This window comes from Lissotriton helveticus, chromosome 5_1 (genome assembly GCF_964261635.1).
Source record: "Lissotriton helveticus chromosome 5_1, aLisHel1.1, whole genome shotgun sequence".
NCBI lineage: Eukaryota > Metazoa > Chordata > Amphibia > Caudata > Salamandridae > Lissotriton > Lissotriton helveticus.
In genome coordinates, this window is record NC_136065.1 from 1,496,617,484 (window position 1) to 1,496,689,572 (window position 72,089).

The window sequence follows — 72,089 nt, forward strand, 5'->3', positions numbered from 1 at the left end:
AGAGTCTGAAGAGGTTTATCGTATTAGCACAAGAATGATGCCAAATGAGACGTCATCAGTGATGTCATCAGTGATGTCATTTGAGATGTCATCAGTGATGTCATCAGTGATGTCACTGACCATGTCATGAATGATGTAATATGTGACATCATCAGCAGTGGATTGCGGGTGCGCGATATATAGTTAGTGCAACTAACTATATATGGAATTTCAATGGTTTTGTGTGAGTAAAATAAGGTTTTCTAAATGCTAATTCCTAACTATATATGGTCTATAACCTATGGTTTTTTCAGTGAATTTTCAAGGTTTTGTAAATGCTAATTCCTAACTATATATGGTCTATAACCTATGGTTTTTTCTGTGAATTTCATTGGTTTTTTAACAGCTAATATCTGTAGCTGTAAAATGTATTCTTCTTTAAATCCAAAAATATATTTTATATGTTTATGAATAATTTTTTTTTTAAATATTTTTTTTTCTTCGTTCCCGCTTCGTGAATCGGGAAGCTTCCCGTTAGCTGACCTTGATGCCGCGAAATAGACCGCGAGCCGGTAAACGTTTCTTTACCGCAAGTGCCGCGTTAGAAAACAACATCGTGACGCCTCCCGTCCGCATGACGTTTCACGTTGTCGCGTGATACGTCATATGACGTGCTACGTTAGCGAACTGGTACGCGAAGCGAGTCGCAAAGCGCAGGTTTCTGGAAGCAAACCGGGAGGCCCTGCAAAGCGCTTAACGTAAACACAGCAAGTCATGTGACTTGGTAATAACACTTTTCATTGGTTCATTTCACTTTTGGTTTCCTAATGATGTAAGACTAGGTCATATAATCTAAAATGAACACTTTTGATTGGTTGAGAACTCTTGTTTTTCCCAAATGATGAAAATCCCTCCTTCTTTCCTCACTCTGACTTTCATCATTGTGAGAGAAAGACCCTTTGTGATCACTGAGCAATGGCTTCTTTAGTAGCTTCAGCTGGTGCTTCCCCACCACCTCCACCACATCCAAGGAAGAGTGGACCACCTGCTCAAGTTGTAATTCAACAAGAAGAAGAAGAAGAGGAACAGGAGGACGAGCACGAAGAGAGGCAGTTTTTGCCTGAGCAGCCCAGGACGTCTCACCGGAAAGAAAACTTCATTTGGCAATTTTTTAAAATTCCCAAAGGTCAGAAAAAAGTAAATGCAAGATACGTAACTTGCCTTATATGTCAAGATAGACTGTCCAGAGGGACCGACAAAAAATACAGTTTCGGAAACTACACAATGCATCGCCATATGACTAGGTGGCATCCTAACAACTACAGTGCTGCACAGTTTCGGAACGACCTAGATAATCTCCCTATTATGGCCAGAAGATCTGTTGTACCGGAAGTAACGGGACCAGAGGGCAGGGAGATGGTGCCAAATATACAAATGAGATTTGGTGATGTAAAACACATCTGCGCATTTTGCGATGGATTCATTTCCTACGGAGAAAAAAGCATCACTCTGATCAACAGAGCTATTGACTATCATATGCAAGTTTGTCCGAAACGCCCAAAATAATAAATACTTCTTTTTTTTGTTTTGTTGCTCCTGTTGAGCCCTTTACAATGAATCGTTTTCATTGCCCCCTCCAAGAAAAACCCAAAGAAATATAAAACTGTTCCGAAAAATTCAAAAACAGTAAAAAAATGTTCAGAAAAATAAAAAAAAAAGTTCTTTTCAGAACTACCTCCCCGTTATTAAAAAATTGGTACAATATTTGGAACTGTGCCAACCTCTATTTCTCTTAGTTCGCTTCCTAGTTCGCTCGCCGGTACGCGAACCGGAAGCGAACCAAAAACAGTAAGTATAAGGGAAGGAAACAGACACTTATGTTAAAAGAAACACAGCTATAAGGGAGTAAACTAGAGATACCATTACCCGTAATCCACTGCTGATGATGTCACATATTACATCATTCATGACATGCTCAGTGACATCATCAGCAGAGGATTGCGGGTTTTTTGGCAACATGCCTTATCCACGGTTTAATAACGCTGCCTTTTGCTTTATATAAGTTTTCAAATTGTATGAAATATATACCAATAGGTCGTTATGAACCTTTAGGTAGTGCTTTTCTTCATGAGGTCTGGTCGCTTCCATACACATACAGATGTTTCAAAGATGATCAAGAAGTTTATCTGAATGGAGAGGAATGCACTGAGACGCCAGATCATTCACTAATGTGTAGGCACATACAGTTACACGGTTCATGCAACAAACACCGACCAAATATGGCTTGCGTGTTGCAAGGCACGCCAGTTCCTGCTATCATCCCCACGTTCAAGTTGTTGGAAAATGGTAGTTATTTGATGCTCAATAATGAAGATTGTTCTGAGTTAATTAAAAGTATTCCTTTTATCGTAACAGTAAGTGAACGGGTTATTTGCTGCAGAAATTTTCTATTTCCTCCCACACATGAACATAGGGAGTTTTCAATCTGGCCACAAATACCAACCTTGGGACACGTTTCAACGGCATGGCAAGAATAAGAGCTCTTTTGTCTCAGAGAGAGGTGGCCTTGAGTTCGGCCCGTGAAACTTTCGTACTTCACATAGCGAACACCCATACAGAGGTGCACACCCTTTTCAATTAAGATTTGCCTTTCAATTTCAGCAACATGTTTCCGACTATCTTTAACGCATCCTCCACAAAGTCCCTGGCACACTTTTTTAAAGTTGTTACCAGTGGTCTCGTGACTTCATTTGAGAAAATCTTTGGAGTCATCCCTGCTTCCTTTCATTGTATTTTCTGCACTCTGGTTCGTAGATTGGCATTTTTACTTGCATTACCAGCGGACTCTCTTGTGCTTTTTTACATTTTTAAATATGGATGTCCCTCCTATGCAACCTCCGACCCTGCAGCTGCTGACACTGTTCCGCAATCGCATGCTAGAATATTATGGCACAATGCCGTTGGCGATATTAAGCACGGCATATGGATTATCTTTTCGGTTCTCCTACTTCACCTGTGTCCAGCCTGTATTTCACTGCCTGACCTGTGATTTCGATTGGGCCATTGATTTGTGTCTCTGCGGACCGGTTTCTCCTGACGTCGACTTTAATCAGCTGATGACTCCTATCATTACTCACGAGTTGGTTTGTCCTGGCGAAAGGATTATGGCTGTGGCATTGATGCATGGACTACTTGGTCCCTGGAATTTACTGGCGGCAGCACAGTCTTTCTTGGAACAGAGCTTTCTTGAAAACCCACCGAGCTGTCCTCTGATGGTGATAGAGGATCCGGTGCTGGGAGAGCACGTATGTTCTTTTCCGCTTTTAAATTGGATGGCTGAACTGTTTTCGGATGAAGACGGTGACTTCCTATTGGAGGCTGTTGCAGCTTATTTTGCATACACAGTTATGTCATAGACCTTTTTCATGTTTGATATGCTGAGTACTAGCATTTCATTGACAATTCATTGACTTATTTGTCAAGTTTTTATTATTTACCTTGCCTATTGGCTTAAGACTCGATAAAGTACTTGTCTGTTTTATTTTTCTTTAGCATTAAATTTTCCTAGTTTGTAATGCTTTACCTTGCGGACCGTCCACATATAAACTTGCAATCTGCTCTCATGAGATGGCACTTCTATTATCTTATTCAGTTCGTTTCCGGATCATGAGGAGGTGTCATCTAGGTCCTGGATATCTTTACACCGTGTTAAGTTAGCATGGGCTCATTACCGGTTTAAACGCCATTTTTCCTTTTTTGCAACTTCTGCACACGACACTTAGTTGTTGCTTTAGCTTTCCACCTAGTAGTTCATCGTGGTTTACATGAGAATAATATGTTATTGGTCTACTATCTGCTTTACTTGTTAAACTATATCTGTACAGCGAGTGCTAAAGTTTCAAGAACAACACGATACAGAATTGTTATGAGGTCTGATCTCCACGACTTCATACTCATAACATAAGTGCAACTTCTGCCAATTCTGGGCATGAGGCGGGTTTTATATTGCTTTGCCGAACACACATACACAACAGTTGATGCGGTTCACATGAAGAGAGAGCTGGTGTATGCTGATGTGATTCCTTCAAATCTAAGACACTAAAGTATGGGCACGCCCTAAACCAACACAAAGAGACCTTCTTAGCAAATAATATAATATGTGTATTAGGGAGGGTGAGATATAAGCAGCCGCGGGCCGTGGAGGGAGTTACGATGGGGCAGGGAGGCGGGGAGGGGGAGAAGCAGGGTGGAGCCCTCTCTACCTTGCCCCTCCCCCTCCCCGCCTCCCTGCCCCACCGTAACTCCCTCCACGGCCCGCGGCTGCTTATAAGTGTTGCTAACTCTTATTCATTTACAGCATGTTAACATACTGTCACCATTCGCTTTTTATGTACTAGTAACTATGCTGGTAATTTTGCTACTGATAATATGTGTACTTGTATTCTCCACCCTGCTTCTCCCCCTCCCCGCCTCCCTGCCTCACCGTAACTCCCTCCACGGCCCGCGGCTGCTTATAAGTGTTGCTAACTCTTATTCATTTACAGCATGTTAACATACTATCACCATTCACTTTTTATGTACTAGTAACTATGCTGGTAATTTTGCTACTGATAATATGTGTACTTTTATTATCTAAGGTACTACGCCTGAGAAGACGGCATTAGTAAATAAACATTTCAAATACACATCTGCTCTTCTTAACTCCATGTTCTGGTTTCTAAGAAATCTATAACGACCGACTGTTCATGAGTTCCACGTATCCTGAGGTACTATAAGTTCATATTCTGGATTGTCTAAACATTGAGAGTTTGTTATATCCAATGTGACACTGTACCTAGCTTGCTAAGGAGTTTTTGATTACTAACGTGAGTTTTGGGACACCCTAATTCGCTGAGGTTCCAATCCTCTGTCCACAGTTCTGTGTGAGAACAGAAACCCTGCGACAGGGGCACCCCCGACCCTTGCTGGAGCTTCATCACACTTGCGATACAACTCCAGCAATGCGCCACCTTTACGGCACAGATACATCACGCATCTGTGCTGTTTTTGCCCCATGATGCGCCGCATTGTAAATGCAGCACACCATAGGTGACGGAACAGCGGCACAGAATGACTAACACATCCCTGGTGATGCGCCAGTCATCATAAATGTATCCCTATGCTTCTTATCTTGTTAGAGATGAACCGCCATATGTATCATCAAAGTTATTTGCATTTCCTAAATAGCGAACTTTAAGGAATAAATAGCGATTCTTTACCATTCCTAGTTTGCGATGAGCTATTTGCTAATTAGCCGAATGTAGCCCAATGAAGCCCAATGTAGCCCAATGTAGCCCAAAGATGGCCGCCAGACACACAAAAAAACAAATGTAGCCCAAATATCAGCCAGATGTAGCCCAACTATAGCCCAGTGACAGAATGACCAATCAGCTTCGCAAACCTCCGTTACGCGAAGCGGAGCGCTGTTACAGATATATATCTTTTTTTGAACGTTAATTTCTCAAAATCCACTGGAGCACATATATTGAGACCTAGCAAAGGCACATCGGGCTACCAGTCCCTAATATTTTGCCAAGTTTCGTGCAAATCCATTCAGCCGTTCAATTATTATTATTATTATTATTTTTTGCCCCGCGGGGCCCTTTTAAAACCTCCACATCAAACCTAGGGGGTCAGCGAGGATCTACTATGCCCCCTTATAGTTATTTCCCCCTTTGTTTTGACCTCCTCTTGTCTCTCGATCCTACCGAGAGACAAGATGGCGGCCGCTACGGACTGTTTGGAATGTTGACAGACGCCGGAGAACCAATCAGCTTCGCTTCACAAAGCTCCGTTGCGCGAAAAGTCCGCGAACCAGTGCGCTGCCCGGTCCGCTGTTACAGATATATATCTTTTTTTAAACGTTAATTTCTCAAAATCCACTGGAGCACATATATTGAGACCTACAAAAGGCACATCGGGCTACCAGTCCCTACAATTTTGCCAAGTTTCGTGCAAATCCATTCAGCCGTTCGGGCTAAAAGTGAGGCCAACCGCCCTATGGAAAACTCAATGTTAAAACACGTTTTGGGACCCCCCTTTTTTCTCGGCCCCCACTAGACGAACCCCCCCCAAATTTTCAAGGGCTGCTCAGAAACAAAATGTGCAATTTTCCTGAAAATTTCAGCCAATTCCGTCCACAAACGCCAAAGTTATTAGACATAGAATTTTCAAAAAACCCATAGAGAAAAAATCCTAACTATATATACCTACTGGCGACCGCCAGTAGGTAATATATATTTACTGAAAAAACCATAGGTTTCACACCAGTTATAGTTAGCTGGACATTTTACTCATACAAAACCATTGAAATTCCCCCGTTATAGATAGTTGTACTCACTATAACTCGCGCGCCCGTAATCCCCTGCTGATGATGTCACATATTACATCATTCATGACATGGTCAGTGACATCACTGAAGACATCACTAATGACATCTCAAATGACATCACTGATGACATCTCTACTAGTCTCTACCTCTCGACCTCTACCTCTCTACCTCTACCTCGCTACCTCTACCTCTCTACCTCTCTCTACACGCACACATATACACATATATATGCATATATATACATATGCATTTATATATATATGTATGTGTGTGTATATATATATATATATATTCAGGCTCCAAAACACCAATAACACGAGTCACCCCAGCAGCAGTAGACACTGACGAAGGGAGTTTCTCCCAAAACGCGTTTGTTTTGGTAATAAACTTTTGCTGAGAACTGGAACCCCGAGAGTGCTGTAGTCTTCCAACCCGGCTGGGTATTATTTGAGGAATTCGGAGCATACGTATATATATATATATATATGACGTACCAGTTACCTCCCAAAAGAAGAACTCAGAGGCCAGAGGGAGTTCAGGGTAAACAGCTCACTTATTTCTCAGGTTCCCAGTGGCGGCGTATGCATTTCGGCTTAAATAGCCTCCTCAGCGCCCAAACACCGTGACAAGTCGTCCCAAATGGCTCCTTCCTGCCAAAATACTTAGCAGCGTCTGAATCTCCTCCCCCTTATGTGGTCGACACACCCACTGCAGCTCGTGTACGTTGTAGAACCACAAGTCCCAGAATGCACAGTGGTGGGCAAATCGGGTGGGTGGCGTGGAGGAGTGAGTCTGACTGTAGGTTCGCGCTGGCAAGCAGGTAGGTGTGGAAGGCGCACAGTCTTGGAACCGCTGAAAATTCACGGCCGTTACCCTTGGTCCCTCATACCGCTACAGCCAGAGGTAACACACTAACGGTCCGCTGGGCAGGGGCAGTCAATGCGGACTGGGATCCCAATTAGGTGAATACCAATGACTCCCCAATGGTGCTGTGTGTCTTCCGGCGGTCACTGGAGCTCTCGATCCCTCGACGACCTTAAAGCTGCAAGCAGCGCGATGTCCAACTTTGCTCCAGGACTACTTCGAGTAGCAGGGCCTTCTGTTCTGCGTCGTTGGCTGGCGCAGTATCCATGACGTACCAGTTACCTCCCAAAAGAAGAACTCAGAGGCCAGAGGGAGTTCAGGGTAAACAGCTCATTTATTTCTCAGGTTCCCAGTATAAACATATAAAATCTGCATATCTATATAAATACAAATATAAATGCATGCATACATATACATATATGCATACATATGCATGTTATTTACATGAAAGTTTGAAAAACCCTAATAAAAGCAAAGCTAAAAAGCCACCTCATTACAAACAGAATGGCTTTAACTTAAACGAGGGCGAGGTCTATTGCATTTTCAATGCTTGTTTACTTTGGTTACATCAAGAAGGCATTCAGATGTGTCACACATTTGCCATGAATTCTGAATGTTATCACTCTAGTTGCTCATTAGATCACTGTAGTAAAGCTACTGCTCACCAGGGAAGTCTGCTGCTGGTATTCAAAGTGCATGTTTCAGTCTGCAAGTCAGAATTTTTTTAATGAAATAGAAGAGGAATTGAGAAGTCAAAATGTGCCCTAATTTTTCTTTCTTCAGCACTAATCATAATTTCTATGGCAAAATGAACCCCCTCATTTTGTTCCTTTGTAAATTAAATGTTTTAAGTGTTACCACTTTATTCCAATCAAGATGACTTCAGGTGTGCCATACTTTTGTCATAAATAAGACTGTTAGCGCTCTAGTTGTTCTTTAGAACACTCTGGGACATTCTGTCATTGGGCTTTGCTTGGGCTACATCTGGGGATATTTGTGCTACATTTGGGCTCTTTTGTCTCTGGTGGCCATCTTGGGAGACCTATTTGTTATGAAGTTTCCTAATTTCCTCATTTATTACAGTCTCCTCAGTAAGAAATACTTTCAGTTTTCTACTTTGATTCCATCAAGAAGGCATTCAGATGTAACACACATTTGCCATAAATTCAGAATGTGAGCACGCTAGTTGCTTATTAGATCACTGAAGTAAAGCTACTGCTCACCAGGGAAGTCTGCTGCTGGTATTGAAAGTGCATGTTTCAGTCTGCATCTCAGAATATTTTAATGAAATAGAAGAGGATTTGAGAAGTCACTCAAAATGTGCCCTAATTTTTCTTTCTGAAGCACTAATCATACTCTCTATGGCAAAATGAACCCCCTCATTTTGTTCATTTTTAAATTAAATGTTTTCAGACTTACCACTTCATTCCAATCAAGATGGCTTCTGGTGTGCCATACTTTTGTTATCATAAGTAAGACTGTTAGCGCTCTAGTTGTTCTTTAAAACACTCCGGGATATTCTGTCATTGGGCTATACTTGGGCTATATCTGGGTGATAATTGGGCTACATTTGGGCTCTTTTGTCTCTGGTGGCCATCTTGGGAGACTGCATGTCAGAATTTTTTAATGAAATAGAAGAGGATTTGAGAAGTCACTCAAAATGTGCCCTAATTTTTCTTTCCGTAGCACTAATCATACTTTCTATGGCAAAATATACTCCTCATTTTGTTCCCTTTTAAATTAAATGTTTTAAGAGTTACCACTTTATTCCAATCAAGATGGCTTTAGGTGTGCCATACCTTTGTAATAAGTAGGACTGTTAGCGCTCTAGTTGTTCTTTAGAACACTCTGGGAAGCTGCAGTAGAACACAAAGGAATCAACTGATAGTCTCTGTCCTTGTTGGATGTACATGTTTTACTGCAAATGTCAGACTCATTCTCACATGACTGAGAAAGATAATGTGAATTTACAGAAAATATGCTTTCAGTTTAGCTTATAGATCCACTTCCAAACCACTATGGGAAAAGCATGAGATAATAGTTTTCTTTCAAACATGATTCATGATATCCCAGCAGAAGGCTTTTTCACATGGTAAAATCACCTTAGAACACACCACAATTCCTAAAATGAGTATGGTACCATCAACAAATGATTTATAATGTAACTAAAGTCCTAAAACCTTCTATTAACTGCAATGCTTTTTAATGAGGTGCTATCATTTATATTGGTCCCAAGATGGCTGCCAACACTTCTTGGATGAAGTGCTGACAGACAATCAGATCTCACGATGAGATGTGTGGTTAGGCTCCGCCCAGATATATACATTTATTCACATTTGATTTTCTCAGGAACTAGTGGAGGGATTTACACCATTTAACCAAAAGGGCGATCTGCGTCCCAGACCCTACCATTTTCCCAAATTTGGTGTAATTCCGTTCAGCGGTTCGGGCTATAGCCATGTCTAATCGTCTTATGGAAAATAACATCAGGAAAACACGTTTTGGGACCCCCCTTTTTTCTCAGCCCCCACTTGACAAATACCCCCAAAACTTTCAGGGAAGGAGCAGAGCGGAGCGGGTCATCTTTTTCTTTGAGAAATTCGCGAAGATTCATCAACCAGCGCCAAAGTTATTCCCAATAGAATGTTGCGGATTTCCTATGGAAACTAGGTCCTAACTATAACTACCTACTGGCGACCGCCAGTAGGTAATATATATCTATATATATCTATATATAGATATATATTCACTGAAAAAACCATAGGTTATACACCATATATAGTTAGGAATTAGCATTTAAAAAACCTTATTTTACTCACACAAAACCAATGAAATTCCATATATAGTTAGTTGTACTAACTATATATCGCGCACCCGCAATCCACTGCTGATCATGTCACATATTACATCATTTATGACATGGTCAGTGACATCACTGATGACATCACTGATGACATCTCAAATGACATCACTGATGACATCACTGATGACATCTCAAATGACATCACTGATGACATCACTGATGACATCTCATTTGACATTACTGATCACATCACTGATGACATCATTCATGTGATAATACGATGAACCTCTTCAGACTCTAATATAACCTTAGATACACTCAGTGTAAACAGACACTCACAGACTGTCACTCATCCATGGAGTTACTTACACACCTAGTCAGTCATGCAAAGAATCAATCACACCTCCATTTTCACAACTATACAGTTATACACACCTTACTTATTCAAACATATACTAAAACATATTTACTCACTTATACAATCCTGGATACAAGTGCACAATGATCCATACAGCCACTCACACATTCACTGGCTCTTATGCACAGTTATTTATATATGTCAACTCTCACATGTACTGTATTTTACATATGTACTTACTTTGACATGTAGCACTGAGATATCTATTCACTCACCAATACAGTCATGCACACAGTCAACCGCCCATACAGCTGTTTCCACATGCACTTTTGAACCCATACATCTATGCACAGAGTCATACACCTCCCAGCCACCCACACACACACTCAGTCTCCCATACAAATGCTTGGGCAACCAATCAATAACCCATATAGTTAATCATATAGCTACTGATCAACACATGCAGCAGTTTACAGAACAACAGACATAATGATGCACAAATTAAGACAGTTTAGTCACTAACCCATGCACTCAGTGAGACACATTTAATCAGTCACTCATACAGTCAGTCATGCCCCTACTAAATCCTTCATCAAGACACTTATACATCCACTCATTCTTCAATATGTAAGACATATTTTAACTTTACAGAATTATACAGTCACTGGATGTAGTCATCATTGATGTCATTTGAGATGTCATCAGTGATGTCATCAGTGATGTCATTTGAGATGTCATCAGTGATGTCACTGACCATGTCATGAATGATGTAATATGTGACATGATCAGCAGTGGATTGCGGGTGCGCGATATATAGTTAGTACAACTAACTATATATGGAATTTCATTGGTTTTGTGTGAGTAAAATAAGGTTTTTTAAATGCTAATTCCTAACTATATATGGTGTATAACCTATGGTTTTTTCAGTGAATTTTCAAGGTTTTGTAAATGCTAATTCCTAACTATATATGGTCTATAACCTATGGTTTTTTCAGTGAATTTCATTGGTTTTTTAAAAGCTAATATCTATAGCTGTAAAATGTATTCTTCTTTAAATCCAAAAATATATTTTATATGTTTATTAATAATTTTTTTTAAATATTTTTTTTGTTTCGCTCCCGGTCCGCGAACCGGAAAGCTTTCCGTTAGCTCAAATTGATGCCGCGACCCGGTCCGCGAACCGGTAAGAAATCAACATAGTGACGGTATCGCGTTGCCGCGTAATGCGTCTTATGACGTACTGCGTTAGCGCACCCGGAAGTGCCCCGGGGCGCGGACCGAGGCGCGAAACGCAGCTCCCCGGAAGCGATCCGCGGCGCGTCGCGAAAGCGCGACGTATCGCGTTGCTGCGTAATGCGTCTTGTGACGTACCGCGTTAGCGCACCCGGAAGTGCCCCGGGGCGCGGACCGAGGCGCGAAGCGCAGCAACCCGGAAGCTAACCGGGGCGCGTTCCGCAGCGCGTAACATGAGCGTGAGAGGTCATGTGACTTGTTAATAAAACTTTTCATTGGTTCATTTCACTTTTGGTTTCATAATGATGTAAGGCTAGGTCAGGTGACCTAAAAATAACACTTTTCATTGGTTTAGAACTATTTTTTTTCCCAAATGATGAAAGCCCCCACCTTTTTTCTCACTCTGACTTTCAACTTTGAGAAAGGAAGACCTGATCATTTGCTCTGATTAAAAAATGGCTTCAATAGTAGCTTCAGCTTCTGCACCCCCACCACCACCACCACCATCTCCTCATAGGAAGAGAGGACCACCTGCAGAGTTTATTGGAGACACAGAGGAGGAAGAGGAAGAACAAGATGGAGAGGAAGAAGAGGGACCACGATTTGTCAAAGAGTTACCCCGGGTATCTCATCGCAAAGTTAGCTTTATCTGGCAATTTTTTTCCATTCCACCAGGAGAGAAAAAAGTCAATGCACGCTATGCTACGTGCCTTATCTGCCAAGAAAAGTTATCCCGGGGCACTAATAAAAAATACAGTTATGGAAATCACACGATGCACCGACATATGCAGAGGTGGCATCCAAACAACTATAGTCGTGCAGAGATGCGTGAACTACAACAGAACCCCCCAACTTCGGTGACAAGAACATCTACTGATATCTCTCTCACATTTGGAGAGGCCAACGAAACAGTGCCAAATATTCAAAACAATTTTGTCCATATGAAGCTGACATGCTTATATTGTGGCACTTTAATTTCATGCGCAAACATGAGTCTGAAATTAATTAATTTGGCTTTCGAGAAACACCGATGCTCCAAACGCAGCAAGTTTAAATTTTTTTTTTTGCTCCTGTTGAGCCTTTTTCAATGCCTCTTTCTGTTCTTTCCCTTTGAAAAAAAACAAAAAAAACAAATAAGTGTTCAAAAAATACAAAAAAAACAAATAATGTTCAAAAAAGAAAAAAAATATATAAAACAACAAAAATATAAAAAAAAAAGTTCTTTTCAGAACCGTTATTAAAAAATTGCTAGAATGTTTAGCATTCTGGCAAGCTCTATTTCTTTTGGTTCGCTTCCCGGTTAGCTTCCCGGTACGCGGACCGGGAGCTAACCAAAAAAAAAAAAAAAAAAAATAGAGTAAGTATAAGGAAAGTAAACAGAGAGTGATGTTAAAAGAAAGACAGCTATAGGGACTAAAGAAGAGATACTGTTTAATAGATCTATTTACCGAAGAAAAGACGGAAGAGGGTATAATTGTGAAAAACAAAATAGATAACGAAGTGAAAGAAAAAAAAAGAGAGTATAACATTAACAAAGAAGAGTTTCTTGGAGAATGTGAGTGAATGTTCAAAATAAGATTAAAACATGAGGAATAACAGAGAGAAAAAATAGAAAACAGAAAACAAAAAATAACAGAAAAAGATTAATTGAAACAGCAAAGAAATGTAAGTAACATAGAGCCATATCATCAACATAGGCAATAAAAGTTTTGCAGCTTTTATTGGCAGAAATGTGTCGCTAAAGCTGCTTTTGCGGCAGAAAACTGCCGCTAAAACCACTTTTGCACCAGTTTTCTGCCAATAAAAAGAGCAATTATTTTATTGGCTGTGTTCATAATATGCCCCTTAGTGTGCTTCAACTACACAGAGAAAGCATTATGAACAAATAGTGATACAGTGATCAGTCAAAGACACTAAGAGTAATAGAGACGGAGTGAGTGAACAAGAGTGAGGAACTATGAGAAGAGAGGGACTGAGAAAAAGAGTGGAAGGAGTTGAGTAAGTAGGTAATAGAGAAAGGAATGAGGGAAGTAGCAAAGGCAGGAAACTGAGGGTTAAAGAAATGAAGCTGTGGAACTAATAGTAGGTGAATGTGATAGAAATGTAACGAAAAGAGTACAAAACATTTACCTTATAATTGTCGTTAAATTACTCACTTTTTGTTTTTATACTTTCAATCTGTGAAAGAGAGAACAAACATTTGAAAAATATTAAAACATGTATTTAAAAATTACAAAAGACAAGGGAAAAGATTGAAGGACAAACAGTTTTTCAACAACTTTGACACTTACAGAAGCTTCTGCTTCTCCAGGCCCCCTACACAGTCCTAAAGATATACATTTTAAACTAACAGTATCTTGATGCAGATGAAGTGAGGCCTATCTTAAAACATGGTGCATCTTTTGCATTGCTGTTGTCTCAGAAAAGTGTCGCAAGACACTAAAATTTTAAATAATTGCTTCAGGATGCCAATAAGATGTCTCCTATCCAGAGGTTTGTTTGAGGTGAGGCCTACTCAGGGTTGCAGATGAAATTTCGAGTTGTTGAAGAGAATAGAGGACATAATATATGTGAAGGTCTACCAATGAAGTGAGTCATGTCCACTGCACTCTTGAACAAAGTCCAAACCTCCTATGTTTCCCTGGACAGACCTAAACTTGATCTGCACAATGTGATTCGTAATGATAGGAAACACAGGTGATGTAAATGAAATACGTGCAATTTATTTTGCTCATTTCACAATCACATCACTTGTGTTTCCTTTGCTTAGGTATCTCATTGTGCAGATGTAGTCTAGCATATGAAAGAATACGCAGAAGCGCAGCACTGCATGCAACAACTTTGACACTTACAGAAGCCTCACCTTCTCCATGCCTCCTACACAGTTCTACATATACATCATAAATGCAAACAGTACAGAATTAATAATACATGTTAAATGGTTTATTTTTGCTGTTCTCAGAATGTATCAAAATTCACTAAAAACAGTGACTTGAAGGTATTCATCATATAACAGCGGGGAAAAAAAACCACAATCAAAATGATTGTGTTTAAAAAACCCATACAACATAACAAATCAGAATTCAGAACTCCTTAAAGTTAACTTACTTTCCATGACGTCAAAGGATGTCCTATGAACAGCTTACACTCTGTTGTGCTGTTATTACTTTCAGCCCGCCACTTTCTGAAAGAAAATCTCCATCGTTTTTAAAAACATGTTACATGCAATAAATGACTTCTTGCTCTCTACCACAAGTTTCCACAAGGCCAAATCTTGTCAGAGCCATTTATAACTCTTGGATTTCTTGTAAGCCAATCCCGTCATTTGGCATTTCTGCAACTTTCAGAATTAAAATGTTGAAGATCATTTTCACAATCCAGGAATAGTAATATCTTCCCCTTCTTGCTCAGTCATGTTCTACATTTCCTATGACACTGATACTGCTTACTATGAAGCAGACTTACACTAACTCTATGACTACTACAATTATTTAATTCTCTACATCACTTTCAATCACAAAGCAATGTAAAACAGTAGACAGCATTGCAGACTTACATTCCCTCTACTCTATGTTTTGATTGGCTGCTTCAATTAGCTTATAAAAAGAAATAGTTTTTCTGAACTCATTCAAAGTGCACTTATTTCTCCATGACGTCCAGTCTTATGGTTAGAAGTTATGTCTCTGAACTACACTTATCCTCAAGGCCAAATTGTGTAGGAGCCATTAGAACTTCTTGAAATTCCACAGAGCACATCCAAATTATATAGAATTTATGGATGAAACTTGGGACCAAGAACTACTGCAATGTGTGCAAGCAGTGGATGACCTCCTTCAAAATGAGGACATTTTACACCCTCATAGATTACAAGCTATGTTCAATGAAAATGACGACATTTCAGACAGTGAAATGTTAGAAATGTTATTAAATTTTGAAACACAATCACAATAATAAATAATTGCTTGAAAAATAAAAAAAAATAAAAAATAATCAACAAAACCAACAATCAATTAACATACAGTATTTGAAAAGTCTATCATTCATTTTTCATTGCAGTACGCTGCCCAGAACGCTTCCCGGTTCGCGGACCGGGCGCTACCCACGCAAAAAAACAAAAAAAATTTTTTTTTTTTTTGCCCCGCGGGGCCCTTTTAAAACCTCCACATTAAACCTAGGGGGTCAGGGAGGATCTAGTATGCCCCCTTATGGTTATTTCCCCCTTTGTTTTGGCCTCCTCTTGTCTCTCAATCCTACCAAGAGACAAGATGGCGGCCGCTCCGGACTGTTTAGAATGTTGACAGACACCGGAGAACCAATCAGCTTCGCTTCGCGAAGTTCCGGTACGCGTAAGGTCCGCGAACCGGGGCGCTGCCCGGTCCGCTGTTACAGATATATATCTTTTTTTAAACGTTAATTTCTCAAAATCCACTGGAGCACATATATTGAGACCTACAAAAGGCACATCGGGCTACCAGTCCCTACAATTTTGCCAAGTTTCGTGCAAATCCATTCAGCCGTTCAGGCTAAAAGTGAGGCCAACCGCCCTATGGAAAACTCAATGTTAAAAACACGTTTTGGGACCCCCTTTTTTTCTCGACCCCCCCTGGACGAACCCCCCCCAAATTTCCAGGGGCTGCTCAGAAACAAAATGTTCCATTTTCCAGAAAATTTCAGCCAATTCCGTCCACAAACGCCAAAGTTATTAGACATAGAATTTTCAAAAATCCCATAGGGAAAAAATCCTAACTATATATACCTACTGGCGACCGCCAGTAGGTAATATGTATATATATATATATATATTCAGGTTCACAGCGCGTAGCCACCGCTACGCAGATGCACTCTTCTCCGGTAGATAAAAGACCACTCCAGTCACCTTTTGCGCTTTCCAAAAGTGTTTATTGGTTCAGTTGCTGCATGTGAAATACGGGCATAGGAACAAAACCCATCGCGTTTCGGCGAGCCTCTCGCCTTGGTCACGGGTATGATTTGCAAAGGTGCTAAACAATAAATAAAGTTACACGTGAAAAGAGTAGTGAAAATCAACAAAGGACTCACGCCCACAATCTATCGGCCATCTTGGAATGGTGCAAATGTAACCACTATAGTAACAAATCGGCTCTCCTAATATTGCAAAAGTATGAACAAATTAATACATCCATCTTACATTAATGATTGCACTCATTTTGAGCCGTGCCCTAGACTGCAATCCTGTATCCATGAGAACTCAAAGGTCCCAGACCACAAACATGCTGTATAAAAAAAGGACATGCCGTGTTACTATCAAATATTCATAATGCTACAACTCGTTAAACTTACATGAGTCATTATAAAAGTCATTACTAGAAAATTATCAATCTAATATACAGCCATTATGCCCCAGTGGGCAGCGTTCATTTGGATAACATGCAGCATGTCTTTCCTTAACCAATAATAAGCAAATTACTGGGACACAGCCTATACTCCCAAGTGGGATTTCCATCATAGAGTCCATATACGAAATCATTGTCACAGCCCAAGTGAGATCATATGTCCAGGGTACAGCTACTGTCCCGATTCCTAAACATAAGAAGAAAAGGGAGCCGATCAGATATGTAATACATAATGTCCTGATATCTACACCATATGGCCCATATGGGTCGTGAAATTTAAATAAACCAATAATGTTAACAAAAAATTATAAGTTGTTGTTGTGTGTGAGTGAAAATTAGTTAAAAAGTTTAAAATGTCATAAGAAGCACTGACTGAACGTCAGGCAAAGCAATTAATCATATATATGACACTGTGCACTGTTGAAACATAGCTAGATATATAGAGTAAACAGTTGGCTAGACAAATCGACATACTGTTATACACCTTAAGACTCCAGATATACAAATAGATACAAAACCACAGGACCCAAATTAATCCCCCAAATGCCATTTCATTTCTTCTTCGGAATTAAGGCCTCTGAGTATCAGGGTATCTAACTCAAGAATATATCTATTCTCCAGTTGTCTCAACTTACGGATCCTATCACCCCCTCTGGTCATAACTGGGAGTTTGTCAATTACGAAGAACTTGGGCAAATTGCGATTGCTCCAATGAAGTTCCTCGAAGTGACGAGCAACTGGTGATGTCTGGTCTTTATTATCAATCGCTCTCATGTGCTCCAACACACGTTTTTTAGCAGGGAACATAGTGCTCCCTACATATTTTTTTTTGCACGGGCACACCAAAATGTAGATACAGTATTCAGATAAACAGGTCAAATGTTTACCAATAGTTTTCTCTACCGCCTCCACAGGAAAAAAGACCTTTTTAACATTGTTACTATACTTGCACGCTTTGCATTTCATGCAAGTATAGAAGCCTTGAACATCCATATTTCTCGGGGCATTAGTGCTCACCTCATTCTTACTGAGCTTGTCCCTAAGTGAATGGGCCTTCCTGTACGTCATGTTCGGTCTGTCCCCCAAGGCATCCAACAAAGTGGGCTCCATCCTGAGTACATCCCAATGGCGTTTGAGGCTGCTCTGTACCTTCCAAGATCTAGAGTGAAAGGTAGAAATGAATCTCACATTATCTTTATCTGGTGATTCTGTTTTTTTCTGAGGAACTAGCAGTGTAGAATGGCTGATCTTACTGGCTTTATTGAATGTTACCTCTATAACTGTGGATTGATAACCCCGTTCTATGAAGCGCTGTTTCATGCATTCACTTTCCGTGAAAAAATCTTGATCCATACTACAGTTCCTCCGAGCCCGGAGGAAATCGCCAAATGGAATACTTCGGATCAAAGATTTGGGGTGTCCACTCGCAGCGTGCAACAATGTGTTGCCAGCAGTATCTTTGCAATATAGTTTGGTAGTCAATTTCTTACCAGAAACTTTGATGGATAAGTCACCATCGCCTGAGTGCTCATCTGACCCTCCAAAACAAGATTGAGATTGTTTCTGTTTAGATCAGCAATGAAAAGCTCAGCTTGTGCCTGTGCGCCCTCCCAAATGATGATCAAGTCATCTATATACCGCAGCCACATCCTTACGTGGCTGCGGTACATTGGATGAGCTTTCTCTACTTGCAGCTCCGAGCTTGCCATGAATAGATTAGCAAAGCTGGGAGCAAAACAAGTACCCATTGCTGTCCCCTGTCGCTGTCTATAATAAACATCATTAAAGACAAAAAAGTTTTGCTCCAGGCAAAAGGTCATCATTTGGATAATCATCTTGGTGTGACTGAGATATGAGATCGATCGTGTACTTAGAAATTTGCGGCAAGCCTTGATGCCATCATCATGTCTAATTGATGTGTATAAACTACACACATCAAGTGTAATGAGTAAGTAGTTATCCTGCCACACAAAATCTGTCAACTTGTTAATAAAATCTCTGCTGTCTTTCAAGTAAGAAGGCATACTTTCAACAAAAGGACGAAGAAAAATATCAATGTATTTCGACGTGTTCTCCAAAAGAGAACCTATCGAAGATACAATGGGCCTTCCCGGGTGTTTAGTAGAGTTTTTGTGCAGCTTGGACAGAAGAAATAATACTGCCACCTTGGCGTTGCGGTTCAAAAGAAATGCGTACTCGTTCCATTCTATAATGCCATTCAAGCGCTACCCATTCAACATCTCAAAATACATGCTGTTACTTTTTTCAATGGCCTGTAAGAAAGAGACTTCGTAACATTCAATTGTCGCATACCCTCCGTGATGTAATCTGCTACATCCATTAAAACCACATTCCCCCCTTGTGCGATTGGCGAATGACAATTGAGGAGTCATTCTCCAATGACTTCACAGCTAATCTTTCTGATTTACTCAAATTGTCATTAGACCAACAATTCTTTTTGGCCAAATTCTTAAAGTCATTAATGACCAAGGATCCAAACGTATCGATACTGCAGGCAGGCATAGTGGGATTAAAGGTGGATTTGGGCTTGAATGGATTGGGACAATTTAGATTAGTCTTGAAACCCAAGGAAACAGCGTCGGTCGGAGTGTTCACTGGTGTACCAAACTCCAAATCCTTCATGGCAATCAACGTCTCAACCTCCCCAATAGTTTCACATGCAGGTTCAATGTTAGAAACAGTTGTGGCAGGATTCTTAACCTTAAGCTTATTCCATTTATATAGACGCCGTTTCCTGGTAAATTTAAACAGGTCTATACGTTCCTGGGAATAGTTAAAATTGGAGGTAGGGCAATAAGAAAGACCATATTGGAGTACATCATGCTCTATAGTAGAAAGCAAATGAGAGGATAGATTTACCACATTCCGCCGATTCATTTTCCTCTTGTTTCTTTTTTTTCTGACCCCGTGTTTCCACTCCCACTGGGGTTGTGTTTCCGCTTGCACCAGCCGCCCCTCCTGACTGTGTGTTGGCTTTGGCTGTTCCTCCTACAAGATTTCCTCTTCCTCTGCCTCTTCCTTTGAATCCTCTTCCTTGCCCCCGTCCTCTGTCTATCTGCCAGTTCCGTAGTTGGGATGTCTGGTTCATCATTTTGAATTCCTCCCAAAAATTTGAACGTTTACTAAGGTTTTTTGTTGTTATTACCTGGATCTGGCCATCCTAAGAGACATCACTTTCTGCTATTTCCTCTTCAGATACCACAGCTGCACTTACTGTGTCAATATTAGCTTGGACACCCTTTCTCTTGATGTTGTCATATTTGCGGCTGAACGTGAAGATTCAGCCTCCCTGATAATCAATTTTGTCTCTGAGGAATTTCCTCTCTTTCTTGGCCACGATCTCATCTTCATGCTTCGACATCCTTTTATTAATTTCCTCCATTTTCTTGGTGAAATTCTCTGTTGTCTCATCCTTCATTATTTCGTCCTTGAGTTCAGAGATTTATTTCAACAGAATCAGTCTATCTTTCCATGCATGTTTTATTAAAATAGAAAGCATTCTATTTGAGCAGTCCATCAGGTTTTCCGCCCACTCTTCAGCCAGCTCAATATCAGGCTCTTCATGTGATGGGGCAATCAAAATTCTTAGTCCTCTAGGGATTCTCTTTTCCTCCTGATACTCGAGGGTGATTGCTTCCCACCATCGCGATATTTCCTTCCTGATTAGCTTTTCTAATTTCTGATATTTATTGAGAATCAATGTCCCCATCGTTAATGGTTCCTTGCTATCTAAACCACTGGCAGTTTGCACGAACATAGACTGTGCCATTAATCTTCTCCGTGCTTCTGAATCGTCATCCATTGCTCCGATTCACAGGGAACTCTCCCCTTTATGCATGCATTAAATTTTCTTAATTCGGAATAGCGCTGTATCTTTAAATGCACTTCACGGTCACTACCGGAGACCCACGCTCCCAGACACCAGCATGTAACTCCGCTGGTAATCGGGCATGGGAAAGTCGCGTTAGCAGTATTACTTGCCAAGTCGGTAATACCGACGTGATTTCGCGAGTTTGCACGTCCTCCCACTGTGATTCAGGACGGACTTGGTATCAATAGCAAATAACAGTCAGCTCGCTCGTGAACAAACATTCGTAGGTAAGATACTGATCCAGCGCTCTCACCAAAATATTGCACAAATGACACTATCTACTACCACAAAACTTACACTACAACACTAGGCCCATAACAACAATAGAGCGCTTGAATCATGAGGCGATAAGATCTAAATATAGTTGTTTAAACCATCTACAATAATCAAGACCAGCTTGTCATTTTAGAAAGTTTATTTTAACACATCTAGAAAAACTTAGGTTTTGGTATTTTATTAAACAAGCATTAGAAAATGTCATAAAGAAAGATTTATTCAGTATTAATAAAAAGAGCATAAATCAAGAATTATTATTAATTAGCAGGAATAAGTAAAATTAAGCATTTCCAAAATCCTAACTATATCTCTGTCTCTACCCTCATCACCTAGTAATAAAGTAATTAATAAAAACTCCTGTCCTCACGTGTAAAGTCCATCAGCATAACATCGCCCTCCAGATTTTCTCGAGCGTAAGCCAACTATGTGTTCTCTGAACCTATTCTTATACCCTAATTTTAGCTGAGCTAACTATTTTTCACATTCCAGCAGACGAATTCTAGTTCTCCATTGGCTGAGCCACCTCGTACCACAGTAAACTGTGACACCTCCTTCTTACATGCCCGGGCAAATTCACTAGTCCATTGTTCGTTTAGAAGTCTTGGCAGCTTCTCCTTAGGCTGCTACATTTTGTAGCGACAGCTTCCTTTTTAACCTTGAGCCAGTCAGCTCTGAACTCCCGTGGCACGTTAGCAAACGTTAGCAAATTTCTCCAAAAAGTCATCTTTTTAGCAGTTCATTCCAAAACCTTTCAAAATAAAAGCTCAGAGGCCTTTTCCATCCTTCTCAGAATTATTTTCACTTGAGCCATTTTCATCATTAAGCCTCTTTTCAAAGAGCGTCAATTTTCTGCGCCACTGTCCCTGCGCCACTTTTAAAAGGGTACTATTTTTCCTGCAGCCATTTCTAAGCTTCACTTGTAAAACTATTATATAAACAAACACAAAGAATAATTAATGAAAGAAATACAGTTTGTTCTGTTGCCTCCCATCATTGCTAATTATTAACCCATTAATCTAAATTACCTAGCAGTAAAGCACAAATAAAGCAGCATTTTATATTTACCAGTCTTCATGAATCCAGCAGGGTTCTTTATGCACCTATAAAGAATATAGTGACACCACATAGACAAGGGAAGCAAAATAAGCACATGCCATTATTTCAAAAACAGCTGCTATTAGTTATGACATGACAATAGACAAGATTAATTTATTATTTTCCACATACATAAGAATGCAACATAATGCACATTTATGAGCACACATATTAATTTCCCACGTGTTCTGTAATGTAATGTAACTTTAAACTAGGTTGAATTATTATACACACAGCACAAGTTGTTAGCATTATTAATTTATTTATGGAAGTGTGACTTCACGGGTTTAAACAGATTTCTGTTTTCTATCCCGCTCCATCAACTCCCTCATCTGGTGATTAACAAATCACCACACCACCACCCAATATTTTAGCAAAGATTTTATCTAAGATGAACATGATTCAATTTCACCTGTGTTAGTATTTCTAAAGACTTATCTCATCAGTTTATCTGCAATTCTCATATTGAGTTTTAAGAAACCCCTCTAGTTCTATTTCTTTCTCTTGTGTAACATACAACTAAGCTTCAATAAAAAATGTTGCAAAAACTATAACTAATGAAATGTCAGTATCTTGTTTGTCATATTGACCTTAAACTTCTCCTTATTAATTTCTCAAAGAACAATAACAACCTAAATTAACCAAAGCAGAATTATATTTTCATTAAGCTTGCAAAGAAAAAGAAAACAAAAATTTTAAAAAATTTTACCTAAATTTTCCAAAAATTTCTAACACCCCCCTTTTTAAAATTTTTTTTTTTTATTTATTTTTTTTTTTTTATACTCTTTAAACCTTCTAACAGTTTTTCTTCGACCTAATGTCACAAATTAATTTTTCAGCTAACAGAATTTCTTCGACCTTGTGTCATCTAACACATTTTCTTCAGCCTTATGCCAAAAACAGAAAACCTAAAAAAATTCAACAGGTATGTACTTCAATCATTGTCACTTTTGTTTTCAATCTCTTTCTGACTGTGACTATTTACCTCCATTACAGGTATCACTTCTATTTTCTTTCCTGCCTCACTTTTCTTTTCAAAATCTTTTTGACTTGATTTTTCATCAATCTGTTTCTTTGATCTGTATCTCAATTTGAATTTTAGGTCTTCATTTTCTCCTTGCCAGTTATCACTTTTTCTTAGTAATTTCTTCTTTTGCTTGGTCACTTTACATTCTGTTCTCCAAGCTCCTTTTCTGAATTTTCTTATTTCAGAATCTTCGTCATTCTCATCAGTTTCAGTGTCAGAAATTTTCATTCTGGACTCAGGTACTTCTTTACTCGGCAGCTTCACTCCGTTAGGAACGTCATCTTTGTAGCTGGTACTTGGCAATTCATTTTCTTCTTCAATTACCTTCAACTTCCCAGTTTCAGAATTCTTGTTCCTGCTTTCAGAGCTACTTTTCTGCTTTTCAATACTCTCCTGGTCTTGAATCACAATCTGATCACATTCTTCTTCTGCTTCTTTTTCTGGCAGATTTCCATCATTTTCTGAGTCTTCAGTCACAACTTTCAAGTCTTCTTCAATCAAGGCTTGTTTTCTGTTCATGTTCTCCAGATGTCGACCAACTTGTCGATCTTCAAGATCTGGATTCTCTTCAGGCTCTTCTTCAGAATCTGAATCATCAATTGTGACACTATCCTCATCAGGATTTTCAGGTGTAGTTACACGAAAAGTATGGCCAGTGTCAATCCACCTCTTCAGTCTTTTGCACTTCTCTGCATTTGTCGTGACAAGACTGACTGGCCTCCTTTTCTGCCACTTTGGCACTAGACAATTTCTTTTTAGACGAACCTTTTTCCTGATTCTTTTTCCTGGTAACAATTCAAGTACTTGCTCTTTTTCTCTTGTTTGCACTTCAGTTTCATCTTCATCAAACACAGAAATCATTTCATCTGATAAATTCCTGCAGTTCTCCAAATTGATGTTATCATTGATAGGCATCATTCTTTTCTCTGGTATAAATGTCCGTCTCATGACCTTGTCCATCATAATCTCACGTGGACTCTTTTTATCAGTAGGGTTTCTCAGAAACATCAAAACAAGTGGAAGGATATCTGTCCACTTTGTACCTGCAGCTAGGCACATTTTTGCATCTCTGTCTTTTATAGTAATATTCTCATGCTCCTCAACATCTGAAATTTCTAGTTTATCTGCACAATGAAACAGTCTGTTTTCAATATGTCTTTTGCCATTTGATAAATTTTCAGCAGTAATTTCATCATCATGTTGCATCTGAAATGTTTCAACCCATTTTGTAATCAAACAGTAAATCACAAAAATGTAGCACAGTTTTTCATGTAGTGCCATCTCACAGAAATCCATTTGTAATCTGGTCAATGAATCACTCTCCTGTAATTCTGTTCCCAATCTCACAACTATTCTCTTAATTGTGTTCACTTGCTGATAAGTCAGACACCTCTGGTAAAGAAATTCTACAAATCTATGGTACATTCTGTCCATGCCAGTAATCATGCTATTTAGTAAAACTACTCTGTCATCTTTGTGTATCCAAATCTCATCCTCATCTCGCTGTCTAAGATCTGCTCTTAACCATGTGTTTCTCAACCATGTGTTATTCTCCTCATGTGATGCATCATCTTGTAAGTCTTTGACTACCTGCCATGTTTCAACTACTGTTAGTATTAGTGAACTCAAAGCATGTTCATCATTCATTTTGTATGCTGCACATATCACGACAGCAAACCTTTCTGCCAATTGAATGTTATCAATCAATCTTTTAATTAAATTTGCATTTCTGAAAAGTGAACCTGCAGAAGTCAATGTTTCAATCTGTTGATCAATTGCATCCTTTACTTTGATGTCTTCACTCAAAAGAACATTATTTTCATTCCAAAATTCTGGAAGTGCATTTAATCCTTTTGGACCGTTTTCTTGTTCTTTAATTAATCCTGTATCTGTTTTCTCTGTCTGTTCATTAACAAAAATTTGCAATGGCAGTGAAGCCGTGTCATTCTGCTGAACCATTACTTGTCGCTGTATTTGTAGCTCTTTATTTAGCTCATTTATCTCAGTTTCCCTTTTAATTGACCAGAATTTTGACTCGTCTGACTGTGTCAATTCAATTAGGTCAATGTCAGACTTCTCACTTACCAGAACTGAAGTCATCTCTGTTTCTTGCTCTGTTGTAATCCCTACTAATTCAATCTCAAGTACAATAGAATAAACCTTTTCAATTAATGGGACCTTTAAAATTGCGGAATTAATTTCATCTTTTCTAAGTACAGGCACTATCTCTTTTTCCAAAATTTTCATGGACTCCTTCAAATCATTTGATGAATTTACATAATCAGGAATATTAATTCCAGATATACCAATCATTTCATCATGTTTTTCAATTGCATTAATTTTAATAAAATTCTGAACTGGCACTTTATCAATCTGATCTGACACTTTTGACGTTACATTAACCTGTTCTGGGGGTCTTCGTGAATTTCTGTTCTGATCCATATTTACAACATCAATTGTACACTGATCTCTATTTTCTACTCTGACACCTTTATTATTTATTTTCACTAATTTGGGAATTTTTAATTTACTTTCGCATTTGGCAACAACCTTTTTCATTTTCTTATACAAGGAAGACATTTTATTTCTCTTTATATAATTCGGTAAATTTACTCTCTAAATTTGCCTTGCAGCGTTTGCTGATCAATTAATTAATTAATTCAACACTATCAGGTGTATAAAACTTTATAATCTAATTATAATTAACCTATAAAGAAAAATTAATTTGCAAAAACAGTAGCAACGCAAAATTTTTTATTTATAACAATACTACCAACATATAATCACATGTGTTTTAAATGTACTTATTTTTCACTTACACACCTTCTGCAACGTATACCTGTGGAAAAAGAAAACCTGACTTGTTTTGCCTTAATTTACATATAATGTCTTGCTTGTAAATAACCTTTAGACTCCTTTATCTATAACAATTTTAATTCAAACCAGCTTTCTTCTCACCCACACACTCTTTAATGAAATCTTTAAATCTTTTATTTCAATTACAGTCAATACTGTTGTTGCATTTAGTTGTTACTGGCTACTTCTCTTAATTTTAAGAAACTGCAGCCTTCCTTTCTAAAGCTTAGCCAAGCCTTATTCTATTTCTAACGCAATCACAGCGTTTAAAATTCCCTTTGATAATGTAATCCCTTAGCAGACAACTCCTCAGCAGTCTCAAAATCCAAAACAAAATGAACAGCCAATCACAGTGCTCACCCGAGCCTCAACCAATCCGGTCGCGGCTTTTCTATTGACACTGTGAGTCACCAACCAATGGGTGCTCGGCTCCTCTATGACCCATACTCCTGTCACATCAGCCAATCAATGCAAGTCTTTTAGAAAGTTGGCCAATCACAACACAACTACCATAATGTTTCTGCTAATTACAGCGCTATCATAGTAACCTGCACTGCCATTACAATTCTCTCTTCTCCCCATGCTCTTTAAACAGTTTCTCTTAAAACAAAATACTATTGAAATACAGCGCTTAATGATTTTTATATTCATTAGTTTGCAACACGCTTCGTTTTAAATTAATAGCGCAATTCCAAAAGAAAACCTAAACGGGGACATTTGTAATTGAAATTAACCTGGTAGTTCCAGTCAATCACAGTATAACTTTTCTGTGACTCAGATACTTTAACCAATTAGAGCACGGCTCTATTATGACGCGCCCTATTTCCCTACCAATCAGAGCACATCGGCTCTGAAACACACAGTTTCTGTGGCTTTCCGTTCTCCACAACCTGTTACACATCAGCTGTGACACTCCTTTTCCCTCAAAAAATAGCGCGGCAGAGAAGGATACTAAAGCGGGCATTTAATTTTATATACGAGTGTGTTCAGTGGTGACGCGCGCACCAGCTAACTCGAGCGCCACCACCCTAAACAAAGAAACGTCATTTACGAATCAAAACGCAGCTCTTGCTCTGACGCTGCGATACTTCAGCCACTTAGGTCGCAGCCCTGTTATGATATTACGGCCTCTTAACCAATGGGAACGCGGCCCTGCTATGACGCTGCGCGTCAATATCCAATGGGTGCGCGGCCTTTTCTGTGACGTGACGGGACTTCCACCAGTCACAGTGCGGTCCCTTCGTATCTACTTTGATATTGAGGGATGCCAGCAGGTCATAGAAACACAGCGTTTTTATACGCAAAGACCTCACCAGTACCTCGCTTAATGAGAGCGCGGCTCTCCTATATAACCCACACTAGACGGCCAGTCCCCATACAATACACGGAGCTCTGCCCAATCAGAGCGCAGCTCAGTTGATGATGCGTCGGCTTTCTAATCAATGGCAGCGCGGCGGTAGGCGCTGCAGCTATTCCCTTTCACTCGCAATCAGTCTTCTTCCACACACGCTCCATTTTAATGCGTGTAACATTCGATGCCAATACACATTCCAAGGCAACAACAACAACTTAATATTTGGACAATTTGCAATTGCTAAACTTCTTACGGAGCCTCGCCCAATCAGAACGGGGCTCACGGAGCCTCACTCTATCAGAGCGCGGCTCTGCCAATGACGCGACGGCCTCTGGACCAAAGGGAGCGCGGCTTTGGCTATGACGTGACGGGACTTCATCCAATGGGAGCGCGGCGGCTGACGCAAGCAGCCGCTGCAGATGGCAGCTCTCCCCTTCGCTCTTTCTCTCGGCAAACAGCCCCTCCCTCACTAAATTTGATTTTTAACAGCGCGCTACACTAAAACGGGGTCTTTTAATTTAAAGACGCTTGTTATGACCAAAATTCTCGTTAAAAGACACTCCAGTCACTTCAATTAATCGGAGTGATATTTCATTGTGACACTTTGGGTGCTAGACAGCTGTTTTTATTCTTAGTACAGCGCGCTTATCACACGCATCAGTTTTTAATTTAGCAGCATTATTAAAACGAAGGGAACAAAAGTGGACGTTTAGCTAGTTACAGCATAACGACACCTCAGCCAATCAGGGGGCAGTTTTTCATTTACAATGCTGACGCTCTAGCCAATCCGAGCGCGGCAATTCTGACGTAGGCAGCTGCTGCAGCTGCAGGCTCTCTCCCCACACGTTCTCACTCCTAAAACCAGCCCCTCCCTTACAATTTTCGATCGGGGCACATTTTAATGTTTTTAAACTACGGAGAACAATATATTACTATATTTAAAGTATGGAATGTTTATAAAATGAATACTAATCGCTTTTTACTTACTTAAAAAATGTTTAACAACGTGGAATACTTTTATTATAGCCTAATTAACACCGAACATTCTAAAATGCTCCTGAATGTTTTAAAATAGCACAGTTCTCCTTTTTATACTTTTCAACTATGCTGAACACTTTTGAATTAAATTTTATTGGCGTGCAGAGCTTTTAAATGTATTTAAACACTGCACAACATCATAAAAGTCTTAGAATGTTATAGACTTTATCCTGAACTTTCCTAAGTACCTTAGAATTACTTTTGGTACATTTTAGTGAATACATAAAACGAAACTCATCTGTCTGCTTCTCTAATTAGGATAGTTTACATACATTCAAGTATCCACACTTCGGAATAGTCGGCGCTATTCACACTAAGGATAATTTCCATTTGTCAGTAGAGCAACTCTTACCCTACCCTTCTAACACGTAAGAATATGAACTCATTTTCCTCTGAACGCACCGCGAAGTGACAGTATCTAAGAGTTCCACTTGAACATACCTTACAAAACAATCACGCACTTTCACACTGAAAATTCCCTAACTTCAGACACACATGAAATCCGTACAGGACTCTCACCTGTTTATAGAAATCATGCACCGTTAGCAAAATAACACCGTTATCCGTACAGGACTCTCACCTGTTTATAGATATAAAACATGTACCCGTACAGGACTCTAACCTGTTTATAGATAATCATGCACTGACATTACCCTACCCTTCACTCAAGCTTGAATATAACTAATACTCTTATCACAGTGAGTTTTATGGAAGGCGCTTTGTCCCTATTCTCATGCTGCTCTAATTTCTTAGAAAACCCTCACTTTTCAAGATTCACACCTAGCCCTAAAACTGTGTTGCACGGCGACAACACTGTATTGCACGGCGACAATACTTCTGGTACACGGCGATACCAACAGTGATACTCGGCGATATCACAGAAACAGATCAGATATTCTGCATGACTACCTTCTCATCACACAGTTTTTGTACCGGTACACACATAGCACAAAATAAAACAAACTCAACATGTGTTAAAACTTAATCCTATGATTTTACCAACATATATGTATCATGCATGTAACATGTATGTCAAAAACAACATATATAAACCGTCCGATGGCTACCAGAAATTGATCCAGCGCTCTCACCAAAATATTGCACAAATGACACTATCTACTACCACAAAACTTACACTACAACACTAGGCCCATAACAACAATAGAGCGCTTGAATCATGAGGCGATAAGATCTAAATATAGTTGTTTAAACCATCTACAATAATCAAGACCAGCTTGTCATTTTAGAAAGTTTATTTTAACACATCTAGAAAAACTTAGGTTTTGGTATTTTATTAAACAAGCATTAGAAAATGTCATAAAGAAAGATTTATTCAGTATTAATAAAAAGAGCATAAATCAAGAATTATTATTAATTAGCAGGAATAAGTAAAATTAAGCATTTCCAAAATCCTAACTATATCTCTGTCTCTACCCTCATCACCTAGTAATAAAGTAATTATTAAAAACTCCTGTCCTCACGTGTAAAGTCCATCAGCATAACATTGTCCTCCAGATTTTCTCGAGCGTAAGCCAACTATGTGTTCTCTGAACCTATTCTTATACCCTAATTTTAGCTGAGCTAACTATTTTTCACATTCCAGCAGACGAATTCTAGTTCTCCATTGGCTGAGCCACCTCGTACCACAGTAAACTGTGACACCTCCTTCTTACATGCCCGGGCAAATTCACTAGTCCATTGTTCGTTTAGAAGTCTTGGCAGCTTCTCCTTAGGCTGCTACATTTTGTAGCGACAGCTTCCTTTTTAACCTTGAGCCAGTCAGCTCTGAACTCCCGTGGCACGTTAGCAAACGTTAGCAAATTTCTCCAAAAAGTCATCTTTTTAGCAGTTCATTCCAAAACCTTTCAAAATAAAAGCTCAGAGGCCTTTTCCATCCTTCTCAGAATTATTTTCACTTGAGCCATTTTCATCATTAAGCCTCTTTTCAAAGAGCGTCAATTTTCTGCGCCACTGTCCCTGCGCCACTTTTAAAAGGGTACTATTTTTCCTGCAGCCATCTCTAAGCTTCACTTGTAAAACTATTATATAAACAAACACAAAGAATAATTAATGAAAGAAATACAGTTTGTTCTGTTGCCTCCCATCATTGCTAATTATTAACCCATTAATCTAAATTACCTAGCAGTAAAGCACAAATAAAGCAGCATTTTATATTTACCAGTCTTCATGAATCCAGCAGGGTTCTTTATGCACCTATAAAGAATATAGTGACACCACATAGACAAGGGAAGCAAAAGAAGCACATGCCATTATTTCAAAAACAGCTGCTATTAGTTATGACATGACAATAGACAAGATTAATTTATTATTTTCCACATACATAAGAATGCAACATAATGCACATTTATGAGCACACATATTAATTTCCCACGTGTTCTGTAATGTAATGTAACTTTAAACTAGGTTGAATTATTATACACACAGCACAAGTTGTTAGCATTATTAATTTATTTATGGAAGTGTGACTTCACGGGTTTAAACAGATTTCTGTTTTCTATCCCGCTCCATCAATACAGGGACTCACCACACTCGTAACACAGCGACGCGTGTGAGTACAGACGACTCCCCGGGACTGCAATGTTCACTGTGGACAGAATTCTGATTACGATGTTGACACGGCGGTGAAATTTGCAAATTAGAAAACTCGTCAAATCCTGGCAGGCTTAACGCGGTCAAATGTTAAAGTTCACATCCTCCGCATAGCCACATAGTGCAAAACTAAATGTAATAGCGTATCTCTTCTTTCCCTGTCTTCACATTAATTACAGCTGTTAGGTTTTTACCAAATTTTTATTTGGAAATATTTGTTCATTTTTCTTTGCAAAACTGTTCAGGATCTATCAAGGTCCTTGAAGAGTATGAACGGAGAACAATCTTCAAGTCCTGCATATTTTTCTTACATTTAAGTTGGGGCTCTCACAGATTCTATTTACACTTTTGTTCAATAGGCAATTCAGTGTAGTTTTAGCATTTAGGTTTCGTTCATGGCTATGCAGAAAGTTTAACATCCCAGTTTCAACATTGTTTCAGAAATTATCGAATCTGAAAAAAGTCGGCGAAAAGATTTGCTTAGCTAGTGAAGGAGAGAACGGGTCTATGCCAGAGATGCAATGGAGTCATCTGCTGTGGATGGTGCACGGAGCCTTGTCAGAGGCAGGTGCTGGGGCCAACAATTGCTGCATATGTCCAAAGGCTTATTAAAACTCAGTCTTGGCCTATGCAAACTCCAGATTTACAATAATTAATCACTACTTCAGAAAAATATTTCACATTGCCAGTATAATTCGTGTTGATTAATAGTATGCTTGTCACCCTGAGCATGTATAGTGTTTTAGGAACAATTTGCAAGAAGTTACTTACATGGAAGAAGATACTAGCTGTGATGCTGATGTTGAATCACTGATGTGAAGAGTACGTTGATGGCTGGAAATCAAGAAGCTGACCAACATGACTATTATTATGATGTTGTTGCTGGGCATCCTCGATTAGATGCCTGACTAGCATAAAATAAAGATGCCAACTGTTGCCATATTCTCAGATGAAATACTATCTGCTGCCACAAATTGCTGCAGTACACATGATGGATAGGCATATTTCTATAAAGAGACTGACCTCAAGGGTAAGCTGATGCTCCACTAGTCTGAAATCAATGAGATGGCTAAAAGTGCAGCAGACACGGTTTACCAATCTCTGAATAGGACTAGTGGCTACAAAGAATAGTTGCTGTAATGATGCTTCGCTAGCTTGATGAGAAAACAAAACTCTATGACAGCAAGATTTGCCTGGCTAGCAGGAATTCAACTAGACTAGTAGAGTTTGCAATATTGTTTTCATAGCTTTAGCTGATGTGTTGAGGCCGCATATCCATTCTGACAGGGAGATACTAGCCAGACATCAAGCTGGTGTTTTGCTGATAGACCTTGGAAGTGTTGTAGAGGCTGTCTTCATGAACCTGAATAGGGTACTAGCTTCTGGGATCACTGTCTGATGTTGTCAGGCAGCATTTGCTTTAAGTTGAGAAAAGAGTAACTGGAAAGCAATAGTTGTTTGCCTGCAAATCAAAAGGAATCTGATACTGCTTGGCAGCATCGTTGTAGCTATCTGCATGGCCCTGTATCGGGTACTGGCTTCTGCAATCACTGGCAGATGTCTTTTGGGAAAATCACAACTATTAGAACTAAAAAGGGGCCTCCATTCATATACGTAATCAGGAATGAATAAGATAGCTCTGCAAACCAATACATTCATTGTAGAGATCAGAGGCACATAAGGGGAAAGTCATAGGTTTGATTACTGGAGGCTCTATTTACACTTTCATTCTTCTCGATACAAAGAGTAAGATTCAATTAAGTAAGAATAAATAACATTTGTTATCAATGCGAGAGCCCAGAATAATGGTAGACTGGATTATGCAACTGTATGCAACTGTATTCATTAACACTGTTTATTGATATGCAGTACGCTGTCTCAAAAAGCAGAATCCATTTAAAGTTTCATGAATTAGTGCCTCTGCCCTGAGAAGGTTATGATATTCAGGTGGACATACATGATAACATTTAAGAATACCACCAGTCTCCAATCAAAGGAGGACTGATTCAGGTTGCTCAGTAGTGGCACTCACCTTGCACCCTTAGTTTGCCAGTCAGCACACAGGTCTGTTTCTTTTTCCCTCCAGGACTAGTCTGAGAACTGAGCTTACAGAGCCTAAGGCTGCATAAGTTGGCCAGCTCATTTCTGAAAGAGCCTGAAAACCAATGGCGTGGTGCATGTTGGCTGCTGACCTGGTTTTGTTTCAGCTTCCAGCCTGCAAGTAGTAGCTGACTTACAATTGTGCATTTCTATATGACACAGGTGCAAATTTAGCACATGATATAATGCAGGGCACCCCCCTCTCCATGACCACTCCTCTGTAACATGTTCATCCTATACTAACACTGTCACCCTTTACTAATACTGATACTGACTTGTTTCAGGCAGTCTGTTCTCATTCATACATGTATACACATCAGTGCCTACTGGGACCTGCAGCCATGACAGAGTTTAATTCGTCTCATTGAACCATCACACCTGAACTAATATTGTGCAAATGCAAGGCCCAGCACTATCAAAATTGTGTCCTTAAGATGTGCAGCATACACCTGCTGCAGGAAGAGGGGAATTGCAGCAGTGGTCTGGTCTTTCCTAAGGGGAGGAGGTAGCAGGCTGGCTAGCAAAGGAGTGCTGTAAACCACAAAAGGAGTGTGTAAAATGTAAGGCAGGGCATTGATTCCAAGGCCTGGAGGATCTTCAGTGTTCTGGTGCTTTCAAAAAGGAGAACAACATCGATAAAATACCTACAACATATTTGCTACAAAAAATAGTGAGAACTGAATTCAATTGAGTGTCATGTTGGAGAATGTTTAATGGAAAAACTGTGTATTCTAGGTCTATTCTACACCTTTTTGTAATGGACTATGCAAATTATGCTAACCACATTTTGTGCTGAGCTCAGTGGGGCACAGGTAAAATATATTCCACTGTATCACACCATATTAGTACCCCTACAATATCACTGTTTCACTGGATGCCATAAAGAGCAACCCCCACGCATAACTACATTAATAACGAACAACACAGACATGTATCTCACTGTATTACAGCGTGGAAACAAGAGCAATGTTGATTTTTCTATGAAATAAACAGCATCCCCAAGCATGCTTATCGCACTGCATCACTGGCAGAAAAAAGAGGATCCCCAGACATGTCTTCCACTGCATCACTGCAATGCCTATTGAGCACCCCAATATATATCTATCATACTGTCTGAGGTTTTGCATTCTATGAGTTTGTTGAAAACATTTGCTTGCATCTCGTAATGCAGAAAATATGATCAAGCCCTTAGTGTGAAGTCTCCCCCTTTGCATTTTCTCGGAGTAAAATTCTATCTAGAAGGTGCACCTTGTTGCCTTGCTTATGAACTCAAGACAAATAAATGCATTTACTTCCCCGGACAGTGGAATTCTAATGCCTGCATTCCTATGGCTTGAGGGCGCAGATCAGACAGTGAAGTGAGAAAGTGAAGACTTGGTTTCCCTTTAGAAATTCAATGAGGGCCCTGTTAAGAAGGAGATGCTGATTACTTGGTTTTCAGAGTATTGCAGGTTGATAGATGGTAAGATCGAAGGGTGCAGGGAAGATTGCAATTCTATTGTTCAGGTGAGGAAGCTTCTAGCCAAGGCCTTTCCTTTTGTGTGTCTGATTGCTGCTTTAGGAAGGCTGAATAACAGTCGGATGGAAGATCTCATCTTTCATCGTGACTATGTTGTGGGTGCTTCAGACTGGAGACAACCCCACTGCTACCTGAACTGTGATACATAACTTTACACAATTTCACTAGAACAGACTCTGTTATCCTTCATTAGACCCTTATCACCACAAGGTAACGGTAAGAGCATCTCAAGCTCAAAGCCAATTTTTATTTTATGTGTTTACCCACAGGTGATGGTGGTGGTAGTGCATGTACTGGTATTCTCACAGCCAGTGGAGCAACAAAACTATAGGTCGCCCATCTGCAAAGCACATGGAGTGGGAGGGGCCCGCTCTTGGGACTCAGTCAGGAGCTCTCAGGCCAGAAGCCCACCACTAGTCACAGTGCTGGAGGAGCCCCCATGGAGCTCGGGGTCCCACACAGCAGTGGCTGCGGGCTATTGTTACACAATAGCTCACAGCCTATAATGATATTGCAGAACACACAGACAATGTTTCTCTCTACAGTTTGTCATGCAATGTCAAGAGGCCTCCACAATATTCCTAAAACCCCTGTATTAAGACTTCAATTGCTGACTCTTTGCTCCTTTGAGTGAGTCTCTCTTCCCTTTCCATCCTCTGCATGACTCCTCTGGCCAAGCACAGCCTACTCTAAATCACATGCATAATTGCCTTTATTCCAATTCTTCTATCTCTACAAAATTCCCACAACTCATTTCAAAGTTCACAATCTCTCCTTTAAGAGTCATACCATTGCAAACTAACAACACCTAGTTTCCTGTAGCTCTTCTATTAATGCCACCAACCAAGGCATGAACTTTCATTTGCCCCCTCTTCAACTAATGATCACACCTAACTTCTATTAATTTAATATACTATGTAGAAACTGAAGTAAATGCACAGCGCAGTTTTTTAAGAGCGCAAGACTATTCCCAATAACCTACAATAAGCCCCCCAAAAAACCTACTGCCCCTGAGTTCTGGAGCAACATGCTACCCCGACGTAAAGGCGCTGCAAAACTACTTCAGACATACTAAGTACTATATAAATGCAATTACGATGCAATACAATATATACCGCACACACTAATACCATAACGCTCAGTTGTTGGGCAGTCAATTGCAGTCTGTACAGACTGCATAATACTGCTTGCAATGCTTGATACTCTTGCATAAGACGAAACTGCATGCATCAAATCCATCACTCAGTTGTGTGCCAGTCCACAGCAACAAATCACACCTGACAATCTGAGCAGACATGGAATACCTTAAGAGATCTGCCACCTGTAGCTGGCTTACTGAGGGCTTTAATTAAGTCCACCACTGCGGGTCCCAGCTAGATACATACTATGACCAACTTTTGACATCTTTCAATAGCAATCTGATAGTGAATGATAGTAACAATGCCCACCCCAGCAGATCCCTGATCCATGTCTTCCTCCAACCTACGCCTGCTCAGAATGACAAACTTTAAACAAAATATCTCAGAATGGACAACCCGGTGCAGTAACCAGCTAAGTGGACTATGGAAATGAGAAATGCCATAAATGGACCTGCAGAGCTGCTCAACCCTGCCAGCTTAAGACATAAACTGCACGTCTGTCTCTCACACTTCCTCATTCATCACACTGTTAAGGGCTTTGTCCCATAACTCAGTATTCCTCGGGGACCACACGGACACACTTTCCACACAGGATCAAAACAAAGGCAATAGCCTTCCAACCACGAGCATTGTCAGCACCCCACATAGGGTTAGTAAGTGCTACGTAAATGTTGCAATACAGTACAATGCAAATACACGTGGGTGCCCTGCCCTTGAGAAAATAGCCTCGACTCTGGATCCACATGCCTGTTAAATATCATGATGCTACAGTTGTTTCCAGTGCTATCATGTAGGAAAGGGGAAACAGTTTAGTATTACATTAGCACTTGAGGGTTATGGCACCTGTTTGCAGGACATCGTACTAGGGCATCACCCTGTGAAAAAAAGGATAGATACTTTCTGGTATTTATCCCACAACATGAAATTCATTGCTTGTTTTTACTGGTGATACAGAATCGCTGAAAGGGTCACACATCAGGCAGTAGAATGGTACACATAACCACAACAAAACAATGGAAATATCATACACAGGCTAGATCAAAAACGGCCAGTTATGCATTCTGTCATACTTTTCATTAAAACAATGCTCCCTGACTGGTTTTCGAAAATTAAATAATTGAGAATATGAAAGTCAATCATTTTCCTTTCACTTCCACCTTCACTTATTGATATGTTGTCATTTAATAAAACTCGAATTATGGGCTAGAGGCCTCAAAAATTAAAGGGACCCAAACCCCCTATGAATGGTATCATTAATTTGAGTTTTCTATTTCATATTTAATTTTAAATAACATTAGATGATAGTTGTGTTACAGCAGACTGTGGGTCCATTTGAAACACAGTCTGTGAGTGAGCCTTGCAACACTCCTGTGTGATGTAGGAAAGTGTGCTGAATTACGATTGAACTGCTCCTTAAAACTGAAGGTTCAAAACATTTTAATGTCTCTTATGTCCGTCGGCAAACAGAGATTACTTTATGTCATCTGGGGAGTGGAACACTCTTTGGTGTTCTTCTTGTATGTGTTACAGAGAGTCTTAATTTAGATGATGAAAAACAGTTTTACCTTTTGCTGAAGAGAGAACGGAACCTGATGCTTAAACTGTGCAGAAAATAAAAAGCTGGTTTCGTCATGCAAAGTGGTACTCTATTTTAATTTCGTCAACAATGAAGAGAAACAGCTATTGGTCGTAAAAACAAACATTTTGATTCATGAAGCAAATTATGAAGGAAAACGAATCAGTCTACAACGCGATGCCCGCATGCTTTCTTCTGATCTTGTAAATAAAGTTCCTGCTGTGTTGCCTAATCACTGTCCAAGACCATGACCCGGCCTACCTGCATGTGGATTAGCAGCGCGCTGGACTCCAGGTCTCGGTAAAGAGACACTGGACACTCACTGAGACAGTCGTCAACGTGCCGTGCCCAGTGTCCCTCCTCTCTAGGAACAGTGAGCAGTGCAGGGTACGAGTCGGGGGTACACGCGGGTGGACGGTGTTCACCCACTATTTTCACAGGGTGAACGCCGTCTACCCTGCCAAGAAGTTGGGCCCCACTAAATAATGAGCTGAACTCGTCCTGGTGTAATTTCCAAACACCGGGACACTTTCAGCAGTGCATGCACGTTGTCTGCTTTCCATCTGCAACAAGCAACAATATGAAGGCGGAGATGGGGCTGTCTTGTTTAAGACTCCTGCTGGGCCCATAGTAAACGTCTGAATTTGAGGGGTCATCAGGCCTCCTTTTGTTCGAGTCTCCTGGCTGGCAGCAGTCAGGAGCTTCACATCTACAAACAAATGGAACAGAAGTGAAACAAAGGTTAGCACTTCACACATACCTAGAAGAGGCCTCGTCTTTTCACTTTGTTCAGGCTCTGTTTACTAGATATGCATGCACTGTAAGAACTCCAGATGTGTTGGTCTCTCCCAGTATTTACATATTACTAAATGTAATTTTTATAGCGCTTACAACCCCTGAGGAGGTGTTGAAATAATTTAAAAGTACCGCTATTTTTTCTTGTATAACGCTACTCATCTCAAAGCAGTGTGTCAGAGCGCTTTACATCATACGTATATATTAAAGTTGTGGCGTGGGATGCCACTTCCTATTAAGTCAATTCCTGTGATGCCACATGTAATGTCCTGCTCCATGATGTCATCTGCCATGATTGGCCTATTATTGCAGTATTATATTTCTACCTAAATTTTGAACACTTGTAATGCACAGATTGCTACCTCATATATGAAAGAATGTCTGCCTATTATTGCAGTATTATGCTTATACCTGTATTTTGAACTTTTGTATTGCACAGATTGCTACATATACCTATTATTGCAGTATTATTCTGCTACCTGTATTTTGAACTCTTGCAATGCACAGGCTGCTACCTCAAATACCTTGGTTGCTAACTAATGTCATCTTTGATTTTTGATTCATGCACAACACTGGTTACACCTGTATTCTATTCTTATATTCGACCAGTAGTATACTCACACCTGTATTCTGCACTATTTTTGCACATTTACGCAACCTGCACCCATCCCCATTTTTCTCTCCTGTTATGCACTGATTGCTACCTCATATATCGCATGCTTCCTCTGCAGTCTACACTATTCTGCACAGTTCTGCAACCTGCATCCACTCTCACTCCTCTCTCCTGTAAGTCACCGATTGCTACCCCATATATTTCTGGTTGCTCACTAGTGTCACTTCTACCTGTAGCTTGAACACTTATAATGCATATATTGCTACCTCATATATTCTGATTGCTCACTAGTGTCACTTCTACCTGTATTCTGAACATTTGTAATGCACAGATTGCTACCTCATATATGTTGGGTGCTAACTAATGTTACGTTTGATTTTTGATTTTTGATTTTTGATTTTTGATTCATGCAAAGGTTGATCACTAGTGCCACTCTTGTACTTTATAACTTGTACTTTACAACTTCTGTATGTTTTTGTTTCCTCGCACATTCTTACACTTGGGTTATGTTGATGGATCACTAGTACTACTCTATACTGTGTAACTTTGTACTGTGTAACTTTGTACTGTGTAACCTACTGTAGATACTGGTTTTTCTGCACATGTGTAGCACTATAGTGCATTCTCCCATACCCAACTAAACCATCATTGCGACATGGATCCTATCGGCAATCACACATATAAAATCAACTACCCACCGTCACTCACCAAAAAAGCTGCTAAACGCTTTAAACACAACTTCCTTAGGTCACACCCTGAAACCCCCTTTGCTGACACCTACTTCTCACCGGTCAATGGATCCCTGAACACTGATATCATCTTCCACACCTCACGCAGAGCTCAATGGAGAAAAGCGTTCCTCACCCTCCTCACCGTCTCCTCCACCAGGAAATCCGCTCACAGCCTAACTCTCTCCATCACACCATCCCTATTCTTTCCAGGCAGAGCCACCATCACCATTTACAATAACGGGATTGTCCTATCCCAATCCACAGACAGGAACCTGGAACTAATAGACAATTTGTTCCCCACTTTTAAAGAGCACCTCTCCAAATCACGGACCAACACTCATATCTCCTCCAGTCACACCAACCATGACCTCACAGCTACATACTCCTCAATCAGGGACACACCTACCACCCCTGACCTCGCATCTCCCACCCACAACACCTCTATCCCAGTTCAGCACCAGACAGATGTAACACACAACTCAAACACAGACACAGATCGCTCCCCCTCATACACCACTCACACTCCCACCCCCTCTACCAACCCTCGGACCTCCACACATACCATCAACACCCCTCTCACACCTACAGCGGGCATTAACACTCGGCTCACCCCTGACGGCACAGCTCCCACCCACAACACACCTAACCTAGTCCAGCACCAGAACATCACGCACCTCGACAAATCCCCCCCTTTACCCTCCCCCATTCTCAGTCCCCATTTCCCCCCAACCAACTACGCAGAACTCACCTCCCCTCTTAATTTAACACCCCCTCCCCACAACAGGACCATCTTGGGCCCTCCTACTCTCAGCCCTCATTACCCTTCCCGCACCCTCATCACGACTAACATTCTCCCAGCTTACACTTTGTCCTCCCCGCCTACCATCAATGCCCTCACTCATACCACCAACCTCCTTCCTACTCCAGCCACACCCCTCCCGCCCAAAACATCTCACCTCCCTAACACCATCCCGTACACCAACACAATGCAGGCCTGCTCGAACACCAGCCTACTCTCCCACCTGCACAAAATTCCCGGGTCAGCCATTAACCTCTGTCCACCACCACCCCCTCCAACACCTACCCCACGATGGACTACATCATGGCCATCCTCACTCAGATCAAAGAAGACATACACATCATCAAAGAACTACTCTCCACACACCCCTTACATCCCTCACTCACACCCACCTCCCCTCCCAACTTGTCCCCTACCCCTCCGGCAGACTCCGTCACTCAACAAGCCCTACAACGGGCGTCAATCCCTGGTGAGAGGCGCAGTAACTGCCCTCGTCCCCCTCACCGCCCCTGCAACCCCTCACACAAATACACCTCCCCGCACAACTTGTCCCCCACCCTTCCGATTAACTCTCTCACTCAACTCTCCCCCAACTTGACCTCAATCCCAGCTCGCAATCGAAACATTCGCCGTCGTCGCACACACAACGCAACTTCTGACCTCGACACACTCACCCTTCTCCGCTCCTATGACCCAGCCCCCCAAAATAACACAGCACCCCAAAATAACACAACCACCCCACACCTCAACATTCCCACGATACTCTCAAACCACCTTAGACCCCCCACACTAAACAGCAGATTCTCCATCCCCAATAACCTTAGAAATGTCCCTCTCTCTCTAGAACCATCTACTACCCTCAATACACCCCGTCTCAAATGCACCCTCCTCAACTGCAGATCGGCCACGAAACACTCCGCCGCCATTGCTGATCTCCTCTTATCGCTGGACCTTGACCTAATCATTCTGACTGAAACCTGGCTAACTGAATCTTCGACACCTATAATGGACATTCTGGTTCCCCCCAACTACCACATTATCAGGCTCGACAGAGTAGGCAAAATAGGTGGTGGAATTGCGTGCATCTACAGGGACAACCTCTCTGTTCAGAAAGTCAATTCCACCTCCCTACCATCCCCAACATGCTGGGAATACATCTGCCTTGACATTATTAGTGAGGGCAAACCGATATGCTCGCTTCACAGCATCTACCACCCACCCAGGGACAACTTCACCTTTTCCCAACAAATCATGGATATGATCTCAACCAATTCCGGAAGGCAGCTCACCCAAATATATCTTGGTGACTTCAACCTCCACTGGAACGATCGCAATGACGCGGTGGTAAATAGTCTTAAAAACTTCCTCGATGCCCTTAACCTCACCCAAATATGCAACAGCCCGACCCACGAGAAAGGTTCTATCCTCGACCTGATCATCTCCAAAGAGGACTCTATCCAACTCGAGTCCATCCAACCCTGTGACTGGTCAGATCATCATATTGTCACATTCTTTATCAATGAAAAAGTTAAAATTAACCCGGCTCAACTCTCCAAGCCCAAAGTCTGGAAAAGAGACTTGAAAAAACTCAAAGCAGGAAGTTTGCCCCCTAACAGTTGCAACCTCCTACTCCCACCGACAGGCGCTACGGACGTTCAAACCCTGACTGACCATTATCTCAACGCTATGACCTCAATAATTAATGAGGCTGCACCTTTGCAGCTAAAAAGAGCTCCTACTAAAATCTCCAATCCATGGTACGACGGGAGTCTCAATGAGGATAGACGAGACATGCGATTGGCAGAGCGTACCTGGAGATCAGCTCCCTCTGCAATGCACCTAAAAGATCTGAAGAAAAAGAGAAACGCCTACTTCAGGAAAATAAAACGCTCAAAATCAGACTTCTTCAGCCTCCAGCTCGACCAAGCAAAAAACCGCCCGAGAAAACTGTTTGAGCTAATTAGAACACAATCAAAGGATCAACCCCAACCACTCAACACTGGGCGTGAGGCACCCTCCTGTGAAGACTTCGCTGCTTTCTTTATCCAAAAAACTGACAACATAAAGAGCGATCTCCTCATTGATGCAAGCCTCTACTCCAAACCCCAGTGCCTAGCACCCACTGAACCAAAAAACAATGCTACTTGGTCAACCTTTGGCACATACTCGGAAGAAGAAATTGGCAAACAGCTCAGCACCCTGAAACCATCCAATCACCTTACGGACCCCCTTCCAGCTAACGCAGTAAAAGACTTTACCCCTTTGCTGCTCCCTCTCTGGACTAAAATTATCAACAGTTCTCTCCAACAAGGAAGCATACCTGATTCCCTCAAAGTTGGTCAGGTCACACCTCTTCTAAAGAAACCTACAGCCGACCCCTCTGATCTCAACAATTACCGTCCCATTACCAATATTCCCACTCTCGCCAAACTGCTGGAAAAATGTGCGCAACTACAATTGACTAAACACATTGAACAATTTGATCTCCTCAACCCTCACCAATCAGGCTTCCGAGCAGGACACAGTACAGAAACTGCTATGACCCACATAATTGACGACGCACTTCAAATGCTAGACCAAAACGAGACCTGCCTCCTCATCCTCCTTGATCTCTCTTCAGCATTCGACACCGTTAAACATGAGAACTTACTAGAACTACTAAACGCTAGAATGGGTTTATCTGGAACTGTTCTAAAGTGGTTCACTTCCTTTCTTCACAACAGGTCGCAGAAATTCAAGAGCAACAACCTGATGTCCTCGCCAATACCCGTAACGCTAGGCGTCCCCCAAGGATCCTCTCTATCCCCAACTCTGTTCAACCTAGTCATGGAACCGCTCACCACCTTGCTACAAGCATCCAATGTACAGTTTCACATGTACGCCGATGACACCCAACTTTATCTCAAAGTACAGTCCCCCAAAGACATCTTGCTCCTGAACTCAACGATCAGATGCACCCAATCCTGGCTTGCCGATAATCATCTCAAACTCAATGCCCTGAAAACAGAGTTCCTGCTGATCTCACCTCCAACGAAGATCTCCACCACTCAAACTTGGCTTAAACACCTAACTGCACTCAATGTCCAACCGACCATCGTGGATTCAGCAAAATCTTTAGGCATAACACTCGACACCAATCTCAACATGCAGCAACATATCAGCAAGGCAACAAAGGGAGCGAACTTCCAGATCAATACTCTGAGGAAACTTAAACCCTTCCTCCCAGCCAAAGACTTCCAAACGGCAGTACAAGCACTAGTCATCCCTCGAATTGAATACGGCAGCACCGCCCTCTGCGGACTCCCACTAACTACAACCGCATCACTGGGTCAAAAAAACACTCCCATATTACCCCTGACTTGAAATCCCTGAACTGGCTGCCTTTTGAAGCCAGAATACACTTGAAAATCGCCTGCATGACATACAAGGCGGTACACCTAAACTCACCCGGATACCTCGCTCAGAAACTGACAATCTCTGGCGGAGTTAGAAACACTAGAGGCACAAACAATCTTCTGCTGAAACCTCGAAGATTCCGGAAGGAAAAAACATATAAGCGCTCCTTCTCAGGAATGGCGCCTAGGATCTGGAACTCACTCCCGCCCGAAATCAGGCTTATCTCTTCCACTACACTCTTTAAAAATGAAGTAAAAACTATCCTCATGGCAAAATACACTTGAGCTTTTATCTCAGACACTGTGAATACTCTGCATCGATTTGTTTATTTTGATTATCTGTATTAGCTGTTTTATTACTCACATGATTGGCTTTGTAGCCACCTAGTTGTACTGTTTTGACCTATTGATTTATATGTCTGACTATACTCCCTCATGTACTATTCTTTGTAAAGCGCTCTGATATCTGCGAAGATCTTGTCCGCGCTATATAAAACTTTCAAAATAAATAAAATAAAATAAAAATGTCATGCGTCGTGATGTAAATGTAAATGTAGGTGTACTTATATAGCGCAAACCTGTCACCCAAAGGGCATCCTGGCGCTTGCTTAGGGAACCCGTCCTGGTATTCCCCTGTGAGAAAACCCGGCAGGGTGTCCACAAGGTGAAAGCCAGGCATCCCGCCGCGAGGGGCCGTAGTGGAGATTAAGCAAGCTATTGCCCAGAGTTGCAAAGTGTGACCCCGTGATTCGAGTAGGCACCGGAGCGAGAATTGTCGAGTCCATGGAATTTTTGAGCCCGAGACCCGCCGAGGCAGGGAATCGAACCCTGGTCCACGGTCGATCTCAGCTTCCGGGTCTGCCGCCTCTAACCACTGAGCCACGCTTCTCCACTAATGTCACTTGCATACTGCCAAACTAGGTTAGTCCCCCTGCTTCTTTTTTCAGGGCTTGTGCCCTGGAACAGTGCTACAACTTTTCAAGCCAAGGGCACTGGCTACAGCAGGCTTTGCGCTTGCTAACTTTATTGCAGTGTCTAGTCTGGCCACCCATGTACAAACGCATATGTGTAGAAGACAAATACATGTGCGTCTGATGCTCCTGGCTCTGTCTACAGTGCCACCTCACAAAATGAGGTTAACATCACAAAAAGCAGGAAAACTGTCCAAGTTTGAAACATCAATATAATGCATTGTATTTTTTAATCTAGCAGCTAAACGGCTGAACTGCTTGTTCGGACAAAAGTTAATGGGAGCCAGGGGTCGCAAGCAAAGAGGCAGGGGCAGCTACAGGTGACCTAGGGGCCACAGTTGCGACCCCTGGTGACCCCCAATCGACATCCATAAAGTTACAGTACACATAGTCAAATTAACAGGGAGATTAAGTGATATGCCAAGTATCACAGGATATTGATCTGACGCTGGGACTCAAACGTAGTAGTTCCCTTGTTCCAAGGTCAGCAGTCCCGACTACAGCATCATGTCCTTGCCCCCACCCCCAGTCTCCATAGTCCTCATCTAATCCATGTGCCTCTCCCCACTCTCTGCATTGCTTTAACGTCTCTCTCGACCCACTTTCCAGTTAGTTTTCATTACCAGAGTCAATAGGCCCTGATACGAATAATAGTTGACTTTGCCAAAGCTTGTTTTAGACAGTCACCAAGCCCACTATTATCAGATCGTGAGTTTCCCACTCCCTTCGATGTGCCCAAACACCCGACCGGATAAACATGAGTACTGCTAGCAAAACCGTGTTCTGTAGTCTTTGAAAATAAAATGCACCAACAAATTTAAACATGGGAAGCTGATCTTTTGAAAATCAGTAATCGTCCTTGCATTTGTTCAAGAAGCAGCCAGCCTGAGACAAGGATGCAGCCATCTCTTACTAATTAGCATTGCCTCCAAACGGAAGTTAAAACAGAGCATAAACGTTTTCTCCACCATGTGATAGCACAGCGTCACACAGCATGTCAGTGTCTGACAGTAAATCAAAGTCAACACATTGTCATTGCATGTGTATTACAGCACTGATGTGCAGACATGAGTTTATGTGTGGATGCATGTATTTCTGTATTGGTAATCATATATGAGTGTGTACTTGTATGTATGTGTATTTAAGTATAAATGTGTATAGATATGCATTTATGTATGTATGTATGTGTCTTTATCCATACATCTAGGTGCACATGTACGTATGTCTTTGTTCCCATATCTATGGCATTTAATGTTAAGTGACTGCACACATAGGTATGCATGTGTTCACTTATGCATAGGTCCTTAATTGCCTTTCTAAAATTGCACTATGTGAAGCAGTGTAATCAAGGAACAACAGTTTCACATTTGCAACTTATTCAAACTTGAACCTATATGGTCCAATAAATTCTTCAAGATTAAAGGTAGAACCATGTTTTGGAAATCCTGGGGAGATATTGGTCTATTATGAGTTAAGCAGCTTATTGATAATATGTATGCTGTTCTCACAAAGTACCTGTAGATGCATTAAAATTCACAAGTCCAAACAGCCGCAGAAATGGGAAGCGTCAATAAACAAAGTGATGCATCAGGTGTCAGTTCCTGAGACTATGGTGAGGCGATGTGACAGTTCTGCTACACGCAGGAGAAGTGATGTGTCGAATCCTGTCTGTGGGAGGAATGGATGCGTCGACTCCTAGACGATTCTGGACCACGGATGGTGCGTTGGGGACTCTTGCTGAACAGGTACAATGAGTGGAATTCTGGGATGCGTCAGTGATCGATGCAGTGGCATTGAGCAGCGCTGCATCGGTTTTGTCAGCCGTGATACCTCAATGTGTCAGTTTTTGCAGCAGTGACAAGCGCTGCGTTGGTTCAGCACTGGTGCGGCGATGCATGGAGATTCTTCTCGCACAGCAGTGCTGCATTGGAAAAACATCTGCAAGAAGAGTGATGTAACAGTTTCTTCAGTTAATTAGGTTTCTTCCAGCTCCAAACAGCAGAATCAACCTCCAAAAGCCCAGAACTGGAACAGGCACCTCCTGGCAGGACAAACTCTCAGCAGCAGAGTTCAGGGGAGCTGGGGGAGAAGTATTTGTGTTCCTGAGACTTCAGAACAGGAGGCCAGCACACACAGGCAATAGGAGATCTTCTTCAGGCAGGTTCGAAGAAATGTTCCAGTCTTTGTCCTCTCCTTGGCAGAAACAGCAACTGCAGGCCAACCCAACACAGCACACAGCAAAGGGGCAGTACTCCTCCTTACAGCTCTTCAGCTCTTCTTCCTGCACAGGTTCCTCTTGAATCCAGAAGTGATCTAAAGTTCTGGGGTTTTAAGTGTGATACTTATAGCACAAAAATGTCTTCGCTTTCTTTGTGCAAGGGTGTCTGAGCCAAGTCCAAACCAGTTCTGTCCTCACTGGTGCAGTATGACCACAGGGGGAGACAGTATTGTGCAAGGGATACAGGCCCTATTCACTCAGGTGCAAGGAAATCTCCTACTACTACTCTAAATTAAGCATGGGCGCAAAATCCGTTCCGCTCGCGGATTTTTCGGATTTTCGGTAAATCCGCAATCCGCGAACCTCGCGGATGTGGCGAAAATACGCAAATCCGCGCGAGGCGGATTTTTTGCTTGTGTTCGCACTGCTCGCGGGCTGCGGCGCGGGCAGCAACAATCTCGCACTCGCAAAATTACAAAAATTACAATTGGGGAGGGGTGAAGGAAGTGACCCAGTCTCCAACTTCCTCTTCCTGTCCAGCAAGCTCCTCCCATTGCTTAGTCCATTTCCTGGCCACTTTGAATTCGATCTTGACTGGGAAGGATTACTTTTTGTGGATGCTGCTGGAGATTTGGCTTTGAGGCCTTTTGGATTACTTTTTGATTAGAAATTTGATTTACAAGTAAGTTGATAAGTTGATGTTGTTTGTTTGTGGTGATTTTTGTGTGTGTTTTTTGACTTTTTGGGGTGGGTTTGGGGGCTGGCTATGTGTGGGAGGCCATTTTGAGGCATGGTCCTGCAGGTCCTGGCCATGTGGATGGGGTCAAGCGGCCATTTTGAAGTCAGGCAGTGTGCTTTGTGCCCTATGCTCACCCAGTCTGCTCTGATTGCTTTCATTATGCCCAGGGGGCCTCGAACTCCCGCGGATTACCCGAAAATCGGATTTTATAAAAAAAAAATTGCCTGTGTTCGCACTGCTCGCGTCCCGCGCAGCAACAATCTCGCACTCGCGAAATTGTAAAAAAATTACAATTCTGCACATGAATTGAAAACTACCAGGCTTAGTTATGGGTGCATGCATGATACAACTGTTTTTTTTTAATTTTAACATTATTCTGGCCAGGGCATGGATGGCATTGGATTGTTGTGATTTTTGTGTGTTTTACGACTTTTTGGGATGGTGTTGGGGGCTTGCTATGTGGGTGGGGGCCATTTTATTGCCTGGTCCCATGTGGGTGGGGGTCTAGGGGCCATTTTTAAGCCAGTTTGTGTGCTTTGTGCCATAGGCCTGCACCCAGTGTGCTGTGATTTTATCATGCCCAGGGGGCTCATGGTGAGAATACGTCTGTTCGCGGATTTTGCTGGTTTTTCGCCACGTTCGCGTCGTGAAGCAACAATCTCGCACTCGCGAAATTGCAAACATTGCAATTCTGCACCAGAAAACCACCAGCAGGCAGCCTAAACCTTCTGAAACTTGATGGATGGCATTGGATTGTGGTGATTTGATTGGTGTTGTGTTTTTTGACTTTTAGGAGTAGGGGTTGGGGGCTGGCTATGTTGGTGGGGGCCATTTTGAGGCATGGTCCTGGCCATGTGGATGGGGGTCAAGTGGCCATTTTGAAGGCAGGCAGTGAGCTTTGTGCCATAGGCCTGCACCCATTTTGCCTTGCTTTCACCCATTTAGCCCAGGGGGAGTCAGTGGTACATGAAACTATAACCCTCTCTGTGTGTGCTCTCTTGGATCAATGTTAAATTCCTGTTTCCTCCTGTTTCCCAAAAATTTAGCAAATCCTAATTTTGAAATTTCCATATTGTGTGGTGTGCATGCGTGTTTTCATAAATGCCTACTTGCAAACTATTTATTGAAGCGCTACATATGCAACATATATTTACTGATGTTCCTCTGTCTTCGTTTGCTTTTAGGTGCACAAAGTCAATAACTCCGCATCATCGTTGAGCATCAGTGCCAGGAAGAAGTCCTGCTGCGGCCTGTTGTTCCGACATCTGAAGAAGATGGCTCCAAAAAGAGGTGCCCGTAGCTCCTCTTGCAAGAAAAATGTCTCTACTAAGGAGAAGAAGAAGCAAGTGGCACCACTTACCAAGGAGACTGGTGGCTCGACCACTACATTTTTGTGGAACAAACAAAGGCCCACCATGAGTGCTGCACAGGTAGCCTGTTTAGTGGTTCAATCACCAACGACCAGTGATGTTGGCTCATCGCAAGAAAGTAGCAGCACACCATCAACACAGGTTGTAACTCATCTCACAAGTACTATTCAACAACCAAAGCCGCAACAACAACTGCATGGGCTACTAGTACAAGCACAAGTACATGCGCAAGGAGCTGTCCGAGAAGGAGCTGTCCGAGAAGGAGCTGTCCGAGAAGGAGCTGGCCGAGAAGGAGCTGGCCGAGAAGGAGAAGGCCGAGAAGGAGAAGGCCGAGAAGGAGAAGGCCGAGAAGGAGAAGGCCGAGAAGGAGAGGTCCATGGAGAGTTGCAAGTAGAGGTCAGTGAAGAGGCCCATGTAGCGGTGCATGGAGCGGTGCAAGTGCCCACAATGGTTGTTCTTCCAGAAGTAGGGGCACAGGAGGAAATTGACTTTGGAGCCGGGGTATCATGTCAGGAAGACGAAGGCATTCCTCCTGATGATTCATTTTCTCCCAGCTCCCCACCAAGGAAAAGATCAAGGAGTGTGTGTAGAAGTTCCTCTTCAAGCCCCGCTCCATCAGATGATGATCTGGATCTAGATTGGCAACCATCTCCGACGTCTGAGAGGGAGGCACACCATGAGCTGCGAAAGGTATCAAATGTTAAAAGGAAGGGCCCCGGAAAGCTCATACTTATGGATCCGAACGTCGGACTTGATGAAGTGGTGCATTCTGATGTTGTTGAACAGGATGACAGCAATGACCTAGTCATCACACACGTCATTCCAGCCACACCGGCCATGCAGCAGACAGACATTTATACCCTATCCCGACGTCATGCTGTGCGTGACCCTGGCGACGTGGCACTGGTAGCACCCCCAACGCAGTCAAGTAGTACAACAAGTTCAACAAAACCTACAGCTCCCATATTTTCTCCCCAGAGGGGGACTCCATCCAGCTCGACTCCCTCAAGTAGGGTTGCTGCAATAATTGCACAACCCAGTAGATGTCTGCAAGGCTCATCCACCACTGCTTCATCTGGCATTGGCAGTATCATCTCGTGCGGCAAAACCAGAAGTTTCCAGTCCCCAGTTTTGAACTTTTTTAGTGTCCATGCAAAGTATGATAACATAGCCGTTTGTTGCATTTGTAAGACTACAGTTAGCCGTGGTAAGACTGGTACCAACTATGGAACCGGAGGCCAGATAGGTCATCTTCAAAGAAGGCACGCTGTCGTATGGTTTGCGCACCTAGCAAACATCAAGGGAAAGCAATCCCAAAGGGCAAGTGGCCAAAATATACCCATACTAGGTGTTTCATCTGAAGATGACGGGGAGGTAGAAGAAGCGTCAGACATTTGTCCGGTTGCACCCAGTACCCCTGGCAGCACCACACCCTCCGGAACACATAGGAGGCACACTGAGAGTCTGGGAGACACACCAATGCGGAAAATGTCAACACTGAGCAGAAGTGGGTCGAAGAAGGCATCAGCATCATCCAGTAAATTTGTCCAGCGCACCATTTCAGCCATGTTCTCCTCAGATGCGCAATTTCAACGCAACCACCCAACTGTACGCCTGTATAACACTAAGCTGGCTAAAATGCTAGCGGTGGACCTTCTCCCTTTTTCGTTTGTCGAAAATGTGGGTTTTCTTGAACTCGTGGCAACACTGGCCCCTAAATGGAAGGTTCCTAGCCGGTTCTATTTTGCCAGGGTTGCTGTTCCAGCACTACATAAAGAGGTGCTTGAGTTGGTTGGGGCAGCTTTGCAGAAGAGTGCTGTTCACACTATACACCTGACAACAGACATGTGGACCAGTTGCCAAGCCCTTGATTACATGTGCATCACTGCACACTGGGTCTCTTTTTCAGGGGTTGCACAACAGATAAATGCAGGTGGTGACTTGGTCGAGATGTTTAAGGGTGCTCGTAAACATGCAACATTAGCCATGTTTGGCATGGAGAAAAGTCATACTGCAGTCAACATTTTGGATGACTTTAACAAAAAGGTCTCGCAATGGCTGCCCCCAAGAAATTGCAAGGTTGGTTATGTTTCTACTGATAATGGCAGCAATGTAGTTAAGGCCATGGAGAACGGTTACTATTTCAGAGTGCCGTGTTTGGCGCACTGTATGAACCTTGTCGTGCAAAAGTTCTTGAAAAAAGAACTTGCAGTCGACCAAATACTGACCATCTGCAGAAGAATATGCACACACTTCAACCATTCTTTTAAGGCCCGGAAGGAGCTGAGGCGCCAGCAAAATGTACGTAGAATGCCCGTGAAAGCACTTATCCAGGAGGTGGCAACACGTTGGAACTCAACCTTCTACATGCTTGAGCGTCTGCATGAGCTGTTTCCAGTAGTCAATGAGTATTTCTACAACCTGGGTGGTGATACGACATAAATGATGCTAGCGGTGGAGCAATGGCAGCTAGTTAAAAGCCTGACAGACATGCTTCGTCCTTTTGAGGTCTTCACGCGTGATGTCAGCAGGGAGGACTGTTCTTTGAGCAAAGCTATCCCATTGTTGCTGAAGCTCGAGCACCAAGTCAAGGTGGTGTCTTCAAAATTAAAAGATGCTGGAAAGAATGAAGCATATGAGTTGGCGCAGAGATTATTACATCGCCTAGTTAGCAATAAACGGCTTGTAAATATCAAGAAACAACAGCACTACATTTGTGCTACTATTCTGGATCCACGTTACAAAAAGCCATTGTTTGGCAAAGTAATAATTCCTTTTGAAACATCAGATGTTACAGAGTACAAAGGTTGGCTAGCTCAGTCAGCCATTCGTTTTGAAAGAGAGCGGAAGGAAACTGTAGGAGAAGACAGTACTACTAGTGAATCAGCAGGCCTTCAGGCGTCCCAAAAAAACACTTCTGCATCTGTGCCTGTGGCAGAAGTGAGTGACTTTTCCTCTGAGCCGTTAACCACACCAGCCACCGTATCATCTGCACCAGGCCCAGGCGATATGTCTGAAGCAGATTGGCTAAGTGAGCTAGGGTTTCCTTGTCCCAGAAAGGACACAGAAGTGCAAAGTACAGGAATCCGGGAGGACATTCTTTCAATGGTGCAGGCCTATCTGGATGACTCAACAGCGGTCAATATTACTGAGGACCCATTGGCGTATTGGCATGGGAAAAGAAACATATGGCGAGAGCTCACCAACCTGGCTATCAATTACTTGTCTTGCCCACTCACAAGCGTGTCTTCAGAACGTGTTTTTAGTTCTGCTGGTGGCATTGTGACTTGCAAAAGGTCCCGCCTCTTGCCCGCAAATGTGGAGCGGCTCACCATGATAAAGATGAACCAGCACTTCATACCATCAGATTACAAAGTACGAGAATGCACGCAGGAAGAAGATGAGGACACCGACCTACCTGAGGAAAGTTCTCCTCAGTTACCAGAAGTACTACCGACTCAATTTGCAGAGTTTGAGGACGAGCTCTGCTTCCCTGACAGCGAGTTCTGAAAATGAGTCAATGATCCATTAACTTTAATATTAGTCCTTATTCACTTTTATTCCTGTGTGTCTGTCTTTCTTTTTTTAGCAAGTGCTTCATCACATTCACAACAAAACTGTAATCAATCAAACAACAAGCCCATCAACAGAACTGTCTTGATTTTGATGCCGCAGCATTCCTCAGGTTCACAACAGTTAGTTGACAAGAACTCAGTCCTGGTCGTCTATCCTCCTCCTCCAGACTCACCCTATCCATTTCCCGTAATGCTGATGCCTGGATTCTGCACAATGAAGAAACTTACGTTGACGAGTCCCCTAAAGTAGAAGTAGTGAGTCCTCATTTAAATACATTTTGCTAAGTGTGACTTTTTTGCGTTTGGGTTTACGGGTCTTGGCTGGGCCATTGCTGGCAAGGTCTATTAAGGGATGAAATTGGTTAGGCATTTACTTTGGAAAACTTTTGGCCTATTACACGTGAACGTTTAGGAGTTATTATTGCTCGCTTGCCTGTCTTAGGAGTGCTGTCTGTGGGGCTTCTAGGATTTTGGGGTCTGTGAGCACCGCAACCATATTTCTAATGTTGATTGCTTTTGTTTTGCAGAAAATCCACGCCGGGAAACTCCAGTTGGGGCCCTGCTGCAGAACGCTTTAGGACACTGTGAATTCCAGGTGGAGCCAGCCCTCAAACACAAATTACAGGTAAGATAAGCGTTTGGATGGGAGGTAGTATAATGGAGTATTAGGAGAGGCGAGAGAGTGACAGTGGTACTAGTAGTAAAGTCCTAGGACTCCTCAATTAACAAACTCTGTGACAGGCATTTACTTTGGAAAACATTTGGCCAATTACACCTGAACCAACACGATGACAGTGTTCAGTAAAACGAACTTACTGCAAAACCACCACCCAACAGGCTCAAAAGTAGTAAAAAAAAAAGATACGCTCAGATAAAGTTTGAAAAAGTATATTTTTATATCCCTAACAAAATAATCTCCCGCAAGACCCTCCCTAACCCCAACAAATAAATAGTCCCTCAAAAGTCCCCAAAAAACCCAACTCCCAATTCCCACCCCCCAAAAGTCTCTAAAAAAGGGGCAAGGGACACTCTAGGGATGCATGGTGTTGTTAACTTTGGCCTCCAGGGCATCATGCCTTAGGGCCAGGGCATCGTATTGCTCCCGGAGGGTGGCGTGATCTAAACGGAGGCCCTCCACCAAATTTTGGTACTCCTTCCATTTCCGGACCTCCGCCTTCAGGTCCGACACTCTGCGGATTGCTCGGCGCAAGCGAGCCTTTACAGTACTGTGAGGTGCAGCTTTTGCTGCTCGGCGGTGGCGTCTGCCAGCACGGCTCCGTTTGACTGGAGCACTGCGCTGACCGGCAGAACGTGGGGTCACGGAGGAGGATGCAGATGTCACGTTGGAATTACTGGACTGCGTGTCGTCCCCCTCCAGTTCCACCAGCCGCCGATATTGGGCAACAGTTGCATCCAGCCTCCGTTGCCAGGCCAGTACAGCCTGCATACTCCTTGTAGGCTTTGTTTTAGTATGACCAACTATATGAAGAAAGAAAGACATATTCTGTAACCAATGCTCTTTAAGAATATGATTAACACAAAATGATTCAGCAGGAAGTTGTGTCACAGTACAACTAGCAACTAGCCAGCGCAGTACAAAAGAAACTATTCAGGCCAATATCATGGGCGTCCACAGGGATGGGCAAGAGAGGGCGCGATTGCCCCCCTCTGGATCGCAGGTCCATCCAGTGCTGGCCCAGTGACAAATTACAATATGGTAATTACAGCAGGCTGGGACCAACAGACAGATAGAGGCAGAGACAGAGAGAGAGGAAGACAGAAGGAGAGAGAGAGAGAGGGAGGGAGCCAGAGGGTGACAGAGGGAGGATGAGGGAGGGAGACAGAGAGAGAGGGAGGGGGAGAGAGAAAGAAAGATGTGTGTAATGTGTATGCCAGGTCTGGTGGCTCAGTGGACGAAGGCATCCGCTGCAGGGGCATGATTTCAATTTCATGGTCATATTTTTTTTGTTGCTCTAGATCCACCCCCCTCCCCCACTGACCCTGCCCCCTTCGGTGCGGCCCTTGGCCACAAACCACACTATCAATCATGTCAGGAGTAGGACTCAGGAGATGGTGATGATGTTGCACCCCCCCCCCTGGAAAAATGTCATAGTATGTTCGTAGTTCATCCAGTGACCGTCTACTCTCTGTAGATACACATCATATGCTATCTAAGAGTCAGATAGTACCATGATCCAGCTTACCTGTACCCGCCACCACCACTGTCTCCTTCCTCACAGTCTGTACTTCTTGGTCCGACTCCTCTTGCGCCGCCTCCTCCCCAGAGTGATCCTCGGACTCGGAGTCGATCACTATTACCACATCCGCGCTGGCCCCGCCACCAGATGTTCCACCTACAAAGTAGATTTAAGAATGTTAGATTACACCACTCACTAGTATTTGGTCTATGAATGAAGAATGTGAAAACAACAGAAAAAGTAATTGACTGTCTACTCTAGTCTAAAGTAAAAATGTCCCTCCTTCCAGGGAAGGCTGTTGTCTTGCTGCATTTTTTTGTCATAATTGATGAATGCTTGATTAATTTTAACACACATCATTTTTGTCTGAACAGACAGAAACTGGACTTCTAAGGACAAGAGCAACAACAACTTCAAACCAGGTGAAAGCTCGGCTCGACCACAAGAAATGTGTTCCATTACTCATCAACTCAGCACCAAGCACTTTTCCATTTCCAACTAACTTTATTTTAATATATGTGTTTACTTCAACTTTTAATAAAGCTTTTAAACTTGAATAGACTCTGTGGTTTTTGGTCCTCCAGACTAGAGTGACTGAGCGAAAGGTTTTGCAATTTTTGCAAGGAGGAGTCCGTGCCGCTGACACTACCAGGTTTATACAGTGTGCCAAACACGCCACTCTGAAATGTTATTACTCTGGTCTTTGGTGTCCATAGTTAGGTTTGTGGAAAATTGTCCCTGCAACAGTAGTATTATTGATTTTGCTCCTATCTAAACATTATTTCGAAAAAATTAAATTAGGAACGCTTGGACAACAATAGGTCCTCTATATTTAAATGAAAACTTACTGGGGCCAGCAAAGGAGCACTCGCCGCCCTGGCCTGCATCCTCCTCCTTTGGAGCCACTGCATCCGCTTTTTCTGTCCGCTTGCCCCTGGGCGGACCTGACGTACAACATGAAAGAATGAACAGAAAACATTGATGATTGCTGCTTGTCGATGTCCTTGTCAACCAAATCAAACATTTAGAAAGAACAAGAACCAACTATTTCAGCCAAAAAGAGGGCTACAAAGGAAGGACTGCACCTGAGCCTCTACTCTAGGGGCAGATTTACAAGCCCCTTGCAGCTCTTTTGCTCCATTCTTGCGTCAATTTTGTGACGCAGCGCCACAACAAGAGAGGCGCCATGGTGTGGTGTATATTAACAACGTGACGCATATGGGAGATGCATCCCATTCTAAAGCCCTGCGCCATAAGGGAGCGTTCCAGCGCAAGGGAGGGCGTTCCTGCGCAGGAACGCACGCTAAAAGTGGCTATGGGGAATCTATAAAATTTCAATCAGTCATTTAGGACAATGATGCGTCACTGAAACCATGCGCCTGCATGAAGCAGACTTACGGCTTGACGCAGCATTGCTGGAGCTGCGCCATCGTTGCAACGCAACTCCATCAATGAGCCGCCTTTACGGCACCGATGCGTAACGCTTCGGTGACGTTTTGGGACCATGGTGTGCCGCATTGTAAATACGGCGCACCATGGGTGGTGCTGGCGTGCCGCACCCTTTGCAGGGATGCGCAGGTAATTGCTAGTCTGACACTTAGGGGCATACTTACGAGTTCTGAGCTGGACACCTCCTGATGTGCACCAGAACAAATGCGTAACGCAAAACTAACCTTGCGTCACGGCAGATGCGCCGCAATTACAATGCTGCAAACCCTGGCGCAAGGGTAGGCAGATGCGTGACGCATCTCGTGACGAAAGAGGGGCGCATCTCTAGAGTCGCGTCGCAGGCGCGATGCAACTATAGCAATGCTCAGGGCTGCCCAATACTCAACATACCACATCAGTCCTTACGCCTGCTTCAAGCAAGCAGGCATAAAGAATTGACGTAGCAGCGTCGCGGAAGTGCCTGCGTTAAATCTTGTAGATTTCACGCAGGCATTTTTGCGAGGCGCACAGCTGCCTGACCGCCACCCCCCACCCCCACACCCCCCCTGCGTGGGAACGCACCCATTGTGGCTCAGGCCCAGGCCTTAACGTGGCGCATCTCCTTAGATGCATCTTGTTGTACATGACTCGCATGGATTCGCCACGTTTACGTCGCTGTGCGTCAGGTAAGGCAGCGTAAACGTGGCGCAAGGGGCTTGTAAATCTGCCCCTTTGTGTCTAGCATTACGCAGTTCTGTAAAGTACACTCATACATTACTCAGCCCAATTAAATGAACACAAAATAGAAAACAAATAAGCAGTGGCACCGCCACAGAGAAGGAGAACAGTGCACCTGAAATGCACAGAAGATTTTGAAATATTAATTTACCTCTCCTATCAATGTAATCAGCAGCATTATTGCTGTTTGTAAAAAAGTTAAAGCAAACATTTGCAATATAACACAGTCACACAGAGCAGGAGAAAAAACAGAGTAGTGAGTGATGAAAAAATTGCTACTACTACTCACCAAGCCCGGGGACCTCCACTCCCAGCAGGTCTAGCAGATCGCGCTCCCGGTCCAGGATATCGGTCCAGCGGTGGGTCACTTGATTGAAGGTGCGCTGGACCCCTGTGATGTCAAAAAGGGCCCGGCACACCTGCCCCCACCGCTTCCGTCGCTCCTGGCTGTTGGTATAACCAGCAGCGATCCTGCCGCCTGCCGCGATGGTCCTGGGGAGACGGCGCTGCACATAAAAAACAAGTGAGCCCACCTCCTCAGGGCTGAAGATCTCCCTGGGCACCACCATTTCCGCCCTTAAACCGCCACACGGGAGCCGTGTACGGGCTGCGGGGGCCGTCTTGGGCAGCTTGACAGCTGTCTTCACCATGTTCTGGGCAGGTGTTAGCAGTAAGGAAAAAAAAGGAAAAAGAATAAGAGTAGGGAAGAAGGAAATAAAAGTTTAAAAAAGTAGTTGAAAAGTAAACAAAAGTAGCCTAAAACACAAAAATATAGACCTAGAAAAATAGAGGGATAGAAAAAAAGTTAAATAGATCAAAAAAATATTAAAACAAGCAAAGGATGGCAGAGATATACAGAGGATAGAAACACCATGCCCAGACACATAGGAATGAATGAAAAACAAGATGGCGGCCCGAACACGTGCGTGTAAGTAAGTTCGCACGCGATTTCTCTCGCGAACTCGTGCGAACTTGCATTCGCAAGGCGCTCATTGCGCGAGATTACACATAGCGGGCGGAAACGGAAATACGTCACGCAAACAAAATGGCGGCGCCCATACTCAACCTTGGGGTAACTCGCACGAGTTCGCGGCTTCCACGGTCGATTTCGCACGACGCCGCGCCTCGCGAATAGGGCGAAATTACCGAAAAACGAGTTTTGCAAAAGCAAAACCAACGAGCAGGTGCAAAAGTTCGAGCTCATCATTTGTAACCATTTACCTGTAGTGCTTCCTGAAGGGGCCCTCCAGAATCCGGTTGCCTACTTGCAACTATTGTGTGACCCTGCTCTGACAGTCACAGAATAGTTACAAGTATGCCATTGCATCCTGTTATTGCAACAAAAAGGAAAGGGAGCAGACAAGCAGGTGCCAGCCTTCATTAATGTCAGTTGGGGCAGGGCAGGTGTTGTTGTTTGCAAAACTTAAAGCACTTAGCAGGTGTGCTTGGCTTTGCCACAATAATGTACACTCACTGGTCAATCAGAGGGTGCTGTGATGACACCGAGGGTGGCATGGGTGTGCCAGCCAGAGGGTGGCATGGGTGAACAAGAGTGCCAGTGTTGACAGAGGATGGCAGTGCTTTGCTTTGCCCCAATAATGTACACTGGTGAACCAGAGGGTGCTGTGATGACACAGAGGGTGACATGGGTGAGCCAGAGGGTGGCATGGGTGACCAAAGAGAGTGCCAGTGGTGACAGAGGGTGGCAGTGATGAAGAAAGCCTTGCAAACAGGCTGGGCACGTAGAAACAACAAGTTCGCAAAACTGGCGACCCGACAAGTAAGTTCGCAATTTGCGAAATTGTACAAAACCCTCGCGAACTTACAGAAACCCGTGCGAACACACACCCCAAAAAAAAATACTCAAATCCGCGAGAATTCGCGGATTTTGCGTATTGTCGCAATCCGCAAATACGCAAATTCGCGGATTGCGAATCCGCAAAATCCGCCCATGCTTACTCTAAATGCAGACAAACCCTATTCAGCTCAGCTCTGAGTCACCCAGGAAGGACCAGGCACAAATCAACCCCCCAGTAGGTGTCTACAGTGAATGCACTGTCCCTCCAAAAGCAGACAGAGACAGTCAATACACAAACTGGCAGAGACACACAGAATGGTTAAACAAGAAAATGCCTACTTTCTAAAAGTGACATTTTCAAACACACAATCTACAAATCATCTTTACTAAAAGATGCTATTACATTCTGAGTTCAGAGAGCCTAAACGTTATTTCTCTATTGTGTCCCAATGGGAAATTATACTTGTAAGATGTTACAGAGTATTTCCCCTTCTATCCTATGGGACAGATAGGCTTTAAATAGTGAAAATCGAAATTGGAAGTATTTCACTATCAGGACACGTCACACACACCAGCACATGTCCTACCTTTCATATACACTGCACCCTGTCCATGGGGGTACCTTGGGCCTACCATAGGGGTGTCTTACATTTAAGAAAAGGGAAGGTTAGGGCCTGGCAAGTAGGTGCACTTGCCAGGGCAGCATGGCAGTTTAGAACTGCGCACAGACATTGCTTTGGCAGGTCTAAGATACATTTTCAGGCCTACTCATGTGGGAGGCACAATCTGTGCTGCAGGCCCACTAGTAGCATTTGATTTACAGGCCCAGGCACACACAGTGCACTGTACTAGCGACTTACCAGTAAGTCAAATATGCCTATCATGGAAACACCAATCCATAAACACAATTCACACAAACAGCATGCATTTTAGCACTGATCAGCAGTGGTAAAGTGCCCAGAGTCCTACAGCCAACAACAACAGGTCAGGAAAATATTGGAGGTAGATGGAAAAAGTTGGGGATAACCCTGCCAAAAGAGCCAAGTCCAACAATGTGCTATTTAAATATACAAGGAAACCTTGTGTGAAACATCTGACAATACAGATAGATTAATACCCACTTACAGCAAAAAGCAACAAAACACACCAAGTCACATGGTACACAGACATAGGCACTTGCTGGGGAAGGACACTGCTATAGGGAAGGACTTGAATAAACAGAGCTGCATTGAAGTTTTGTGGATTTCAATATATGAAATAACAGTTTGCGAAGAGAGATGTCACGATTAACAACACTAGTTTTTAAGAAGTAAACAAGGATTCATTTAATGCTCAAAATGCAGGGCATGCATACACGGGGAGCATAACACAAATTTAAATTCCTGTTCTTCCACATAGAAAGACCACTGAAGGACACCTATAACTGTAAGTTACTATGTGGTATGTATGCAAAAATGATTTTGCCTTAATAAATAAAGAGAGGGCTAAGAAGCGCACAAAAGAATAGTACAACACAAGAGCCATTTGAACAGACAACTCCTTTGCAGTTTAAAGATACTTGTGGGAGAATCATGAGGGCAACAATAATCTGTTAAAATACAGAGTCTTTGATTCTGTACCGAGGTCATTGAGTGAAGGAGAGCCTGAAAGATCCTTGAGAAGGTTTGAATCCATACATATGTTAGAAAAGGACACAAAAGAAGATAATGTTTTAAACATAAGCGAGGATCTGTTCATACATTTATGATGATATGAATATTTGATTGAATATTTGCTCCTGCAACTCATCGTAGGAAGGTACCATTATCTGTGTTTGTTTTTCTTTGAGATGCTTCTTACAACGATATTAGTCGCACGGATAGCCTGAATCGTTTCACCTGGATGGATGGTATGTGATGATTAAGGTGGGTAATGTTGCTTACATCACAATGTTATTTAGGAAGACTCTGAAGACCTGTCTTTTTGGCCTTCCTTAGCACTATGTTACTAGCCCTCACCTCTCTGCATCTGCTACTAGGGCCGGGACACCTCCGTCAGAGGTAGCCGTGCGCTCTATAAGCGACAATAAAAATAATAATAATAATAACAGTACTAGAAGTTGGAGAATAATATAGATATGAGCACAAAAATGGTCGCTATATGAATGGAATTGTATTAATCGTTACATGGGCAACAATACGGACTAAAATGTCTCTGGGTGCCTCACTATTGTGCTATTGAAACAATTACTGTTTTCAACTGAGTGCAAATATAATGTTTCAGCATGAGGCCCCCATCCCCCTTTGAGAAGAGACAGGGTCTGCCACAGTCACATGGTTGTTGAGGTGGCAGGGACATGAGATGTGAAGGAAAAAAACACCACTTGAAGATATCGGGGTACACAAAGAGTGTGAGGCTCTTGCATACATGGACTGACAAATACAGGAGCTTGAGGCACATAGACTTCGCAAGGAGCCTTACCTACCATAGACCACTATGGCCACCAAATCCCTCAAGTCATCGCATTTCCCTTTCCAAGGAAACCTCAATGCTGATTGGACGCCAATGTGCGCTAGGTGAAGGCAGGGCAGCCTGTGGGGTATGTAACCTTTACAACAAAACTTTTACAACGACCTACCATTACAACGCAACTATTACAACGCATTGCTCTGGGGGGCGCTCTAGGATAGGGAATAGGTTAATTTACTATCCAATAACCTTCCCTTCTATCCACGGGGACTGGAGTTGGAATAGTAAATTAAACTATTCACTATCCAGCACCCCAAAGCGCTATGCATTGTAATGGTATGCGTGGTAAAAACCGCGTTGTAAAGGTAGGCGTTGTAAAAGTATGCGTTGTAACGTCATACATCCGCCTGTGGTGCACTACAGGCTCTGACTAGATAACTGAGCAAGAGCTAAAAAAGTATTATTCCTCAAAGTATTGATACGTTCTGCAGAAAAGCATGAGCTTCGTCATTCATTCTTAGTCCCGTAGAGAATACCGGTAAAATGTTTACTTTTTTATATCAATAGTATACTTCAAGTTATGGAATACTAGACACCCGCGTTGTATCCCTTTTACAAGAGAAGAAAGTCTATTTCCTGTTTCTTTTTGGATTTGAGTTATGTCTGTTATTGTCTAGATTATTTTATATCTAGAGAGTGGGAGCACACATTTATGGCCTAGTACCTGTATAAATTGCGCCCAGTTTCGCGCTGGGTAAACAGTGTGATAAGTGGAGTGCCGCATTCACAAACGGCCAGAAAGGCAGTTAGACCTAAACATGTAAAAAAAAGTTGCTATTGGGGCGCAAAAACGGACCCAATGTGGAGCACAAATAATATTTCACCCGGCTGGTTTTTGCGCCTCACGCAGGGAGCTTGCATTCGTGGATGTATTGAACATTTTACCAATAGCCCCCCTAGTCCCACCTTTTAAAACTGACCGAAGGTTGTGGTTGCTGAATTTTTCCTGTATTGGCACTTCAATAATAACAGCATGGCTTGCACAGCTGTGAGGAAGCACTGCAGAGGAGTGTGGAATAGGTGAAAGCTAAAGAAAATGGCGCCTCCAAGACCGCTTCTGTTAGCTCACTGCCAAATTTCAACCACTCTTTTTTTAGCAAAAATAGTTTTTCAGGCGCCATTACTTACAGGTACCATTACTCAGGCAAGAGGCGGGGGCGGGCAGTGGACTAAACTCTCCATGGCAGAGGGATGTATGTATGTGAGCACTACTGGAAAGATCCTCAGCATATTTGTAAACTCTATCTAAAGAAAATTAAAAAAAACATTTGTGTGAGGAGCAGCTGCATTTGGGTGAGCGGTCCTCATAATGCTGGCCCTGTGCATAGCACAACTTTGTATCGAAGTGGACATGGAGTTAGAATAGTAAATATACACTTAATGGAAGCCAAAACCCTAATATCAATGAACTATAGCGCCTCGAGGTTTAGGGGTTAAAGGTGCGTTTAAACACCAAGACAATATTGGGAATGGGGGGCTTTTTTCAGGTGAATTTCTCTGCTAACATAATCTATCAAACTGTGTCAGATTAGAAAGCAATTGAACCTTGTAACCTACCAGCATTTTCCTGATTCGACACTATTTTACCCCAGGCGTTGGAGCATTTCGCATGTCGTTTCACGCTATTTTTTTTTTTAAAGAACCATTTCCTTTCGACATCCTAAAAGCATTTTGCTGCCTGTATGCCTCGCGCCTGCAATGATGAAACCTGTGAGATGATTCGATTAATGATGATGGCCATGTTTGCAGCGATCTGTCAGTGTAAATGGCTTCTTGGTGTCGGGGTCAGCCTCTTGTGTGCTAGTGCCACGTGACTGCTGAAGACCCCTAAGTGGCAGGCACATTAGACTACTGCTGAGGACCGTCTCTCTCCACCCTCCGCAGTCGCTGCTTGGCTCCGATAATGGACGGCCATAAACTGTAACGAGGCCCCAGTGGAAATTGGCAGCTCCTAATGGAGAGGGAGGTCCATTATGTGACCAGTAGAGCCTGATCGAAAAAGCAGCGCTTCCTATTAGAAAACGATAACACTGCGATCATTAACTGTTGGATAGGAGAGGAATGGATCATTTTCTTTATGAGAGAAATTGATGTGCTCCCTGAGGCGAGTAACATTTATCGTCGTTGACTCCCACCTCTACGTTTCAGAACATAGCCTTCTTGTCTCCTTGGTGCAACGAGGTCGTCCGAGTTGGCTAGATATCCTGAGTCGGTCTTGGACACATAAAGCAAGGTTGTTGCGAATCTTTTTTGAAAAATGTAACAATTTTTGCAAACAATGCAGAACATGGCATACAGGGTTGTTTGTGGGTGAGAAGCAATCGCCTGTCTACACCACACCTACAGGTGACCCCTTTTTTTTTTGCAGTGTTGCTAAATTTGTGTAAATTTGCGATTTTTGTCCATGATAAACGTTCTGATGTAAATAACAGAGTGGCGGTAGTAACTCTATAGTTATAGTTAGGATTCCCAGAGACTGGAATTTCTCTGATTTTTGGTAGCTAATAACTTTGCGCCGGTTTGACAAATGTTGTCCACAAACTTTCCAGACCTATTCCAATTTCTATATTGGCAGATGATGGAAGTTTTTTGGAGATTCATCAAGGAGGTGCAAAGAGAAAAGAGGGAACCCAATACGCGTTTTGGCTCCAATGTATTTTCTATAGACTATACTCATGTAGTGGGCAAGCTGCTGATCAGATTTCCACGAAATTTGACAGGATAATACATTATGGTGTGCAGATGATCCCTTTATAGTAGTTTTGTTAACCAGCAGTCATATTTGCAGAGTGGTGAAGAAAGGGTTTGGGCATCTTACCAGCTCTCAGGAATTCCGTTGCGTAGGTCTTACAGGATGTACCAGGAGGGCTTCTTGTTATGTTATGTTATGTTATGTTATTATGAGTTTGTAGAGCGCTATATCACCCAGGGGTATCTAAGTGCTGTCAGCGGATACACAACATCAGTGGGTACAAAAGCCAAATCACACAGGTCCCCACGCCTCTTCAAAGAGCACCGTCTTCAACTTTTTCCTGAACAACAGTAAGTTTGTTTCCTTCCTGAGTTCCGTGGGCAGGTGGTTCCATGCCAGGGGGACAGTGCTCGAGAAGGCTCTGCCACCTTTGGATGTGAGGTTGTACCGAGGGCAAAGTAGGTTACATGACTCAGCCGACCGGAGGGACCTAGTGGGTAGGTACCTAAAGAGCCGATCTTTGATGTATTTAGGGGCTGAGCCGTAGATTGCCTTGTGAGTAATGCAGAGGCTTTTAAATTTTATTCTTTGGGCAATGGGCAGCCAATGTAAACTGCAGAGTAGGGGCGTAGCTCTAGTGTGCCTGGGTTTATTAAAGATAAGCCTGGCCGCATCGTTCATTACTGATGAAGCAAAGCTTCGCATATTTTGCGACTTGCTGAAGTCAAGAACCTCGTTTATGTGTAACAAAGTAATAAGTGTAAGTCTTACTAACGTTTATATTTAGTTTAAATAAAGATTAAGACGCTTGCCTATATGTTTTACTAAAATAATTTACTCGAGTCACTTAAAATGGCTGCCGCTTGTATTTAGTTACTGCGCATGCGTCAGCCACACTCACGTGTCCTGACGCATCTGCAGAGTTGGAGGGAAAATTATGCGCATGCGTAATACATAGCTGTGCCCATCATGTGGTACTGCTCGTGCCACTGCTCTTGTGCCTGTTTCCATGTAGCTAACATTTAGACTGCATAAGTATATGTTATAATGATAAGTTGAAAGTACAACCCTGTGAATGTGATTTCATAACGTTATTTCTGTGTATTAATTTGTTCTAGCTTACTTTTCATGTACCGCGGGGAATGGGGGTCCAAACTGATTGGGAGCCATATTGATGGTCTCTTCTGCGCATGACCAGGGAGCATTGAAAGGTGGCCACATTGGACAGTGGAACTCAGCCAGCTGGCAGCCACAGTCAAGATGCGCCTGGGAAAGCCACCTCTGCGCTACGAGAACGGCGAATGTTGCTCCTCATGTGTTACAATGTTAATTTTCACTCGTATTTCTGCACAGTTTCTCATGAGAACCCCAATCTCTCTAGGCGGTACCCAAGTATGCTAATATAGGCTCAAATTAGCGTGTTCTGATTGGTGTGTTACCCAAATCCTACTTTAGGACCAATCCAAATTGAGGGATTCTGACACTTTGCAACATTGGGGGGTGGTACACCGTCCCAAAAGAGTATATCTACCCTGGGTTTACCTAGGGAATTGTCCGACTTGTCTGGTTTAGCTGACCTGTCACTGACCCATCGTACTCATTAGGTGGCTGAAGATACAGAGAGCTGCAGAGCACTCTGTCCGAAATTGACCATAGACTAAGGTTCTACCGAACCTTAAAGTGCTGGCGAAGCACTTTGCTGGGAGTTCGCTGACCCAATCGGGGTCTTGATCGATAACTGCAGAGAGGGTGGAGCGCAGGCGTTGCTTCCAAACTGCGGGTGCGGTCCTGTCCTGAGCGGTCCTGTCCTGAGGGTTTGCTGTCCTGTCCTGAGGTCCTGTCCTGATTCCTAATCTGAGGGTATCCTGTCCTGTCCGGGGTGTCCATTCTGCACCTGCTGTCCTTTGAGGGGTATCCTTCCTTGAGGGTTTCCTGTCCTTAACTGACCCGTGGCCAGGGTTTGGTTTCCACACCAGTCTAGGTAAATACTGCTCTAAGTTCTTTAAACTTGCACCTTTCTATATTTCTACCTTTTGCTATAATAAAGTGACACCTTTGCACATGTTGATTTTCCATGCTTTTGCCGCAAACTATTGAACGAAAGTCATTTGCATATTTTTCATGATATGTTCCCATGTCTCTCAATCTTTTAGAGATTATATTTTGCATTGCTGTTTGTCATTTTCTGATATGGTCTAGAACCTCCTTACCTAGACTGTTTAAAGGTCCCTTTACTTTAAATTTAGCGTGTTACTCTTTATAGGCCCTCCTATAGTAACCCATGCATAGTCTGTCCAGGCTTAAACATTTCTGAGATTTTAGTATTTTCCCATTTGCATTCCATATTACATTTGAATGGTTACCCTGTCGTTATTTCTCTATAGTTATATCATTTACATTATATTGGTTATTGATTGCTTTATTTTTGTGTATCTAATGCTTGATGATAACGAACCTTAGATAAATATTTTAAAACTTCCAGTTGTCCGTGGTCATTTAAACAATATTGAATGTCATTTGAAATTGCATTTGCTGCCTTTCCTTTTACAGCTAGGCCCCTGATTCATTGATGTCATAGGTACCCGTGTTGGTGGATGGTAAGTCGGGTACACTGAGTAATAACAGTAGGGAACACACACAATTGGTAGCAGCCCGTGAAGTCGCCTGGTCAATGAATAGTGTGAATTGAAAGTATATGGGCCCTAAAGCCGGAAACGGCGGAATCATTGGCTGGGTGACCTCGCGCGCTCTATCAGTTTTCTGGTAAGCAGAGGTATGGTTAGGGACTAGCTAAAGGTTAGGTAGAACTAGTTAGACTAGTTGAGTCGGAAGCTGCTAGTACATTAATGCTGCTATAAGAACGGCTGTTCCGAGGGGACTGATCACTCTCTTGTGAATACGCTGCTGAAATCAATGAACTGTTTTTTCATTATTATTCTTGTTCTTATATTCTTATATGTATTAATCCATGCGTTTGTCAACCGTTTAGTTTCTTGTTGTCCGAACTCCCCGGGGAATTGAAAGGGCAAGTGGTGAATAGAATCCATTGTCCTGAGGTCACAGGCTTAAAGGAAAGTTAGGTGCAGGTTAGGATAACCGGGAAGCACTAACTAGGGTTTTCTGAATACATGTGTGAATAAATGTCAGTAACGAGGTTCATTGGCAAAATTCCCATAGTGGCGTAACCTAGTAAGGGTCACATCGGAAAAGTAGCAGGTTCCTCGGAGCTTGGGTGAAAGCAAAGGGGTCCGCTGAGAAACCTTAGACTCGGAACATATCCCGGAAAGAAGTGGATGAGTTTAGGGGAATAACAGGTTCACCGATGCTAGAGTGAAGGGTAGGCGGAAGAGATCTGCCCGCAGCGCGTGAAAAGTAAATGGAAGTAGTTTACTTGCAGTAAAAGAAATCTTTCTGTCTAGACACTTGAGCACTGTGGCGAATGTGTATTCGTTGTTAAATAACCAAGCACTGAGCACTTTAGAAAGAAAGAAAGTTTCCGTTACCTTGTGAAGGGAGGGAGTCAGTCGCGAAGCGTCTCTGACGTCACTCCGTGCCGCGCTGGGATTGGTAGAAACAGCGGGCGGGTAGCGGGGCTGGAATTGTAAAGGAGGGGTGAAGCGCCGAGGAGTGAGAACTGTCTCACGAAGGGGCCGCGCACCCATTGGCCGAAATTATTTGAACGCACGCACCTCATTGGTTGCACGCAATTGCAAGGCGCGTTCTGATTGGAAGTAGCTTTGTAAACAAAGTTAAGCGTAGAAATCGTATGTGGCACTCGTATTGTCCAGAGACTAGACCCGATCCGAGAAACCAAGGGTTTGAGAGGGATCAGTGGAAAGCCAATAGATACGATATTATGTACGGAGGAAAGAGAAAGATGTCCCTTGTAAGTAGGGTAAAGAATTATTTCAAAACGGACAAACCGATTAAATCTAGGGAAGGCATAGTTGTCCCGTCACCGAATACTCCTGCCTCATTCATGATGTTTGACCGAGGGTACAACACCTGTGTGTGGTTGGAGAATTGGGTGAAGTACACAAAAGATGACGGAGTATTGGCTTTTCCGTTAGACGGTACTTTTAATGGTAGAATTTTATTCAATTTGAGAACCCGCATGAATGAATTGCATCCCAGACCGAGACTAACGCAGTATGAGGCATTAGAGGAATGGGAGATTGAGGCTTTTGAAAGAGAGAAACCCCGAATGGACAAAGGTCTGACCAAATGGTACCCCAGGCTGAAACAAGAGACCAGGGATAAGAGGATGAAACAGTGGAGGCAGAGCATGATTGTTGAGGGTCTGTTTCCTATGATGCCAGCATGTACCCCGTCGGGGGGAGAAAAAAGGACAGAAAAGTGTAAGCATTGGGGAGCTCTTGGAGAGTCAGATGATGAATTGTTAGATGACATCTTTACGAGAAGTCCGCCCCCTTATAATGAGGGAGCCCGACCTTCCAGTACAGGAGAAATTGCCCAACGTCCATCTATTAAGGAGGAGGACAGATCCCTATGTAGAGGGGGGGGGGGCCAGGTATTGCCCTATTTTGAGAAACCCGAGCCCCCGGAGGTACGAAATATATATCCTAGAATGCCCGAGAGCTCAGAGGAAAAATATTCCCGTGAAAGAACATTTTTTCCCAGACCTCTGTATGAAAACGAAGAAAAGCCAGTAAGTTCAGGAGTACCCTTTTTGCAGCCTCCATATGGGGAAGAGCGTAGGTCATTTGGCACGGGAACTTTGTTCCCGAAACCAAATTATGGTGGGGGACCAAGTGAGACGCATCCTACTGCCCCGAGTTTTACGCCTCAACTGACCCCACAGATGATACCTGACCGAATATTAGGAAGAGTGTTAGATGAAAGGGAGCAAGAGGCCATAGCTAAACAGAGGTCAGAAATAATTCAGAAAATTTCCCAGTTAAATACCAGTCCTGAAGCTTTGACTATTCCGGTAACAATCGGACCAGTGGTTCCGTTGTACGGGAATAATCAAGGAGGTCTGAACCCTCCAGTTATGAACCCGATAATGGCCCCGCCGAGGCAAGAGCCCTTACTAATAGACGATCAGTCCAGTGAGTGTGAGTCTGATGTTGTGTTCTTGGATCTGCCAAACAAACAGACCGGAAAGGGAGTGCAGAAGAGGCATAATCCTTTTGATACGAAAGAAATTAAATTAGAATCAGCAACAGGGACTAGGAGTGTCTCTTTGGTAACGCCGGAAGAAATTGAAAATTGGAGTCGTGAATTAGAAAAACAGGCTCCGCAAACGAAACCTTTAGACCTCTACAAACTGAGAGTAGAAATAGAGGAATTAATGGCAGGAAATGTGGGGCTAGACAGACTGAACACCTATTCTGAAGAAGAGTTGCTGTTTATGTGTAGAAGTCTTACCAGGAGTACTAGGGTGCTCCATGAAAAACTGACCGACACTGCAGCTAGTATGGGGATAGATATATCAAGATCGAAGCCCTTGCAGAAACCATACCGAGCTGAGTTTTCCGACAAAGATTTAGAAAGTCTGAATGTGTCAGGAAGAAAATTGCAGATTAAAGAGTTGCTTGCAGTTTTGCAAAAATGGGGAGACGTGGAAAGGTGGAAAACGAGGTGGGCACATAAGAAAGAGGAGGCCCGCTCCAGACAAGCTACTCCTGAGTTCCCTCTGAGAGAAGTAGACAAGCCCGAAACTTTATGCCCCATGCGCGAAGTACCCGGTGGGAGGTATGTGCACGTTCCGTGGTCCAGACATGATATTGTGTCCTTTACTAACGATTTCCCAAAATTGCGGGAGAAGGCAGTTGAATGGTACCGGCAAGTGGAAAGGTTTGTAAAGGTACAGAAATGCCTGTGGAAAGACCTGGATGGGTTTTTCGACATTGTGGTCCCAGTCGATCTATGGACCGAGTGTAAAATAGCTATAGCCTGGCCTAGTGAGGAATACCCGAGAGATGAAAAAACTGGGGAACCATCGAAAGAAGTGATGAGAAAATATGAGCAGGTAATTCAGCATCTGAAACTAAAGGTCCCAGCAAAGGAAACTGATTGGACCAGGATAGATAGAACAACGCAGGAAAGAGAAGAGACAGTGCACTCCTATTGTGAAAGGCTGTTACAGGTGTTCAAAACATACAGTGGTATAGATAACATCGAGATGAAGGACATGACGCACTTCATTTACAGGTTTGTAAATGGTTTAAGACCTGAAATTTGTCAGTGGATAAAAGATAACAAAATCTGTTGGCACTCCAAAAAGGTAGATGAGGTCCTGCGGTACGCAAAGTACTGCGAGGACGAGATGGCAGAAAAGAAAAAGGCTCTAAAGGAAAAAGTGATGTGGGCTCAGGTGAAGCTCGCAGAGCAGCAGGAAAAGCAGTTGAGTAACATGGTCAAAAATGCTAAGAATGAAGGCCCTGGGGGAGGGGGAGGAGGCAAGCCCCGGCCCAAAATGAGCAGGGAGGAGGCTATGAAGAAATTTCCCTGCCATCAGTGCGGCGAAATTGGACATTGGCGTAACGAGTGTCCTTACTTGCCCGAAGATAACTCCAAAACTCCTGATTTAACTCCACAGACGCAGAAAGAGAGACCGAGAAAGACTCAACCACAGGTAAAAACAGTTCAGGTGCCCCGAGCACCAAAGCAAGTATACAGGGGAAAACAGGCAGAGGGAGATGAGATAGAAGTCTGGGAAAGCAATGAGAACAGAAATGCAGCAACTTCGCAGTATCTTCTAAATGATACCTTCCTTTGTGATGACCAGTACTGACGGGGCCTGAGAGGGGAGGACGAGGAGTGCGTACTTGGCACCTCCTTGCCGGTAGACCAGTCCAGACCATACATTGAAGGAAAGGTTGACGGAAACGATGTCACCTTTCTGTTGGACACTGGCGCTACCCGTTCTACTGTGAGAACAGTGGACGTTCCAAACCTACCCCTCTCGGGAGAAGCCATCCAAGTAGTGGGTGTATCTAATCAATTGATTAGTACTCCTGTTACCAAGCCCATGGAGATCTCAATCGGAAACTTTAAGGAAATGCATAGATTTGTAGTTTGCGACACCAGTCCAGTAAACTTACTGGGACGTGATTTGCTGTGCAAAATGAACTGTACCATCTTTTGCACACCAAAGGGAGTTGAAATTCAGACCCCAGATGAAGACGGCATTTATAAATTAATGTTAGTCCGCCCTGACTCGGAAATTAAACGAATGACCATGCAGGATTTACCCAAAGAACTCCAGGAAGCAGTGAAGCCGGAGGTGTGGGACTTTACTGGGAAAGATGTAGGGTTGATGAAAAATGTGGACCCCATACAGATAGCAATAAAGGACAATGCGGTATACCCCAATACTAAACCCTACAGGATGAATGCAGAAGTGAAAGCTGGTGTTGCTGTGGAAATCAAGAAATTGTTAGAAGGAAACATCATACAGGAGGTGATGAGTAGCCCATGTAACTCTCCGATTATGGGCATTAAGAAACCTAGTGGCAAGTACAGAGTAGTGCAGGATTTGCGAAAAGTTAACAAAATAGTAGTTCCCTGTTGCCCTATTGTCCCGAACCCGGCAGTGATTCTGTATCAGATTCCCTGGGATGCAGAGTGGTTCACAGTGATAGACTTGTGTCATGCATTCTTTTCCATTCCTTTGCATCCAGATAGCAAATTTCTTTTCTCATTTGCCTTCGAAGGTCACGTGTATTGCTGGAACCGGGTCCCTCAAGGGTATACAGAGAGCCCCTCTATCTTTAATCAGATCTTGAAAAAATGTTTGGAAACTTTGGTCTTACCTGGGAACTCTGTCTTAGTGCAATACATAGACGACCTCTTGGTGGCGTCTAAAAGTCATAAGGATTGTGTGATTGACACCATTGCCCTACTGAATCATCTGTGTGAAAAGGGACATAAAGTGTCCCCTGACAAGTTACAGTTTTGTGCAAAATCAGTGAAATACCTGGGGCACCAGAAAGAAAAAGGTGTCAGAAAAGTGACATCGGAAAGAGTGAGGATAATTCAAAAGATGCAGTTACCCCGTACTCAAAAAGAGATCAGAATGTTCCTGGGCGTGA